This window comes from Cannabis sativa, chromosome 4 (assembly GCF_029168945.1).
Source record: "Cannabis sativa cultivar Pink pepper isolate KNU-18-1 chromosome 4, ASM2916894v1, whole genome shotgun sequence".
Lineage (NCBI taxonomy): Eukaryota > Viridiplantae > Streptophyta > Magnoliopsida > Rosales > Cannabaceae > Cannabis > Cannabis sativa.
Window position 1 is genome coordinate 55,607,751 of NC_083604.1, and position 72,089 is coordinate 55,679,839.

Consider the following 72,089-nt stretch of genomic DNA (forward strand, 5'->3'; position numbering starts at 1 on the left):
GTTAATAATTTGTAACAGGTATATTTACAATCTTCTTTCATCTGTGTATGACCTAGCAACATGATAGGACCCATCCAAAGTGTGCCTGTGTGAGCCTATGTGTTTAATTTGATTATAGATACATATAGGTTGTTGTTGCTAAAATAAATTATCATAGTTCTTGATAGAATTTATTTAGGCCCATTTAGTTATTGGGCTTATTCAATTAATAACAGTTGTTCTTATTAAGGTTAAATTCCTCTCTTTTGGGCCTTGTGTGAGAGTTGGGAGCCATAGAAGTGGGTACGACATACTGAACCCAGCACCCCCTCACATGAACCACCCCAATTGTGAAGGCCCATTTGCCTGATTTGAACAACTGTACTAGGTTAATTACACTAGTTTAACCTAATAAAATTGATTAGCAACATAATTAATTTCATTTATTTTGAAATTAATTTAAGAAAATTATAGTTTAAAGAATTCTTTATTCTAAGCTAAACTATATGTATTTTCTTGTATTTAATTAAATATAGAATTATAACCATCTAGATTCTTTCTGGAACTTAATTTAAATTTTTCATTAAATATTCTTATTTAAGTTGATATTTAGTTATCTACAACTAACCAACTTAAATCTGAATATCTTTTGAATTTCAAATTTCAAAATTAAGTTGAGGAATTTTAGGCATTGGTTATTAAGATTCTTTAGATATTTTTTAAGTTAATATCTTTTCGAATATTAACTTAAAATGGAATATTTTCAAATTAAGTGGTTACAACTTAATTTTTGATATTTAATTAAATTTAAATTTGAAAAATATTTAAGTTCTAGATTTTTTCTAAAACAACTTAAATTAGATATTTTTTTTTTTCAAATTTTGTGGAAAAGATACTTAGTCAAATAAGATATTTTCTAGATAATTATTTCTAGACTACTTATTATTTCTAATATTAAATAGGAAAATATTATACATTGTGAAATTAATTATTTAAATAATTAATTTTGGTACAATTTATTTTAAGTATATTTTTCCTAGTATTAAACTAGAGACTAATAATTAAGCCTTCTCTACACTTAATTATTTATTTCTTGAATTTAATACATTTAATTAATTTGAAAATTGAATATCTAAGTTGATTTTTATCATCATACTTAAATATTTCTTTTTCATGACATTTAATTAAATTGAAAATTATTTTTAGTTGAAATTTATTTTTTCAACTAAATTTAAATAATTTTCAAAATATATTTTTTCTTTATTTTATTAATCAATTTTCGAAATTGCATTTCTTAAATGCTAGAATTTCGAATTTTATCTTGAAAAATAGATTAAGTTGTAAATTAATTATTTATTTTAATTAATTCTTGGATCAACTTAAATCAATGATTTTTTCATTTATTGATTAATTTAAAATAAATTGAATTAAAGTATATTATTAGAAATTGAATTAATTAGTCAAAGGAAAATCTAGATAGATGATATTTTTGCTTGAAGTATTTTTCTAGTGTATTTAATTAAATAGAAAATTAATATTTAAGTTGATTTTCATCATCATACTTAAATATTTGAAATTTTTCTTTTATATTTAATTAAATAGGAAAATTATATTTTTTGTTGTAAATTAATTTTATTAATTAATTTTGGGCCAACATTAAATTAGAATAATTTTTCCAGGATTAATTTTTTTATTTTAACATGCATTTTCGAAAATTGTATTCTTAAATACTTTAATTTTTCGAAATGCAATATATATTTATAGAAAATTAAATTTGAGTTGTAAATTAATTTATATTAATTTTGTAACAACTTAAATTGAATATTTTTCTAAATATTTATTGGAAATTATTACTAAGATGGAAGAAATTCATGTTATTTTCATATCCATCTAAGTAAAATTTATAAATATTAAATTAAAATTTATATTTGGAATTTTTCATTCTAAATTGGAAATTTTAAATAAATATATATTTAAAATAAATAAATTAAATAAAGAGAATCAAAGAAAATACAACTCACTTTAAATAATGAGCTTGATTATTATTAAGATATTCGATCTCCATTGTTGGTCTTACAAAAGTTAAATGTTTTCAATATAACCTCGAGACGCTAGACTTCGTCCCCCTATGGATGGTTATTCGTTGAACGCATTTAGCACTGTAAGATTTCATTTGATAAGTGTTTTGTGAGTTTTCGTCTCTATTTAGACTCTCCCCTACGGTGACTACTTAGAGATAAACTCATAAAACATGAAACAATGGTGGAAGCTCATTAAATAAGAATAACCTTGACTCTCGCCTACCTGGACAACGTTGGATTCTTATTTTGATCGAATAAAAGGTTGCTAGAATGGTTTCTATTTTAGATGAGCTGACAACTCTATTCAATAAATGATGCTTTGACTCTCGCCTACCGGGACACTGTATCAGTTTGTTGAAAACCTTGGAAATTATTTAGGATTGTATGTTTTAGTATTTTCACTAGTCATTCCTACTTGCTATATGTTTATAATTTCTGAATTGTGTATGAATTTATATTGAACCATGTTATTTTCTGTTATTAAGTTGTAGTTTAATTTCGAATCTTCATTGTTGGTCTAACATGTTTGTTTTTCTAATGAGATAAATCCCTAATGGATTTTCACCATTAGACATACATAATAGTGTAAGATCTCGAAAGATAAGTATTGTATATGCGACATCTAACTGTTCATCAATTGATGACACCTTAGACTAGTATTTTTACAATATGAAACAAGAAGATTACATAAATAAGATTACTTTGTCTTTCGCTAATTGAAGCATCGTTGGATTCTTATTTTAAACGAAATTATCCTAATTCCTCTTAGCTTATTCATTTCGAATTAGCTTCAAAACATATCATTGGATGAATGGTTTATAAATCATTTCATGTCATTCTATATTTTCTCTTAAGAAATTAAATGACGCATATGATTATAATCCCGAAATTCTATTCCCAATTGATATAAATCCTCAATCTTAGAAATCTCCTACTTGTATGGGCAAATCTGACTTAGAGTTTGTATTAGTAGTGCTGGTCCAAGATAGAATTACTCATTATATTTGGTATAAATTTAAGTCTTTGACTTTAATTTTAGATTCCAAATAGAAATTTTCTTAAATTTCTAATTCCAGAATACAATACAGTTACACTTTCTCAAGTGTTTAATATCCATCTTTTATGAATGGATTAAAACTGTATGGAATATGAGTTAGGTATTCTGTGACCAGGATCCACTTGAAGTATTCTAGAACTCTTTGATGTAACTAAACCTATGTCATCAATAGACACTACCACATTTTTTTTAATCTATGGCATTTGTATCTTGTTCATAGTGGATTTGACAAGATTAATCTCTGCAAAGAGTTAATATGCCTATATCCACTGAAAGTAGTTCATCTCATTCGCAGATGGATGTACATTCAGGGGTGGATATGAGTTTTTCGTTGTATTCTTAAAACGATCACTATAGATTATACCTTACGCAAAGAAATTTGAAATGTTTGAAAAATTTCTTAAATTTCTAGCAATGGTTAAAACCATTAAGGTAAGTGGTTAAAGATCTTGCGAACTGATAGGGGTGGAGAAATAGTTAGTTGATATGCAGTTCAAAGATCATTAAATTGATTTTTGAATTATATCCAAACTTACCTCCCGTAAATTTCGAGTTGCATATTGATGATTAGTTACTAGTCGTTGCCTAATTCCTTCTATGGTAATACAATTTCAGAATGATGTAATGGTTGTATACTTAATGTAAATCATTACTAGATTCATGGATGACCTAATCAAAATCTTAAGAAAAGCTAGAACTGTTAACCATGGTTTGTTAGCTGTTCTAAGTGATTAGGGGTGGACCATCCCATTGTCAATAGATAAGAAAGTGTTTCTTCAAACAAATACTACTTTTCTAAGATAATGACTAAGTCTGAAAACAAGTAGCGAATAAAGGAGATATTTAATTCTTGATTCCAAAAGTGTTCTATCATCTTATTTGATATATGATGATCCCACTGCCTCTGTTGTCTTGTTACAACCGAAGAGATCAATACCATTTAGTTTTCTTAGACACAATTCACGGTACCTCGTCGTAGTGGGAGAGTTTCTAGGAACTCACCTTCTTATGACTTGGGAGACACTAGTGATTAAAATCCATTGTGAGTTTAAACAAGTAATGGATTGTCAAGATAAGAAACTAAGAAGAAAGCTAATAGAACTATGGTTTAATCCATTCACATGGAGTAACCTAAAGTTTTCTATTACAAGGACATAAAAGGAAATTTTCGTTTATAAGTCCATTCAATGGACTTAACAAAACTTCCTGTTCCTAGTATTATAGGTTTGAGTTTATCTAAACCTATGGCTTGTGGTATACCTGGTAATTACTTACTCTAATGCAAGCAACTTACTTTAGTAAGATGCTGAAGCATTTTCTTTTTAATGGCAATCTATAGAAGCTTCACAACTTCTTAGGTATAGATTTTATTTATCTAAGGAAAAGTCTTAACTATTCCAGAAAAGATAAAGCCATGAAAGAATTTCTTATATCAACAGTGAGAGGTCGTAGATATGCTTTTGTATGCCTTAGACCAGACACCTGCTGTTGAGTGAGAGTAATGAGTAGGTATCAGATTAATTCAGGAGAAGAACATTGGAAGACAATCAAGTAAATCTTAAGATTAAGAAGAGGAACTATATGTTAGTCTATAAGGGTGTGTTTAAAACTCTTAGACTACACCATATCAGATTTCGAAATTTTCCTTTGTGCTAGTAAATCTTTCTGATAAGATGGTGATTACTCTGGGGGTGGAATAGTGATTTTGGAGAAGTGTAAAAACCTATCTGAAGTCTTTAGGTCTACCAGAGAGAGATTGAATGTTAAAGTTGCAGGAAAGGTACTTATTCAGTCTAAGGAAAGTTCTATACATCTTTGGCACCATTCCAAATTGCCTTAAACTACTAGTGTTAATTTCTAGATAAACCAAAAGTAGTTGCCAAAGGTATAGAATCCAGTATCCCAAGAGAGTAGACATATAGAGAGGAATTTCACATTATCAATGATTTTGTGATTAAGGAAGAGTAATGGTGGAGAAAAGGTTGTGTTTAATTCAACCTTTCAGATCCTATTACGAGGAGTTTACTACTACAACACTTGATTTGTATATCAAGGTGTTGAGATTATTTGAAACGCACTTTTTGTTTTATATTAGTGCAAGTGGGAGTTTGTTGGGTTTTATGCCCTAAATAAAACTCATTTCAATATAATCAGATTTGCTTATTAATATAGATCAGAAATAACATTTAATGTTGCATGGTTCACATGATTTATTTCATGATTATATGTACATAATGTATAAATTCATCTGAAACCCTTTTCACATACTTGATCCTGTTTATTGTGCCGTCAACACATTGGAAAGTAAACATGACTATGTGAATAAAGTTTCCTAGATTTATCAGACACAGGGTTTTACTGATATGATAATCTACAATAAGAGTTTACTTGTATTTGGAGAAATACTATGTTCTTTCCAGAACATTGGTTAAAGTAAAGCTCAGGTTGGATGCATGGAGTATGCATCGGAAGGGACCGATATTGAACTTTGACTTAGATTTATTAAACTTACCGTAATATCTTTCAAGTCAATATCGCCTAGTTGATCCTAGATCAAATGATCTTAATCCTGATATGATTAGGCTCAATCTCGAGAGGCTATTCGTGTTCTTTGATTTGTTAGTTAAGCCTACTTTTAGGTCAGGGTGATACGTACATTTTGGGAACACGGTAGTGCAATTGAGTGGGAGCGCTAGCATAAACATGGAATCTATAGCTTCTATCTGGCGAATAGTAAGCAAAGGATGATCTCCTTCGAGCTTGACCAAACGAACATAAATGGTGGAGTACTCATTTCACATAAGCTGAAATATCATTTATACGGGGTCAAGTGTTTTAAGGAATAAATACATTGTAGGGTGTAACGGTAATCTAATCCCTTTACAGTGTAGATCATTCATATAGAGGATCATTGATAACATTAGGATTATAACAATGGATAACTAATGATGTGTCTATATGGTGGAACATATAGAGCATTCTATATAACTGAGAGTGCAATTCTAAGTTCTATGCGTGGATTCAACGAAGAATTAATAAGTTAGTGAATTTTAGTAATAAATTCTTGATCTACTTATTGGAAGCTCGGTTATATAGACCCATGGTCCCCGCACTAGTTGAGATAATATTGCTTGTAAGACTCATATAATTGGTTTTGATTAATCAATTATAATTCTCAAATTAGACTATGTCTATTTGTGAATTTTTCACTAAGTAAGGGCGAAATTGTAAAGAAAGAGTTTTAGGGGCATATTTATTAATTATGATACTTTGTATGGTTCAATTAATAAATATGATAAATGACAATATTATTTAATAATTATTTATAGTTATTAAATAGTTAGAATTGGCATTTAAATGGTTGAATTAGAAAATTGGCGTTTTTGAGAAAATCAGATGCAGAAAAGGTAAAACTGCAAAATTGCAAAAAGTGAGGCCCAAATCCACTAAGCATGGCCAGCCACTTTTGTATGCAATTTAAACTGATATTTTCATTATTTTAATGCCAAATAATTCAAACCTAACCCTAGTGGAATGCTATAAATAGATAGTGAAGGCTTCAGGAAAATTACACTTAAATTTTCTATTTTTCCTTCAGAGAAAAACCTGAGCCTTCTCTCTCCCTATCTTTAGCTGCCACTTCTTCTTTCTCTTCCCTCTTGATAATTTCGAAATCCTTAGTGTATGAGTAGTGCCCACACACATCAAGCAATACCTCAATCATAGTGAGGAAGATCGTGAAGAAAGATCATCAGCAAAGGAGATTCAGCATCAAGGATTCAGAGAAAGAGATCCAGGTTCAGATATTGATAATGCTCTGCTACAGAAAGGAATCAAGGGCTAGATATCTGAACGGAAGGAGTCATATTATTCCGCTGCACCCAATGTAAGGTTTCCTAAACTTTATATGTGTTTATTTCATCGTTTTAGAAAGTTCATATTTAGGGTGTTAATGAACATACTTGTGAGTAGATCTAAGATCCTGGTAAAATAATTTCCAATAGATCATTCATATAGAGGATCATTGATCACATTAGGATTATAACAATGGATAACTAATGATGTGTCTATATGGTGGAACATATAGAGCATTCTATACACTGAGAGTGCAATTCTAAGTTCTATGCGTGGATTCAACGAAGAATTAATAAGTTAGTGAATTTTAGTGCTAAATTCTTGATCTACTTATTGGAAGCTCGGTTATATAGACCCATGGTCCCCCCACTAGTTGAGATAATATTGCTTGTAAGACTCATGTAATTGGTTTTGATTAATCAATTATAATTCTCAAATTAGACTATGTCTATTTGTGAATTTTTCACTAAGTAAGGGCGAAATTGTAAAGAAAGAGTTTATAGGGGCATATTTGTTAATTATGATACTTTGTATGGTTCAATTAATAAATATGATAAATGACAATATTATTTAATAATTATTTATAGTTATTAAATAGTTAGAATTGGCATTTAAATGGTTGAATTAGAAAATTGGCATTTTTGAGAAAATCAGATGCAGAAAAGGTAAAACTGCAAAATTGCAAAAAGTGAGGCCCAAATCCACTAGTATAGAGCCAGCCACTTTTGTAGGAAATTTAAACTGATATTTTCATTATTTTAATGCCAAATAATTCAAACCTAACCCTAGTGGAATGCTATAAATAGATAGTGAAGGCTTCAGGAAAATTACACACTTAAATTTTCTATTTTTCCTTCAGAGAAAAACCTGAGCCTTTCTCTCTCCCTATCTTTAGCTGCCACTTCTTCTTTCTCTTCCCTCTTGAATTTCGAAATTCTTAGTGTATGAGTAGTGCCCACACACAGCAAGTGATACCTCAATCATAGTGAGGAAGATCGTGAAGAAAGACATTCAGCAAAAGGAGTTTCAGCATCAAAGATTCAGAGAAAGAGATCCAGGTTCAGATATTGATAATGCTCGCTGAGAAAGGAATCAAGGGCTAGATATCTGAACGGAAGGAGTCATATTATTCCGCTGCACCCAATGTAAGGTTTCTTTAACTTTATATGTGTTTATTTCATCGTTTTAGAAAGTTCATATTTAGGATGTTAATAAATATACTTGTGAGTAGATCTAAGATCCTGGTAAAATAATTTCGAACACGCTAAACATAGATATGTAATGTATATCTTCTATCTGGACATAGAAGTGAGATGATGATTTTCTTCGAGCTTGGCTTAATAGAGATAAATGGAAGAGCTCTTGTTTCAGTGATTATATTAGTTTACTGAAATATCATTTATAGGAAGCTAAGTCTTTTAAGGATAAAATACATTGAGTGGTGAAACGGATAATTTGTCCCTACTCGGTGTAAATCATCTATAGAGGATCTTTGATTATTGGGATTAGAATGATGGTTAAATATTTATAACGTATCTATATCGTGGAACATATAAAGCATTCTATATAATTGAGAGTGCGATTCTAAGTTCTAAAGTGGTTCAATGAGGAATTAACAAGTTAGGAAATTTACTTGATAAATTCTAGATCTGCTTATTAGAAGCTCAGTTATATAGGCTCATGGTCCCCATACTAGTTGAGACAATACTGCTTGTAAGACTCAGTTAATTGATTTTAATTAATCAATTATAATTCTAAAATTAGACTACGTCTAGTTTATGAATTTTCACTAAGATATGGCTTGACTGTGAAGAAATAGAATTTCAGGGTTTATTTGTTAATTAAGAGACTTTATGGAGTCTAATTAATAATAAATATTTTTGACATTTATAGGGTTGAAAGTGCAAAAAGTGGTATTTGTAAACAATAGATAAATGGTTGAGAATAACTGCAAAAATCTAACAAGTGTTGGGCCCACTTCATGGTCGACCACTAGTGCCTATTTTTGCTCTATTTTTATCATTTTTTTATTCCAAATAAATCAACCCTAACACTAGTAGAATTAGTATAAAAAGAAGAGTAAGGTCTCATAATCCAACTAATGACTCTTGACCTAGTTTTCACAACTAGAGAGTGTGAGACTTCTTCTTCTTCTTTTCTCTTCTCTAATTCGAAATTCTTAGTCTTTCTTCGCCATTAAAATTCGAGCTATAGTTATAGAGTACGTGCCCACATATAACAAGTTGGTACTCAATCATAGTGTGTAAGACTGTGAAGAATCCAATTCAAGTGAAGGAGAATCGGGCTCAGATCTTGGTGATACTTTGCTACAGAAAGGATACAAGGGTTAGAGATCTAAGCGGAAGGAGTCATTTAATTTCGCTGCAACCAATGTAAGATTTCTTAAACTTTATACATTGTTTTAGAAATTCATATTTAGGATGTTAAATAACATACATGGTAGTAAATCTAGATCCTGGTAAAACAATAATCCAACAGAGGACTAGGCCAGTTGCCGAGACTTAAGACAGGGGCAAAAAGAGCAACTCCCAAGGCAAATCCCTTCGGACAACCCACTGTCACTCAAGAGGAATATCAGGCACTGAAGTGAAGGGTGGAAGAGCAGGAATCACGAAATGAGTGGCAACAACAAATGATGATGACTGAGAATCAAATCATGAGTGTGTTCGAACAACAAATGATCCAATTGGACAACACTGTTCCAGGATTTAACAGGCCCGAGATGCCTTCGATTCTACCATTTCAGTCTCCTAGCCATGTTGCTAGGTCTTCCTCACAGACTACCCATCCTGGTGATGACGACGATGCTGCTATCGATTTGTAGTTTTTCTTAGTCTGCAGTGTACATAATATTACTGTTTATGAATTAAAAATACTTTTATTTAGTTTACGACGTTTTATGTAGTTTTGTAATTACAATATAATTTTTTTATAATAAATTTAATTATATATTATAAAATTTAATTTTTTTTAAAAAAATACTTTTGCCAACGAGTTAATCTGCGCCGGTAAAAGTATTTAATATTAATTGTTTTATCGGCGCATTAACTCGCTGGCAAAAGAATTTAATTTTTTATTATTAAATAGATTTGTTGATGAGTTAATGCGTCAGCAAAAAGTAGGCGGCAAATTGAGAATTAGCGCCAAATTTGTGCCAATTCTTTTGCCGACGATTTAACTCGCCGGCAAAACGTTGACAAGGACACCTCAGCCGACACTCAATTGTCGACGATGTACTTATGCCAACAAATTAATTCTCCGGTGTAAAGTCTTTTTCCGGCGCATCTACTAATGTCGCTGGTAAAAGTTGATATGTCGACGAGCCATTGCCGGCGATCTTTTTCTTGTCAGCTAAAAAGAACGTCGGCAAAGCTATGCTGGCAACTTCCCCTTAGTTTTGCCAGCGAGCTTCGTCGCTGGCAAAAGGTCTTTTTCTTGTAGTGACTCTTAAGAGACCTAACATCTCGTATATATACTACTCATAGTTAATTGCATTAACCAACTTTTGTAAGAGAATCTCGCTAGAAATTGTTTTGGGCTTTGGTCTAAGACCCAAGTGCTAGAAGGCACTTCATTTTTCTGAGTACTACTTAATTATTTTGGAATTTTCACTATTACACAATAGTCTTTTTGCATTAGTTAACACTCAAAACCGACAAAAAAAGGCTACATTAAACTTTTTCGCTAATTTGAGATTGATGCTACTTTGTGTCAGTATAAAACAGATATTTAAATTATTTACGTCTGTTTATAAAAAGATGCTATAAAACGTCTTTTTAAACAGACACGACATTGTTGAATAGCTCATTTACACATGAAATGCAACCTATCCTTCTATTCAACACACAAGGAGTCTCCATCCAATTCAATCTTCTCTTCTCTTTCTCTCTTCTCTCATTCTCGAGCTCCTTGCCCGACTAAGCCCCCAAACCCGATGACCCCCAGCCACCTTTAACCCCCAGTACGGTCCCCCACCCACGACCCCAAGCCTCGAAAAATGTAGCAGTGACAACCCCAATGGGTACCCCCGTCCTCTTTCTCTTTCTCCATTCTTTCTGATCTTCTATTTTTTTTGTTCTGCATCTTTCTCTTGTTTTTCTTTGTAGGTGGTACACTCGGCCAGTGGTTCTCGGTAGTTTTGCCCTATATTCTTTTTATTTTTTTTTTGGTAAATAGCGGCATAAGTACTTAAAGTTTTGAGTTTGTAAGCGGCATAAACCCAATGATTTTTTTTAGTGGCATAAGTACCCAATGTTTGTACAACTGTAATTTTTCTCTATTTTTGTCAGTACAGGCTCCGTTCTAAATTTATTAAAAAAAGATTTGGAAGTAACTGATACTACATATTTTTCGTCCAGACCAAATAATCTAAAATTTGGGTCTTATAAGTACCCTGGTGAAGACAATAACAGAGTCTGTACTGATGATACTGGAAGAAAATTATAGTTTTATAAACATTTGGTACTTATGTCACTAAAAAAAAATCATTGGGTTTCTGCTGCTTACAAACCTAAAACTTTGGGTACTTATGCCACTATTTACCTTTTTTTTTTTTTTTTAATATGTGGTTGAGTTATTTTGTAATCATTTTTTATCTGGTTTTTTCCTTTTTTTTGGTGTGTAAGGGGATGTGATGGTTGAGTGTTATCAGGGTGGTGGTGGCTGGGTTGATGATGTTGTATTTTTTTTGTTGGCGTTGGCCTTGGACCGACACATATTTATATAAAAAAAACATGTTAACTTGTTAGCGACAACTAATGCAAGAAAGTAGTACTATCGTCACTTAAAAACCGATTCAACAAGTTTACTTCATGTGTCTATAGAATATACGTCAGTTCGTCCAACCTGCGCTAATAACTTATATGTCGGTACAAAACCGACGAAAATTGTATTTTTTGCAGTAGTACTGTGTCACAAGTTGTTGCTGATATTCATATAAGCCATGATACTTATTAATAATATGCTTAATAATACGGCTACAATATACTATGACCTAGTGATATTTGATGAGGTGCGTGTATAAGTTGACCATGATGAGACTGCATGTTTTCAAAACAGTAACATTTTTCCCTTTGGTTGAAGTTAGAAAGGAATTTAAGGTAAATGGACAACAAATAATCATAGGAGTAGAAAGAGTACTGAAAGTACATTAACTTGTTCGAAGCACCGTTTCACACATGGGACAAAATGTGAAAATTAACATAAGAAATTTTTAATGATGAGACTGAGACTGAAACTGATAAGATGGAAATGGCCCATATATATTTTCCATCTTCTTGCCAACACAACGTTATATATACACCTATACTAAATAAAACCTTGCTTGCCCATCACGTAATCTCAAACTTACTATGATATGCTCACTCTCTCTTTTCGTCTGCATATTCAGTCTAACTCTATCTTTTCACTTTCTTTTACAAGAGAGTTTGCGTTAAGAGTCATAAAAAATCCAATATTTTTTTTTGCTAGTTAAAAAATCCATTAATCTATATATAGATACATATAACCTATAATTAGTGTACACCAGTACCTTTAAACATTTCTGTACAGGAAAGAGCAACATCGAAAGCCCAATTATTTTATGAAAATAATGCATCTTTTATCTAACGTTAAACTACAATTTTGTCTGTAGCATATATATATATATAAATCTAACGAGCAAGAAAAGCTAATTAATGGTACCAAATACCAATGCATGTGAACAAATGATGGCTTTTAATTACCCACTTCAAAAAAAGCCTTTGAAATTGCTTTTATTTTCTTATTATGAATCCTACAAAAATTGTTTGTCTCAGTACACAAAACCAAGTCACCCAGTTAGTCCGCTAGTCACTTTTCTCTGTCTTTCTCTCTCTCTCTCTCTCTCTCTCTCTCTCTCTCTCTCTCTCTCTCATATTTCATTTCCCAGAAATTGTCAACAGTCGTCATTTACTTTCATTTCCCTCTCTCCTTTCGTGATGTTTCCTTTCCTATAAAAGTATGCACGTACTCATACGATAAGTACTCTTTTATGAAAGAGTTAGCTACCCAAAGGGAGAGAAAGTGAGCATGTATACGGTATACCTATAATTTATACATATAATATATAATGTGTATATAATATATTTATATAATTAAAAAAAATATGAAAGGGTATTGACGGTGCCTAACACCCTAAAATATAGAGAAATGTTAAGGGGTACCAGTAGTACCTATAGTACCTTCTTATGTGTCAATATTGCTATTGATACAACTAAGTATCGGGTCCCATATAATTTAATATAATAGCTTTTATGAGTATCGCTAGCAAATCGCAACGTGACATATCGAGAAGGTACTAGGCACCACTGGTGCTTAATAGGAATGCTCTAAAATATAATATTAAATTTTATTTATTTTAATAAATATTATAAAAAATTGATAATTAATTATATGGTGACACTTTACAGTGATATTATAGTAATGCGTTATGTAATCAATTACATTATTAACAGTTGGAAAATCGATGAGAGGAAGAAACATATTTCCAAAGTCATTGTGAACTGAAAAATTAAGAATTTCAAAACCCTTTTAGAATTAATGCATTTTAAATTTTTTATTTGTCAAGTTTTCTTTCTTTATGTCTGAATATTTCCTTTACATAATAAATATATATGTGCAAGCTCAAGCATGAGTCCTCGTTTTTGTGACCGTATATAGTATAGAGGGAGATATAAATGTATACATTGCCGTAATTAATTTGGTTTTCCTCAGAAATTACTTGTTACTGGCTCGTTAATAAAGTCTTTCATATCTGTGTTTATGGGATATCATTCATATTTAATATTAGTAAGAATGTTCTTTGGCACATTAAAGTAATTTATAATTAGTTAACGGTTTAATAAAATATTTATTAAATTAAAATATGGAGTATCCATATCCATTTTATCCAATAATTTGTCACATCTTACAAATCCATGGAAAGCTTACCAATTTTTATATATATATATATATGTTCATTCGTAATTAAACTCAGAACAACCAAATATAAAGAAACTTTATTATATGACATGTACTTAACAGTTCTATCGACAAGTAGCAATTAATAATGTCTGAATTACATATGCCCCACTTTTTGTACGGAACTGAAATCAAAAATATATATATAAATGAATTTAATTCATTCAAATATTTACATATATATATATATGAAAATACATATGATAACACTAATAATAACTTTAAAATGTTAGCTAGAGCTCATCATCTATCAATTATATATTACTGTTTTAGAGGAAATATTTTTACAATAATTAAAATATAACCAATAAAACAAAAAGTCATGAGCAGTCCGATAATTCTACCTAAACTACTTCTCATCATGTTAGCGATTATTAATATTTTCCACATATATTAGCCAATATACTTTCCACCTATTAGCCATATTTGGGGTACAATTTCTAATAATATATCATGTTACATTAATAATTTGTACCTTATTTTTAAGAAACTCTTACAAGGCACCTAGGGTACACAACACTGCAATTAAATAATATGTCTCTCATCATGTATATATTATTATTCTTCAAATTAAAAGATAAATAAGATTTGATATAATAAATTATTAGAAAACGTATGCTAAATAAAGTGGTTGGCTACCACATATGCTCCTTAGTATTCTATTCTTCAGTATTTTATCTCTAGGTCATAATTTGGATTCTATAGAAAGGAAATAACATTAAACCCAAAATATAATAATATTTTGTTTGGAAAATAATAATAATAATAGAAGAAAAAAAAAATAAGAAAATTAAGAGAAGATGACGCATATACAGGGTAATTAAGCAAATTAACTCTATATATGTAGCTACTACAAAGTCGGCCTATGAATCGCAGACAAGAGCTACACACATGTGATAGGTTAAACAGTGTACACTTTCTTGTTTAGTTGAAATACGTACGTGAACAATAGTTTCCTTTGGTTTAATTAATTAATACGAAGATAGATATGCATATATGAATGTGGTTAACACTTCAAAATACAATCATACACATGGATGTCCTTGGTAACGTACTTAACAAGAATAAAACTGTTCACCAAACCATTTGGAAAAATTACATCTTCACGCAACCAACAAATAAAAGAGAGACATATATATATATATACAAGAAAAACTTACACTCAGTACTTAAACAAAGTTGAACTCACTGAAGTTGATCATAATTACACTACAAACAAGATCCGAGAATCTAGCTGCCTGCAGAACCGGCCTTCCCAACACAAAGAACAAATATTTTGTTATATATATAAAATAAAATAAAAATCTGATCAATTAATTAACCCAGAAAATATATGAGACAAAAACAAAACTAATTAACTGCTCAAAGATCTAACCTAAGAATTAGATCTGGGTGTGTATAACATCTTGATCTGACGAATGGCATTATATATAGTTCAAAGGAAATATTGGTTGAGGGGAATGAAGCCTGGTCCGAGAATCATTTAGGTTCTCATCAAATATTATATGATGTAGAAATTCATGAAACTCCATGACCTCGAGCCAGACAACATTCCTCTCACCCTTATCCTTCACACAGAGAAAGATCTATATATAAGAAAGAAACACGAACAACAGCAAAAAAGAAAACTAATAATAAAAAAAAGGCTTGGAAAGAGAGAGGTTTTTGAATATAGATAGACAAGTTTCTTTGAGAGGGTAATATTTGGAGCTTTGGCCAGTATATATAGATTTGAACTGTTGTTTTCCGACAAATTGAATTCCCTTTTCAAAACCCAATATTCTCCTCAAGAGAGAGAGAGAGAGAGAGAGAAGACCTTTGTTTTCAACACACTTTGAAGAAACCCTAGCTATATTTCTCTTCAAATTTATAGTGCCAAAAGACAATTTTAAGAGCATTTTCAATTATGAGAGAGAAATACATTAACGCCAATAATGGCAGTTTTACTACACTCACATTATCTTCCAAAATTAAGATTATCCAAAACGGTATTCGATTTAAGTGCAAACAAATTAAGAAAACAAAACCCAAAGCACCAAATACACTCCACAAATAAACAAACATAAAAGATAAAAGAAAACTAGAATTTAAAATTTCGAGAATAATAGTAAAGGAAATAGGAAAAAGTTATTCATATTAATTTAATGTGTTTCTTTCATTTACGGGGTGTATTGTATGTATCTATGTATATATGCAGTTGTAATTGATCACCTGCTGTTGCCAGTCGTCCGGTTGGGTTCAGTCAAAAAAAACTAAAAGACAAAATTAATATTTAAATTCATTATATTTTGAAAGGGTTTCCATTCCACGACACAGAGACAGAGAGAAAGAGAGAGGACAGCTCTCCACCTTTAATGCGATTCTTTCATCATTACCTTATTATTTTTAGCTTTTTCTCATCCCTACTTTCCACCTTCATAAATTCGCACGTTCAGGGTGATTTTCCCAATAATAATAATAATTAATATTTCTTGTCAAATATTTTATGTTCACATGTTATATTATTTAAGGATATTTGGGACAAAAATATTTTTTAAAAAATGTAATATAATTTTTTATTTTGGCTAAAATATTTTTTCAGTGGTGATCAAAATTACATATGCATTACCAAAAACTGTTACTTTTGGTCACAACATAATTTTTTTGTGATTATATAAATGTGACTTTTAGTCACAACAAAATATTACTTGTAACTAAAACATAGTATTTAGTTACATGTCACTAATTTAGTTTTAGTCATAACATGTATTGTGACTAAAAATATATTTAATCACAATAAATTGTAATTTTTGTGACTAATACTTTTAGCCACGGATCTTTTAATCACAACATAAGAATCATGATTTATAATTAGTCACAAGTTTTGTTGCGACTAAAAATAAGATTTTTTGTAGTGATGATTAATGATGCAACTTACAATCAGTGGCAGCACCTCCTCGAGCCAGGATAGCTCATCGTCTAATTGAAGAGCATCATTTGCCAAACCATGAGCTGCACATTCTTATCGCGAGTGACATGGGAACAAAACTGCCCTTGAAAATTTAGACAATAAAGGTATAACATCCTTAAACAGCACCCCCAGCTCATTAAAAACACCCTTCATTTGTTGATAGCTATCACCAGAAAAAGAAAAATTGATTAAACCTCTCTAATTGGGTTGAAAAAATAACATTAAGAAAAATTAAAAAAAAAAAATATTTGGCTTGAAAAAAAATAAACTTATCTTTGAAGCTTCTTGAGAAAACCAAAATCACCCTTTATCGAATAATGAGCACTCTCCTCTTTATAATAGTAATAGTTGAAAGAGAGAGGATAGCTCTCCACTATTACTATTACTAAATATTAGTAATAGTGACATTTTAATCACTAAAATAAAAAAAAAATAATAATAACATTTGGCTTGAAAAAAAATAAACTTATCTTTAAAGCTTCAGTCAAAAATAACATTTTGATTCTCGTCAGGCTTGATATAAACTTGAACAACAACTTCAGAATAATGATCTCCAAGCTCTTTTCCTCCAACTTCTTTTGATGAATCTTTACTAACAACTAGACCAATAGCAATTGTTTCAGGATCAGCAGTAACGCTCTTAAGATTAACCATTTCACCAAATCTACACAATAAACTATGACATAAAAATACACACAAATTAATAAATTCATTAATAAAAAAAACATTAATATTTAAGTAATATTTAAAATGTATAATAATAATAATACTTACCTCAACAATTGGAATATCATATGCTGAAGATGAAAGCCACAACTGACGTCGAGATTCCTTGTTATGTGACATACAAGGCTTTTTGGCCTACATATATAACAACATATCAGTAACATAATTTATTGGTTAATAATTTTTTTGAATCATTTAAAAAATTAAAACGTAACCAGTTGTGAAGAAGTAGCATTGTCACTGTAATTAAGAGCTTCCAAATAATATGTTCAGTTTTAAGTATTGAAAAACATGAAATAATAATAAAAACTAAAGAGATATTATTTAAAAAAAAAATAGAGAGATTAAAGCTCTAACCATGTCAGGTATAATAGATGTGTCATTTGCATTGTAATTTTAATTGCTTGTTGGCTTGAACTAGAGATCTTACTTCTTTCAATTCAGCTTCTAGAGTCTGTATATACCTCTTTTGGTTTTCTTTCTTGCTGGATTTGTTTTTCCATATGTCAGATGGACAAACACCAAAACCGTACATACAGACTGATCTGTATTTTTTTTTACCCATTACGTCAGATGAATGCATTCATACCCCTTCCGTTTGATACATCTTCATTCAACTCTTGTTTCTCTTGTAATTGTACCTATCATTAATATAAATTAAGAACTAATAAAAAAACATGTTAGGCATAAATTAAAAATTATACGATCATACCATTACTTCTTTCGTTGTATCAGTTACACTCTTATCGTTTTTAGTATAGCAGACTTTAAACATAGCAGCACGTGTTGGTGTACTTCCACCATTCTCTTTCTACAAATGAATATTTAGTTGTAGCTTGTTAGAGTATTAGCTGTATATTAGGTGTAAAAGAATTAGGGTAACTTGTATTTAGTAGTTTCCTATTTTGTTGGTAGTTTCCTATTTCCTAGTCTCCTAGCTTTGTATATAAATATGTACTATTCTATGAAATATATACACAATTCGATTCACTATTTTCTACATGGTATCAGAGCATTGTGATTCAAAATTCGAAATTCGAAATTAGGGTTCTGAAAAAAAAAAAAAAAATTAGGGTTTGAGTTTAGGGTTGTTTTTTCGAAATCCTATTTGGAGTGAACATTGTTTCTCACCGCCCACATAGGAGGACTGCCCAGCCGCCGATCTACGAACCCCGAAGTCGGTCGCGGATTCCTCGCGCGTGGGGCTCACGCGCCGCCTGAAGCTTCTGCGCGTGGGGCTCACGCGCCGGCGCGTGGAGGCGCGTGTGACGGCGCCTTTGACGGCGTTCTGTTGCCGATTCTTCACTGGGTTCTTCTAAGCCCACTCGCATCTGTTCTAGGTTGTAATTCGGTATTTGTTTGTCTTCTTCGTGTTTGGGTGTTCATTCTTTGGTGTTCTTTTGTTCTTTTTCTCTGTCTTTGTGTTTGCTTTTGAGATTATGGCAGAGAAAAGATCAGATTCAAAATCAGTTGTTGTTTCTGATGTTGTTCCCGTAATGTCTAAAATCACGGATCATAAGTTGATTGGTTCGAATTATTTGGAGTGGAGTAAGACGATTCGACTGTATTTGAGGAGTATTGACAAAGATGATCACTTGACTGACGATCCTCCTGAAGAAACAAACGATTCAAGGAAAATATGGCTCCGTGAGGATGCTCGCTTGTTCCTTCAAATTTGAAATTCTATCGATAATGAGGTAATTAGTTTGATTAATCATTGTGAATTGGTTAAAGAACTAATGGGTTACTTGGAGTTTTTGTATTCTGGCAAAGACAACATATCTCGCATATATGATGTTTGCAAAGCTTTTTATCGCGCGGAGAAACAAGATAAGTCTCTTATGAATTATTTTATGGCTTTCAAGAAAACATATGAAGAACTTAATGTGTTATTACCGTTTAGTCCTGATGTAAAAGTTCAACAGCGCCAACGAGAACAGATGGCTATTATGAGTTTTCTTGCAGGACTCTCATCTGAATTTGACTCTGCAAAGTCACAAGTTCTCTCTGGTTCTGATGTCTCCTCTTTACAAGATGTGTTTACTCGTGTTCTTCGCACAGAGACTACCTCTTCAACTCCTCTGAATAGCGCCTTGGTGAGTCGTAATAATTCTGCACCGGAAAGAAACTCTACTCCAAGTGGATTTTGTTGTTACTGGAATTTCACAACACCAAGAAGTGTAATTTAGCTGGTAAAAGATAGAATTGTTTGAGAGATGATAAATGCGAGTATTCAACCTAAAACGGCGAGTACTCCAATAGGAATGCGATAACAGACAATAAAGCTGGAAAAAATACAGAAGACAATGAAATATAGTGGTTCAGTCAGATTTTGTTCTGCTTAGTCCACTGTAGCAAGGGATTCGTAGGTGCATTTTCATGGTGGATCACCCCTTTATATACAAAGCGGGTGCCCAATCGGTTACATGAGGATCACATTTATTGTTAATCCATTATTTACACATTGAATTGTCATGATTAAACTCAGACAACGTTAACATTAATAAATATATGACAGTTACTGAACTCATCAACGTATGCGTCCTTCGCATCTGCGAGTTGACCGTTCGTATTCCGTCTGTTGAGTTCGTAGGGTCGCACGTACGTTTGGAACGCCTGCGTCCTTAGGTGATCGCTCGATACGGACGTCGCATGCTGAAGTTGGTAGCATCTGGACATGCGAACTTACACTGGTCCGTTAGGGCTATTGGGTCATTGGGACCAAAACTGCATCATAGGGCATTGGCCTCTGTACTTGCCGCGGAGGTATAGAGGGAGGTACTCGCACATGTTCTGACATATGCGAGCTGGGTCTACCCTGTATGATGAGGATTACAGTTATGCGGTATGAATTAAGTCGCATCCGCGATACCTCGCTGGTTTTATCCTGGGCGAGGTCTAAACTTCGAGAAGTCTCCCCTGGACATTTCAGCCTTCACTGGAAGTCTGGATACACGTGTCCTTCAAAGAGGGGTCTGGTCTCGAGTTTCTAAGTGAGAGAAATCTCACTATAACACATGCCCCTAGTTTCGCGATGTGACTTGAGCGGTCACTGAGGAAACTATCGCTCGAGAGACAGGTGAAAGGTTGTCACGAGGAGGTGACCTTTTGGTTGTCCCATCGAGGGTTTCGAAAAACGACGGCTGTAATGATTAATTTTCATTATCTCTAGGATGCCACGTCACGAAACTCTTCGGTTTTCGTGTAGGCGTGGCCATAGCTGGCCGTTGGATTGGGCGACCTTAGGCATTCTGGTTGCCACGTGTCACAATCCCAATAAATAAGGGATAGGGGTATTTAAACGCTTTGATACGAATCAAATATCCCATTTTTCCCTCTTTTCTCTTAACTTCTCCCAGTATATACAGCCCAGAAAAAAGAAATTCATTCCAACTTTTCTGTCATTTCCCACCGCATTTTCATTCTCAGAAGTGATCAAGAACAACCGCAGGAATCGAAACTAAAGGTTAGCTTCTAAATCCCTGCATTTTCGTTTTCTGCACTTTGAAGAAAATGTGTTTCTGGTTTTGGGTGCTCATGGAAAACTCTTTTTAGGAAGGTATGCTAGTGGGTATTTATGTGTTTTGGTAAATGATACTGGGTAATACTCATAGTGTAGGGCCTGTAAATTGACATAATCGCGATAAACCGATCACTACTGATTCACGTCTTCGAATGCTCGCGGATATTCGGATGAACAATTTGAATACTCGCGAGGGTTCAGTCGAACAACTTGAATAATCGCATGTTTCCAAACTTATTTCTGTTTTAACTGTTGATTAGACTTTTTAGGATCTTTTCATGTCGCGGGCTGAGTGGTAAGAGTATTAACTGCCTTTTCAAATGGTGGGTGTGTCACAGTATTCTAATGGCCATATACGCGATTATATGTCCCTTGAGATACTGTGATACGCCCAGCCATTTGTTGACGTGCGTTAATACTCGAATGATCGTACTTTTTGGTTGGTAGGTTGTCTCGAAACGGTGGGTGTCTCCCAGTAACTTCAGGGTTATGCTCGAAAATGCATACTTCTTGAGTCACTGGGAAACTCCCAGCCGTTTCTGGAGGTATACCGCACAACCAAGGATGCGTGAATTACTCGCCCAAAGATAGTTACGTTTCTTCTCGCATATCGATAGAAGGGTCAGTTTTCGCACAGAGTCTGACTTTTTTGTTGAATGCGACTTTTATAGTTTACTGCGGGTGAGATCACTTATCTTTATCTTTTCACACATTCATCACGCTGAAAAGATCTTGTATCTTTCAGATGAGCGATCTATCGGATAGCCAGCAGCTCGGATCAGGAGGTCGCGCCTTTGACGGGGAATCGGACCAGGAGAGGGACAGTTTTCTCCCTACGGACATCTCCGAAATGGAGGCCGCGGAGATAGAGTTAGGTCCTATGTCTTCTGTGGAGATCGAGAAGATGGTACGGGAGCTTACCGAACCTGGGGCAATCGATATCCGGGATAGCGAATCCACAGTGTCAGCTCGCGACTACCTCATCCGTACGAGGCAGGCTCCTGACATCGAGGTCGAGGAGGTGGAGGAGGGATGGACTACTCCAGTCCGCGAGTCAGGTGGGGAAGAAGAGGAAGCGGAAGGGAGCGGGACGGACTCGGTTGACGACTCCCAACTGAACGAGCCTTTCTCATGCGAAGACCTAGTCTCGAGAGTCGTCAAATCTGACTTCACCACTTTTGTGAGGTTAAATCTGTTGCGGCTTGCGTTTCAAAGTCCCAAACCCTCTCAGAGAGCGCATCTTCCGTTCACCAACCCTGCGATCATCCCCACGGAGGACGTGGTCATCTCAATACCCATTCTTCGATGTGGTGTAACCGTCCCATTTCATCCTTTCGTCGCAGCCATTCTTAGACGCTATGACGTATCGCCTTTTCAGCTAACACCCAACAGTTATCGCACTGTTCTAGCCTTCTATGCGATGTACATGGAGTACGCCCATAGAGCTCCGTCAGTAGAGGAATTTAGTTATTTTTATGACATAAAGAGCGTGGGCCTTCATAACGGCTTCTTTTGCTTTAGTAAATGGGCGACTTCTGAAATCAACGGGGTTGAGGGGATGGTTTCGAATATGGGTGATTGGAAGTCAAAATGGTTCTATGTTTTTAAGGTTCCTGGGATCAGAACCGACTTTAATCGCAGACCCAGTATGTCGCACATTTGTTGACTTAGATAAAGTTTGTTACTCTGTTTTTCGAGATCTTTTGCTAACTCGTTCTTTTGTTGTCATCGCAGATAGACCAGCTCGACCAACGCTTAACGCTCATAAAAAGGGGGTAGCTGAAATTCTCGGGAGTCTTCCGGTACAAGATCGCGACTGGCGATTGCTGTGTACGACTGCCAAATTGCGAGAACACAAACTGATCCCTGAGAACGCGAGTCTTCAACGGGAGCCAGTATATAAAGAACCATCTGAGAGACAGCAGGAGCGGATAGATAAACGGCTTTCCAAACAAACTCCTCGAGAAACTTCAGGTAACTCGTCCTTTCGCTATAACGTGATGAGTAGAGTCGTGATTTTTACTTATCTGTCTTTTATGTTTGCAGACATGACTTTCCTGAAGTCTGCCCCTGTCCTGAAGATCAAGCAAAAGGGTGGGACACCGGCATCTTCACCAGTCGTCGCACAGAAGAGGAAGAGCGATGTGATGACTTCGCTCGCTGCAGATTCCTCCAAGAAGTTGGCCAAGACCGCTCAGGATAAGGGGAAGAAGGTTGTCATTGATTCTCCGGTTCGTCCTCGCGACTTCCTGGCTATGCAGGAAAAATTACTGGCCGAGATTCCTTATGAGGAACTTGTTTCTCGATCAACTGAACTGGCCGCACAATCTGTGGCTTTGTTTATGAAAGCCGTGGCCACGCCTTCGAAGGAAATTGACTCGCTGAAGAGGCAGAACGCCCATTTTCAGGAAAACATAAAGAGGCTGAAGCAGGAGGTGGCCAAGATGGAGGAACTTCACAAGGAGCTCGAGGAAGCCAACAGGGCCAAAGAACAGTTGGAGCTCGAGCTCAAGAAGTCGCAGGACACGATCGCTGAGATGGCTCGCGACTTAGAGGCTGAGAGAGAGAGTGGGAAAAAACAGTATGATCAGGCTGTGTCTGATTACATTTATACTACTCTCTCTAAGGTCCCTGACTTCGACTTCTCGCTGCTTGGAGATGAAGCTGCTGAAATGGCTGAAGCCTTTCGCTCGATGTCTCCTACCCGGACTCAAGGCAACCTTCCAGATGAAATCGAGGGAGCGCAGGCTGAGGAGGTCGAGAATGAAGTTGTGAGCAAGATCGTGGATGAGGCTGCTCCTGATGAGACTACTCCCGCTGCTTGATTATTTTCTATCTTAGTTTCACTTTTGTTTTGCTGCTTTACTTATTTTTTTTTTTATATATGCGGTACGCGGGTACTCGCACTTTTGTACTTAAAGAATTTCCTCTTACTTTTTGGACAAATTTCTATCCTCGCGGGGATAGTATGCATTTTAATATTTACGCAGTACATGGGTACTTGCGATTTTATTTTCAACTTTGATCACAACTTGGTGTGACCGCGATTATATATATATGCGACTTTAATTACAAATTGGTGTAACAAAGTAGAAAAAACTTAACAGGCACTTTTATTCAAACAATCAGTAATACATGCGGGTATACATGCCCCTATACTTAGGAATTATATTGAATAATAAATGTCTAAGTATAAGTACTCGAATCAAAGGACGCGAATATTACTGATAATAGAATTTCAAGCTCTCGCTATTCCATGCTCGTGGGATCGCGGTCCCATCAAGTGTTGCGAGTCGATAAGTGGCATCACCAATTTGATCTGCGATCATGTACGGTCCTTCCCAATTGTCTCCGAAGACTCCGTGGGATTGGACTTTGGTGTTTGGCATTACTTTTCTTAGGACTAGGTCCCCTACTCGCAGAGGTTTTATCTTAACCTTCGAGTTAAAGTACCTTGCAGTTCGTTGTTGATAAGCCGCGTTTTGTAGTTGTGCTTTATCACGCTTTTCTTCTAAAAAATCAAGGTAAAGCAACTGATTCTCGTTGTTCTGCGAGATATCAAAAGCGTCTCTGCGCAAGGATCCAGCCCCAACCTCTACTGGCAACATGGCCTCGCACCCATAAGAAAGTGAGAAGGGTGTTTCGCCAGTTGTAGATCGAGGGGTTGTGTTGTAGGACCATAAGACTTGCGGTAATTCATCCGGCCATGCCCCTTTGCGATCTTCTAGTTTTCCCTTTAGGGTGTGCTTAATTATTTTGTTGACTGCTTCAGTCTGTCCATTACTCTGCGGGTAAGCGATCGCGGAAAAGGCTTTTTAATCCCCAAATCATCGCATAGCTGCCGCATTTCTTTACAGTCGAACTGTTTTCCATTATCTGAAATGAGCGTATGCGGGATGCCGAAACGGCAGATGATGGAAGTGTAGACGAACTCGCGCAACTTCACTGCGGTGATAGTCGCGAGTGCTTTTGCTTCAGCCCACTTTGTGAAATAGTCAACTGCGACTACAGCGTATTTGACTCCACCTTTTCCCTTGGGTAACTCACCAATTAAATCAATTCCCCATATTGCAAAGGGCCAGGGACTCGTGATAGAATGGAGGTTACTCGGAGGCTTGTGCGTGTAGGTGGCTATTCGCTGACATCTATCACACCTTTTTGCAAATGTGAGGGCATCTTGTCGCAGTGTTGGCCAGTAATATCCTTGCCGCATGATCTTTAAGGCAAGGGAATTACCTCCAGTATGATTGCCACAAATTCCCTCATGTACTTCTCGCAGTATATAACCGCATTCTTCACCACTGATACACTTGAGAAGCGGTTGACTAAAACTTCTGCGATACAAGCTCTGGTCATATATCACATAGCGGGCTGCTCGTTGTCGCAATTTCCTTGCTTCTATTTTATCATTAGGTAAGACCCCCTTGTCGAGGTATGCGACAATAGGACTCATCCAGGTAATTTCCTGAGCGTCATCGATCTCCATGATTGTTTCTCGATCTATGGTTGGATGTGACAATACGTCTACCGGAATTACGTCGAGTAACTCGGCTTCTTCCGGTGGAGGCCGGTCGGGCAGGGCGTACGCATGGGCATTTTGAGTACGCGGTACTCGAGATACAACTATATGTTTGAATTTCTGCATGATTTCACGGACGATGGCTAAGTATTTCACCAATCTTCCGCCTCTCGCTAAGTATTCTCCACTTACTTGACATACCACGATTTGAGAGTCGCTAAATGCTTGTAGGTATTCGACTTTCATCTCGAGGGCCAATTTCAGACCTGCGATTAAAGCCTCATACTCGGCCTCATTGTTAGATGCAGAGAATTCGAAACGCAGAGCAGCGTGTACCTTGAAATTGTTGGGACTGATTAACAATATCCCACTACCAGAACCTTCATTATTTGAGGCTCCATCGACATACAATGTCCATACGTCTTTGCCTGTCGTGACGACGTCATTTCCGCCGTCTATAACCGCTATCTCTGTTCTCGGTAGCTCAAGTATAAAATCTGCGAGGGCTTGCCCCTTGATCGCAGTTCTTGGTTTATACCTGATATCGAACTGACTCAATTCCATGGCCCACTTCAATATTCTCCCCGATGCCTCTGGCTTCGCTAAAACTTGCCTTAAGGGGAAGTTTGTCAGAACTTCGATGCTGTGAGCCTGGAAATAAGGTCGCAATTTTCTTGACGATATTATTAAGGCAAAGGCTAGTTTCTCCATCTGAGGGTAACGTGTCTCGGCGTCTAGTAATCGCTTACTGACATAGTATACAGGGTGTTGATGTCCTTGGTCCTCGCGGACAAGTACCGAACTGACCGCATACTCGGAGACGGCTAAATAAATTGACAAAACCTCGCCGGGCAACGGTTTTGATAGAATTGGAGGTTGCCCCAGATGCGTCTTTAACGCCTGAAAAGCCTGCTCGCACTTCTCATCCCATTGGAACCTCTTGTTACCCTTCAAGATCTGAAAAAACTCTTTACACTTGTCAGAGGATCTGGATATGAAGCGGTTTAAAGCCGCAACTTTGCCTGTAAGGCTCTGAACCTCCTTTGGCTTAGTCGGTGATGGCATTTCTACCAACGCTTTAATCTTCGCAGGATTGGCTTCTATTCCTCGTTGATTTACCATAAAACCGAGAAACTTTCCGGAACCTACCCCAAAGACGCATTTTAAGGGGTTCAGACGCATCTTATATCTTCGCAATATGCCGAACATGGCTTGTAGGTGCGTGATATGGTCCTTCGCATGTTGCGACTTTACGAGCATATCGTCAACATATACCTCCATTGTCTTTCCAATGAGGTCTGCGAACATCATATTCACTCGGCCTTTGATAAGTCGCACCCGCGTTTATTAAACCAAAGGGCATTACCTTATAACAGTAGAGTCCTCGATCAGAAATGAACGAGGTATGTTCTTGGTCAGGTTCGTACATCGGGATTTGATTATATCCCGAATATGCATCCATGAAGCTTAAAAGTGCGTGACCTGCAGTGGCATCGACAAGCTGGTCAATGCTAGGAAGAGGAAAGCTGTCCTTGGGACAGGCTTTGTTCAAATCTGTAAAGTCAACGCAGGTACGCCATGAGCCATTGGGCTTTGGTACAAGTACCGGATTGGCTAACCAGTCGGGGTAAAATGACTCCCGTATAAAGCCGCAGGCAAGGAGGCGGTCAACTTCTTCTTTCAGCGCTAGGTACCTCGCGGGGTCCATTTTGCGGCGCTTTTGTCGGACACCTCGCACTTCGGGGTCAATGTTCAAGCGATGACACATGACCTGTGGAGATATCCCGACCATATCTGAATGTTTCCAGGCAAAAATATCAAGATTTTGTTTTAGAAAAGTCGTTAATTGTTCTCGCAATTGTTTATTTAATCTAGAACCAATTTTCAAAACCTTGTTATTGTCTATAGGATCTATAGGTACCTCGATTGTATCTTCCGCGGCTTGGGCTGCGGCCGTGTGATCAAGGATTCTCGGATCCAAGTCTGGTTTGTCTATATGCGGTACCTCTTCGATCCGAAGGATCTCCTGGCGAGGTGGTGGTGCGTCCAAAAGGTGGATAACGTTCACCGTCCTTTTTTCTGCGAGCTTTACGAATTTGCGTTGTAACATTCTCGAGAGTCAGATTGGACTCCCCTCACTGATCCTACTCCAGAAGGAGTGGGGAATTTCATTGTTAGATGATAGATCGAAGTTACGATCTTCATCTCCTTTAGAATCGGCCGTCCAATCACGGCGTTGTATGCCGAAAATTGATCAATTACTGCGAAGTCGGCCATCGACTTGGCAGTTATCGGGGCAGTTCCCAAAGTGATTGGGAGTTTGATCATCCCCCTTATAGCTATGACATCTCCCGTGAAGCCATAGATGCTCGATGTCATGGGCCGCAAATCTTTTTCTTGTAGCCCCATTTGTTTGAAAGCTTGGAAGTTCAGTAAATTTACTGAGCTTCCATTGTCGACCAATATGCGATGGACGTTATCTCCACCTATATTGGCAATTATCACAAGTGCATCAGAATGCGGGTGGTGGACCCATCTCGCATCACTCTCCATGAAGACAATGTCCTCGCAGTCTCTCTTGAAGAGCTTCGGCCGTTCACCAAGATTGTTCACGTTGGTAAGCGGCTTTTCCTTGGCTTCTCTGGCATACCGCTCTTGGGATTTGCGAGAGTCGCCCGCGATGTGTGGTCCTCCGATTATAGTCAAGATATTGCGAGGTGCTCTAGAGCCACTCGCATTCTGATTTTCTTCTTTGTCATCCGCTCGGGGATGACTTTCCTCGTTTCTTCTATACTTATCGAATTTTCCCCGTCTGATTAATTCTTCAATCTCGTCCTGCAAGACCCAACATTCAAGGGTAGTGTGACCGATATCCTTGTGGTACTTACAGAACTTCTTGGGGTCTCTTCGATCGCGATTTCCCCTGATGGGGGGCGGCTTCTTGAAGACGCCGTTCCTTTCCTCAACCGCATAGATGTGGTCTCGAGGGACGGCGAGTTCAGTATAGTTGACGAAGCGAGGTCCTCCTTTTCTTTTGGGCGAGGACTCCTTTTTAGGTGGCGACTTAGCCAACTTCGGGCTCCGCGGTTTGCGTGGACTGCGTCTTCTGGGGCTTCGGCCCCTAGAATTCTTTCCTCGCGGACTGCGGGATCGCGACCGCGGTATGGGTGATCGCCTCTTGTTCTTGCCCTTTTCTAATTCCGCCAGGGAGTTCTCGATTCTCTTATGAGGTTCGGCCATGGCGAAGAATTCTACCAAGGATTCTGGCCTTCGAGCCTGCAGCTCTTTCCAGAAGTCGGTTCTTGGCAGGACACCTGTTATTAACATGCACACAAGCGAAGACTCGGGAGCCTTCTCAACTTTCGTTACCTCGCCGTTAAAACGCTTGAAATAATTCTGCAAAGACTCACCGCATTCTTGCTTCGATGTTCGCCAAAGTCGTATAGGGTGGCCTATACGTCATCGTGGCCTGGAAGTGTGTGAGAAATAGATCGACGAAGTTCTCCCATGTCGATATCGATGCCTCTGGCAATTGGGTGAACCAATCATGGGCATTCTCTTCGAGCGTAGCCGCGAGAATGCGACACTTCGCGAGTTGCGCACTGGTCCACTTCCATTATGGTGTTAAATTTCTCTAGGTAGTCTAACGGATTAGATGTACCTTTATACTTGAGGGATTCAGACAAACGGAATCCCTTTGGAAGTTGGGCCTGTCGCACTTCTGCGGTAAACGGCGAGGTGCCGTGCAGCTTGTATACGGGCTTACGCTGCTGTTCGAGCATTTTCAAAGCTTGCAGAAGCATACTTTGATCGATTCCTCCTGTCGCAGGAGGTGGAGTCGCTACAACAGTGGGGCTCACAGCCACTGCGGCAAGGTTTGAAGGGATGTTAATCCCTGTGGTCGCGATCGGCGCGATAGGCGGGTTGGCAACTGCGTTGACACCCTGATCGCCCATATGGGGATCATGGAGTGTCTCTGTGTTGCGCGGGCCGCGGGAGCGCGCCCTAAAGACTGCATTGAGGTGATCACGCAGATCACCTCGGTGTACACGGTAGCGTCCTCCCTGCTGCGTTTGCACAGAGCCAGACCTCGTATATCTGCTTGGAGTGCGGTTATGCGAGGATGAAGAGGCTGATTCCGCGTCGTTATCTCGAAGATGACGACTGCGAGGGTTGCGGCGCTCGGGATCCTCGTCGGTTCGCGTGCTCTGGTTAGGCAACCTTGCATATTGGTCTCTCGACGTTGGGTGATTTAAATCCAAGATTTCAGGATCAGTTCTTCGCTCCCTGCGTACACGGTTAGTTTGACGTCGAGAAACTGTTACCTGAGGGTTTTCATTATGAACGGCAGGGACCCGAGGAGGGTGTCGAGCGCGACTCTGTCCGTCTACTTCGGCTTGTAGTGCTCGCAGCTGATCCTGGATTGCAGCGTATTGATCAGTCGTGAGCTGGACTATTCCTTCGGACACGACCGCCGGGGTGACAGGGGGAAAGTGCATGGTTGCCGGCGGTGTGGATGTGCCTCCAGCTTGAGGACCAGTTGTTTCTGGAAACAGGTTGAGTGGTCTGATGCTGCTCCTCCCTACCCCGCCGTTGATGACGTCTACAGGCGGCACTCCGGTCCCAGGCAACGGTACGTTCATCGTTCCAATGTTGATGGATTCATTGTTAGCTCTGTTAGCGTGATTTCCAGCCATGTTGAGTGATGTTCTTTGAGGTAAATAAAATCTTACAATCGTTTCCCACAGACGGCGCCAAATGTTGTTACTGGAATTTCACAACACCAAGAAGTGTAATTTAGCTGGTAAAAGATAGAATTGTTTGAGAGATGATAAATGCGAGTATTCAACCTAAAACGGCGAGTACTCCAATAGGAATGCGATAACAGACAATAAAGCTGGAAAAAATACAGAAGACAATGAAATATAGTGGTTCAGTCAGATTTTGTTCTGCTTAGTCCACTGTAGCAAGGGATTCGTAGGTGCATTTTCATGGTGGATCACCCCTTTATATACAAAGCGGGTGCCCAATCGGTTACATGAGGATCACATTTATTGTTAATCCATTATTTACACATTGAATTGTCATGATTAAACTCAGACAACGTTAACATTAATAAATATATGACAGTTACTGAACTCATCAACGTATGCGTCCTTCGCATCTGCGAGTTGACCGTTCGTATTCCGTCTGTTGAGTTCGTAGGGTCGCACGTACGTTTGGAACGCCTGCGTCCTTAGGTGATCGCTCGATACGGACGTCGCATGCTGAAGTTGGTAGCATCTGGACATGCGAACTTACACTGGTCCGTTAGGGCTATTGGGTCATTGGGACCAAAACTGCATCATAGGGCATTGGCCTCTGTACTTGCCGCGGAGGTATAGAGGGAGGTACTCGCACATGTTCTGACATATGCGAGCTGGGTCTACCCTGTATGATGAGGATTACAGTTATGCAGTATGAATTAAGTCGCATCTGCGATACCTCGCTGGTTTTATCCTGGGCGAGGTCTAAACTTCGAGAAGTCTCCCCTGGACATTTCAGCCTTCACTGGAAGTCTGGATACACGTGTCCTTCAAAGAGGGGTCTGGTCTCGAGTTTCTAAGTGAGAGAAATCTCACTATAACAGATTTAAAGGAGGTAATTCACAAGGACCTGATAACCGCACACCAAATTCTCGGAGCATCATGTGCAATTATTGTAAGAAACCAGGCCACACCAAGTTTGAGTGTAGGAAGTTACAATTTAAGAATCGACAACAACACTCTGCCAATATTGCAAGCACTAGTGATGCATCTGAAAAATCGGTCCTTATTTCTGCTGATGAATTTGCCAAGTTCTCAAGGTATCAGGAAACACTTAAGTCTTCATCTTCTTCTGTCACTGCGATTGCTGATTCAGGTAACTCTAATGCTTTCCTTCTTTCCAAATCCTCAAAATGGGTCATTGATTCTGGTGCCACAGATCATATGACAGGTAATTCCCGTTTCTTTTCCACTTTGCAGTCTCACAGTCCCACTTCTGTTGTCACCTTAGCTGATGGGTCAACAGCTTCTGTTATTGGATCTGGCACTATTGTTCCTACACCTATGCTATCTTTATCATCAATCTTACATTTACCTGATTTGTCCTTTAATTTGATTTCTGTTAGTCAACTCACTCGTAATCTAAATTGTTGCATCTCATTCTTTCCTGATCATTGTTTGTTTCAGGATCTTATGACGAAGAAGATTATTGGTAAAGGACATGAATCTGGTGGCTTGTATGTTCTTAACCCACTTCCGCCAACCTCTATTGCTTGTTCGAGTGTTGCTTCCGCTTTTGAGGCTCATTGTCGTTTAGGTCATCCATCCCTTCCTTTGCTCAAGAAACTGTGTCCCCAATATAGTAGTTTATCTTCGTTAGAATGTGAGTCATGTCAGTTTGCCAAACATCATCGTGTTAGTTTGAGTCCACGTGTCAATAAACGTGCTAGTGTTCCTTTTGAGTTAGTTCATTCTGATGTTTGGGGTCCTTCTCCTATTTTGTCTCAACCTGGATTCAGGTATTTTGTTACTTTTGTGGATGATCATTCTCGTTTAACTTGGTTATATTTAATGAAAAATCGTTCTGAGTTGTTTTCTATATTCTGTGCTTTTTGTGCTGAGATTCAAACTCAATTTAATGTATCTATTCGTACTTTGAGAAGTGATAATGCCAAAGAGTACATGTCTGCTCAATTTCAATCTTATATGACCTCTAATGGCATGCTTCATGAAACTTGTATTTAGTAGTTTCCTATTTTGTTGGTAGTTTCCTATTTCCTAGTCTCCTAGCTTTGTATATAAATATGTACTATTCTATGAAATATATACACAATTCGATTCACTATTTTCTACATAGCTAAATATTAATCAAAGCATGCATACTCACGAAGAAATATTCAATCTATATGCTAAAATAATTTTGTGATTTACCTACGCTGCTCTAATTTGTGCAAAAATTTTTGTGCTAGTTGCATGGTTATATTTCTTTTGACCACGACCAGCTTTGTTTGTAGTACTTATTTTCTAAAACAATATATAAAATTGCACTTAATAAATATTAAATTCATGAAATATGATAAAAATAATATAGTCAATTAAATAATAAAAGAAAAAATACCTTTGCATCGTCTGTTGTCCAATATTTTATTAATTTCTCCCATTGCCCAACATATACTATTTTGTCCTTATACTTTTTTTTTGCTCCTCAAAAGATAATGTTTTCAAATAATAAGTTTTCCTAAGATAAGCTTTTCAATTTTTAAGTTCCTTACCACAAGGCCGCATAGTCCAATTTTCTACCAGAGGATGAATATTAAATTTTTCCTAGAAGTTTTAAGCATGCATTAGCAATCTTTAATATACTAAATAGAAATTTCAAAATTTCTTCAACTACAGATCTAAAATGCTAAATTAATTTTAAAAAAACAATAATTTTTTTACCTGTATGATTTTCCACATGCTATCTTTGCATTTGTCAGGTACCTTATGCCAACTTTTGTAGTTAATTGGAGGATTTTTTTCTATCTCGTACTAATGTCCCAATAAAATTTGTAAGCTTACTTATATTTTTATAATGTGGCTGCCTAAATTTATTACATGTGATTTGCATCTTTTTACCATCATGATTACCTCAAATGTCACGCATTTGTGTTGGACCTCTAGCATTCTTTTTATTATTATTATTTGTCAACAAATCTGTAAATAAATCTACACAATCTTCATCTTGTTCAGCCAATCTATATTGCATATATCTATCCATACATGCAGACATTTCCAATAATAATAATAAAAAAAAAAAAGTAAAATATAATATTTAATAATTTATTCAAATAAACAATAAAATTCTATCTACTACTTTTAAAATCATAAAATTCTTTAATGCTCACTGAAATGAAAAGAGCAAAATCATAGAAAAAGCAATGACAAAAAGGATGCTAAACCAAAATTACTTAAAACATCCCTTAGAAGAAATATTAATTTATATTACTTTTAATTTGATAATTAACTCATCACAAAGAATTAAAGTTGTGTTTTATAAAATTAAAGACTCAAGAAAATAAACATAAAAATAATGGCTTTATGTAAAATAAATGACTTTAATCCATAAACAAAGATAATGAACCACACTATACAGTCTATAATGAAAAATTGCTATTAGCAAATATAAAAAATATGAAAACATAGAAAAAAATCGAATAAAAACTTTATACTCTTACTTTTTTTGACATAACAGTTTCTTAATCTTAATTATTTAAAATACATAATTATTAAAAAAGACTCTTACCTAATATTAGACATAACTATAATGTTTATCTTGATTCCTTGAAGTATATGTTCTACTTAGAAATATTTTCTCTGTCTTAATCTTTCCTATATGATGCATGGATATATATATATATATTGAGGAAATATAAAGCTTCCATAACATTAAAAAAAAAAAAAGGCTTTACAAGTCAAATCAAAGAAAGACTTGAAAACTCAAGTCAAACAACTAGAAACTCAAAGAAAGACAATATATATATAGCTAGCCTACAAAGAAAGACTTGAATACTCAACTCAAACAACTAAAACTGTAATATAAAAGAATCCAAAGGTGACAACAAAAAAATCAGAATTATATATTTGGTTAATGTCACATACATATTATATATTGAATGTTTATTTTTGTTCTCTTATAGGTGTGACCATATTTAATTACGGTCATATACATATTATATATAAGCAAAAAAAATTTAACTTTGGTGCATGCTTCAACGACAACTATAGATGTTAATAACTTTACTGGGTATTATAATATATCTCTCAAAATCCGTAATTTTATTTTCATGTATTGTGTTATTTTCTTTTTAACAAAAAACTGATTTTATTATGATTATGAAATATATTTACAAGAGCTATTGTTCTCTGATTTTTAAAAGCTAAAGCGAGGTTACATGTTTGCTAAGATATAATCACTAAGACATATTAACTTGTACCTTGAACAAAAAGAACTTTACAGTCAAAGTCACCAACTTAATACAGAGACGCATGACCCACTACAAAAAAATCTTACTTTTAGTCACAACAAAAAATTTGTTACTAAAAGTAAAAAAATTGTGACTAATTATAAATTATTTTTCCTATGTTGTGACTAAAAAGTCCGTGGCTAAAGGTATTAGTCACAAAAATTACAATTTGTTGTGACTAAATATATTTTTAGTTACAATACTTATTGTGACTAAAACTAAATTAGTGACAACTTGTAACTAAATAGTATGTTTTAGTCATAAGTAACATTTTATTGTGATTAAAAAGTTGTCACTAAAAGTAGCAGTTTTTTGTAGTGACCCTCTGTTTGTGGACTGTATATACACAAAGAGACTTGCTACAACAATTAGTTGCTGGTATGGCTTCAATCAGTGGCTGAGGAACACTAAGGAGCTTCAAAGAGGGACCCTGAAAGCTTTCAACTTGCAAAATCAGCTCCAGAATGCTGTCATTGCAGCAACATTGTATTATGTGTGGCGGAATAGAAATCTTTGTGTTTTTGAATCTAAATGTTTGATTGTTGGTAATGTTAGCTTGATGATAAAAAAGGAGATCAAATATAGAGTTTTGGGTCTTATTAGTAGAAGAGTAAAAAAAAGAACAATATGTTATGGCCACTAATGAAAAATGGTGACTTGCTGGTGTTGTTGAGCAACCGTTTGGCTGGCTGTGTGCTTGTACTTGTTTGTGGTGATTAATATATTCAGTTAGTTCAAAAAAAAGCTTAATACAGAATGATAAAAGAAAAAATATCCAAAAGGTTCACTCAAAAACTCTCTAGTGAATAATATGGCATGATATTATTTATCAACAAAAGATGGGAAGATCAATGTGATTTTATTGATTTTGTTTGGATTTTGACTAGTTGAAGTAGAACGCTCCAAAACAACTTTGGAGCAAAAGAGTCTTAAATTTAATTATGTAGTTAATTGATTGTGTCTTAGTTCTTGAATTTAATTTTGTTTGGTTGGGATCTTAGAGGTAAAAGACAAAGGTCAAAGATTTGAGTTGAATCTCCAATTATTAGTAAGTAATTATGTATATATACATATGTATTCTTAGTAGTAATCTCATAAAAGGAATAATATTAATACAGTAATAACTATAAAAGAGTAGTCTAGACTTTTCTTTTTGGATTTGTGGTATTCAGAGTCTGATATCAAATTCAGAGGTTATTCTAATGGTTTGAGAATAAATTGCATTAGTTTAGATTTGAATAGGTGGATATGAGGAATACGTGCTTAATGGTTGTTATGGTAATTGAAGTAGTGATGTTGAGATGAGTAGTTGTTGATTTAGTATATGAGAATAGTTTTGGCTTAGAATAGAGGACTGTATGAGAAGGTAGCAAGCTTTATTAATAGTTTGGATGTTGGTTGTTGGGTGTTGGTTACAATTCGGAACCCTTGAAGGGGTATTTATAGTTTCTCACCCCTTGCACTTTATGGTTAGAATTATTTTTTCTAGATCCTTCTTTTACTAGAAGGAATTATATCCAAATAAATCTAAATATTTCTAGAGTTCAACATAGCTAGTATATTCTAGACTTAATCTAATCTAGAATTCTCTAAAGTTCTTAGATAATTTTTCTACAAGTGTATAGAAATTAATTTCTAGGCTAAATTGTGCAGAAATGTGTAGCAAATTCTAATACCCCTCCTTGGTACACATTTCGGTAACTCCGATCATGTCTTGCAGTAGCTTGAACTTGGCTCTTGGTAGTGCCTTTGTGAATATGTCTGCTACCTACTCTTCAGTCTTGCAGTGCTCGAGCTCGATTTCTTTATTTGCTTCTGCTTCCCTAATGAAATGGTACTTGATGCTTATATGCTTAGTTCTACTGTGAAATTGTAACACCCTAACTATTATAGGCGTGTTAGCGTGATTTTTAATGTACTGTGCAGCTTGTTGCTAATCAACGAGATTATTGGAAATCGTGAATAATTAAAATTTTGCTTAATTATTTAAAACATAATATATTACATTTATAAACTTCCAAGATCATGTTTACAAAATACAATTACAAAAGTTTACTATTCCTTTACAAAATATTTATCGCCCATCGACTAAACAACAAAAGCCCTGATGTCCCGAGGATCGTACACTCCAGGCCTAACCGCCCCGACATGTACAATCTTCACCCGCTCGCTCTCACGGCTCCTCAACTTTAGCTTTGCCCTTACCTACACATAGCAATAGCATTGTGAGTCGACAGACTTAGTAAGAAAAGCATAACATATAACAGACAATTAACCTGGGTTATAATCTGGCGCCCATACACCCGATCATAACCTTAATCCATGTGTCCCACACGGTACCGAGTCTAGAACGTTCATACGATAATACTATCGACCATAATATCAGCCTATACTCAATATGCTAGTCATACTATAGTCATATTGATGTGACAGCATCGATCAATATTTCAACCAACATATATTTATGAGTAATCAGTACAACTCTATGTACACTATTACTGCTGTCAATGTAATCTAACATGCATAAACAATATGTATGCTAAACATGTAATAACATATGCATAACATTATACTAATCTTACCTTAATTCTGAATTCAGGTGTGCCGGCCAACCTGAGCGGAACAACTGCTTGGTGAATTATAGGCTCCTAAATCACATCAATCACAACATAGGTAAGTGACACGCTAAATCACTTTTCGGGGAGTTAAACTTGAAACTAAAAGTTTTCCTATCGATAAATAACATGGCAATACCCTAAATATCATAAAAATGGGAAAAATTAGGGTTCCCAAAACTGTCCCAACTGGTAGACCGGTTCCCCAACTGGAATTCCGGTTCTTTGGGGTTTCCTGGGGACCAACCGGAATTCCAGTTTCTACAGGCCCCCCTGAACCGGAATTCCAGTTCAGTGCAGGAATCCAACAAAAAATTACTACAACCTCAAATCAACCCCAAACACCACACTAACTTCCAGACCTGCTATTTAGATCACATAGAACATATTCAAAGCAACAAAACACTTCAACAAGCTCAGAATCAAGACTTGCCATTAAAGCTCCAAGTTTGAGTTCCAAAACTCAAAACTTGGTTAAACTAATCAACAACTACAAAAATATGCTCAAATCAACATATCCAAACATAAATAAGCTTCTGAAAACAAACCAAAACATAAACAACATCTACTTAACTCAATTCCTAAAAATCATGCAAAAATTCCTAACTTCATGTTGGGTTTTATGCCCTAAATAAAACTCTTTACAATCTGATTAGTTATCAATATAAGAAATTTGAAGTGATTGATGTTTGCATGAATTTTACATGCTGATGGTTTAATATGTTTGATATGTTTATTACATTCATACACACAAAATCAGTTAAATCCAGATCATATGTTTATTCACAATTACAGTATTGTCAACACAGTGGAATGTTATTGTGATCATATGAATCAAAAGTTTTGGTCCCTGTTTCATCAGTGTTATTGGATTTACACTAATGTGATAATCAGCGATGATGTATACTTACACTTGGAGTAAGTGTTATGTTCTTTCCAGGACATTAGTAAAGTATACTAGTTTCGAATGTATGGAGTATACATTGGACTGGACCGATATTGCAACTAAGTTAAGATATTACAAACTTACCGTTATACATATCTTTCCAAGTCAATATCAGTAGTTGATCTTAAGATTAAAAGAATCTAAATCCTGATATGCTTGGGCTCAACTCAGGAGTGCTATTCATGTTCTTTGATTTATTAGTTAAGCCTACTTTTGGGTCAGGGTGATACGTATATTTTGAGAACATGATAGTATGATTGAGTGGGAGTGCTGAACATAAATATGGAATCTATAGCTTCTACTGGTGTATAGAAGTCAAGTGATGATTCTCTTCGAGCTTAGTAAATAGAAGTAAATGGATGAGCTCTTGTTTAACTGACTAATTATTAGATCACTAAACACCATTTACAGGTAGCTAAGTGTTTTAAGGGGCAAAATACATTGAGGGGTGAGAACGGTAAAGAAATCCCATCTCGATGTAGATCATCTATATAGAGGATCTTTAAATCATAATAAGATTATAACAATGGTTAAATGAGATAGTATATTGATATCGTGGAACATACAATATGCTCTATATAAGTCTGAGAGTGCAATTCTAAGTTCTAAGAGTGGATTCAACGAAGAATTAATAAGTTGGAATATACTTGGTAAATTTGGTTCACTTATTGGAAGCTCAGCATATAGATCCATGGTCCCCATTCTAGTTGAGAACATTCTGCTTGTAAGACTCATTAATTGATTCGTGATTGATCAATTATAATTCTAAAGTTAGACTATGTCTAATTTTATGAATTTTCACTAAGCAGCGGTGAAATTGTAAAGAAAAGAGTTTCTAGGTTTATTTATTTATTAATGGACTTTATATGTCTACTTAATAATTAAATTAAATGACAATATTATTTAATAATCTATTTTAGTTATTAAATAATTAGTTTTGGCATTTAAAAGGTTAGAATTGGAAAATTGGCGTTTTTGAGAAAATAGAGATAAAATTTGATAAAACTGCAAAATTAAGTGAGGCCCAATAACACACCATGTCCGGCCACTTAAATAGATTTTTCAAATTAATATTTTCATTATTTTAATGCCAAATAATTCCTAACCTAAACCTAGTAGTTGCCTATAAATAGAAAGTGATGGCTCAGTCAAATCACAAGTTTTCAATAACCTTTTCTGACAGAAATTTCTCTCTTCAGAAAAACTGAGCCTTCCCCACTTTCTATACCTGGCCGAAATCCCTATTCTCTTTTCTCCTTGATCAATTTTCGACCCTAGTGAAAGAGTAAGTGCCCACACACAGCAAGCAGTAACTCAATCATAGATTGGAAGACTGTGAAGGATCAAACTTGAAGAAGAAGGACATTCGGGCTCAGATCTTGATTATACTCTGCTACAGAGAGGATACAAGGGTTAGAGATCTGAGTGGAAGGAGACATTAATTCCGCTGCATCAATGTAAGGTTTTCTTAACTTTATATGTGTTTAATTTATCGTTTTAGAAAGTTCATATTTAGGGTGCTTAAATAACATACTTGTGAGTAGATCTAAGATCCTGGTAAAATAATTCCAACACTTCAAACTCAAGAAAACTATGAAGGAGTTACAAGAGGCTTACCTAAAGCTTGAGACCACCAAAAACCTGCTGAATTTAGCTTGAATTTCGAGAGAGAGAAGGAGAGAGTTGAGAGAGAGAGAGTCTTTTTCATGAATTTTTCTTATTTTTGAATAAATGAGTAAAGGAAATTTCTTTTATTAATTTGCTAGCCAACATAAATCAAGAAAATCAAATTAATAAGCTTAATAAGACCCACATAAGACAAAACTCAAACTTAGGCAAAATGATCATTTTGCCCTTCCACCCTAAAAACATAAATAACCACTAAGGGTTTGGAAAATTCTAAAATTCTCGACTATTCCCGACATTCCCAATGTCTAACTTTATTGTTCCGCTTTACTAAAAATACTAGGATGTGATTCTATTAGCCAATCACCGCGTTCCAATGTTGTGGGGCACTGAGTATGCAAAAATTATGAGATTTCTATATATGACATATAACATGGATTCTGAATTCAAATAAATCACTATAAATTAATAATTTAAAATAAATAAATAAATTTCATAATTAAACCCTAATTATCTGCTAATTTCCAAATTAAAATTAAGCGGTCTGTATAGAAATACTGGATTTTTTGCCATTCCTGTAGCTGATTTGATGTCGCAATAGATCTTTGTAGCTTGTTCTGGTAATTCTCCCATGTCTTCAAGTATTCTTTTGAGCCATATCGCTTGGCTTATAGTCATTGCTGCTGCGATGTACTCTGCTTCATCTGATGATTGTGCAATAGTTGTTTGTTTCTTTGATGCCCAAGAAAATATTCCTGATCCAAGTGTGAAGGCATATCCAGACGTGCTCTTCATGTCATCTATAGATCCTGCCCAGTCACTATCTGTGTAGCCAACAAATTTTTAGTCACTTATAACTCTGTACCATATTCCGTAGAATTTTGTTCCTTGCAAGTATCTGAGGATTCGCTTGGCTGCTCCGTAATGAACTTGACTTGGATCATGCATGAATCTTGAAAGGAGGCTAACTGCGTACATTATGTTTGGTCTTGTAGCAGTTAGATGTAGTAAGCTGCCAATTAGACTTTGAAATTTGATTCATCAACTTTCGGTGAGCCATCTTCCTTCTTGAGAGCTTTGTTATTGTCTAATGGAGTTGATACAGTCTTCCATCCATCCATTTTGAATTTCTTCAATAGTGTCTTTATATACTCTTTTTTTGTGAGATGAAGATCCCATCTTCTTTTTGAGTTATTTCGATCCCGAGAAAGTAGTGCATTAATCCCAGGTCGGTCATCTCAAAATTTTTCATCATGTCTTCTTTAAACTTCTTTATTATCTTCTCATTATTGCCTGTGTAGATGAGATCATCAACGTATAAAGAGACAATTAGTGTATTATTTGTACCTTGAGTTTTGATGTAAAGAGTTGGCTCGCTCTTGCTCCTCCTGAATCCTTGCTTAGCTATCAATTCTGCTATACCAGGCTCGCGGAGCTTGCTTTAGGCCATATAAAGTCTTTTTCAATCTAAGAACTTTATCTTCTTGTCCTTGCACCACCAACCGTTCAGGCTGCTCCACATAAATTTTTTTCTTCAAGATAACCATTTAGGAATGTCGAATTCACATCAAGTTGAAAAATCATCAATTTCTTCTGTGCAGCTAGAGCTATTAAAGCCTTAATAGTGTCGAGGCGTGCAACTGGAGAAAATGTTTTGTTGTAGTCGACTCCGTATTGTTGTGAGTATCCTTTTGCAACTAATCTTGCTTTGAGCTTTTGGATAGAGCCATCTACGTTTAGCTTTGTCTTGTAGACCCACTTGACTCCTATAGTATCTTTGTCTTGTGGATGATCTACAAGCTCCCAAGTCTCATTCTTTTCAATCATCTTTATCTCTTCATTCATGGCTTGTCTCCATACTTCTTGTTGTTGAGTTGCTTTAAAACTTTCTGGCTCCATAAGTACTAAGTTGCATGTCTCATAGATATCTGATAGTGGTCTTGTTCGCCTTACTGGTGAGTCTGGTGGGGATTCCATGACTTGTGCAGGTTGATTCTCCATGGTAGGTTGAATTGGAACATCATTTTGTTCATGTTCTTGTATTGGCAGCAGAGGAATGTTGATTGTCTTTTCTTTCAACTTCTTGTGTCTCCCAGTTGTATGAAGCATCTTCGTCAAATTTTATGTCTCGACTGATTATTAGCTTGTTTGTTTCTAAGCTATAAACTCGATAACCTTTTGATTGAGTACTATAGCCTAAGAAGATTCCTTTCTCAATCTTCTCATCAAGCTTGCCTCTTTTCCTTTTTGGAATGTGACTGTAGTATATGCAGCTGAAAAATTTGAGGTGCTTTGCTGATGGCTTACATCCACTCCAAGCTTCGATCGGCGTCTTATTCTGCATGACTTTTGTTGGACATCGGTTGAGCAAGTAGACTACAGTGCTTACTACCTCTACCCAAAATCTTTTTAGGAGACCTTTCTCTAGTAGCATTGCTCTTGTTGCCTCCATAACAGTCCTGTTTTTCCTTTCGGATACGCTATTTTGTTTTCGTGTGTATCCAACAGTGAGTTGGTGCTCCATCCCTTCATCTTGATGTAGTGACCACTTTGTTTTTCGACACGGGATTTGAATTTTTTGAAAATATCTAAGACTTGGGACTTTTGTTGCATAAAATAAACCCATGCCATTCTAGTAAAGTCATCAACGAAGAGAATGAAGTACCTATTTTGGTCATTTGATGGAGTGTGCATTGCCCCGTAGACGTCAGTATGGACTAGCTCTAATGGCTTTTTGGCTATCCAAGTTTTGTCGGATGGGAAAGGTTGTCATTGTTGTTTTCCGAGCATGCATCCTTCGTAGACTGTGCTGATCTCCTTAATGGCTGGGAGGTCTCGCATTATATTCTTCTGCATGAGGATCTTTAGCCCATGGAAGTTATAGTGACCAAACATTCTATGCCAAAGCCATGATTCATCTGTTTGTGCTTGCATTGCCACACTAATTGCATATCTCTATTGTATGGGAAAGCATTTGCTTTCTTTCATTTTTACCTTTGCATTTTGAAAGGATTTATCTTGCTTATCATAGATTATGCAAGAATATCCTTCAAAATGCAAAGAGTACCCTTTTTGAAATATTTGACCTACGCTAAGTAGGTTTTGATCAATGTTGGGTACCAAGAGTACATCATTGATGTATCTCTTGCCTTTTTTAGTGTCAATGGCAATGGTGCCTTTGCCGACTGCTTCCATAAAATCACCATTCCCGATTTTGACTTCAGTCTTAGATCTATCAAGACTACAAAAGATTCTTTCATTTTTCATCATGTGGTTACTGCAACCATTGTCAAGATACCAAGTATCTTTTTCTTATTCTGTTGCAGCTTGGAAGACATAGAAGAGAGTATTTTCATCATTTTTCTCTTTGGAAAAATTAGCTTGATGGGATTTCTTTAAATGACAAATTTTATCAATATGGCCAAATATTTTACAATTTTGGCCCTGTGATTTTCCTTTAAATCAGCAGTCTTTCTCCAAGTGACTTTTTCTTTTACAAATGCCACATGGAGGATACTTGTTGTTATTTTCTTTTTGTTTTTCTTGTGTCTTTTTACTATCAGCTTTTGATTTTTGAGACCGAAGATTGATTTTAGACTGAAAGGCATTTTCAGCTTCACTTTTCTTATGTCTTTCTCGTCTACTTTCATATGCTTCAAGAAAGCCCATTAGTTCAGTTGGTGATAGAATTTCTAAATATTTAGTTTCCTCTATCACAGAAACTATTGAATCATATTTTTCTGTATAAGAAATTAGTATCTTTTGTACTATATTCTTGTCAAAAATTATTTCTCTATAGGCTCCCATTTAATTTACTATTTCTTTAATTCTAGAATAGTAATCTTTTGCAGTCCCATTATCCTTCATTTTAAGATTCTCAAAATCTCTTCTAAGCTTTTGTAGTCTAACAGTGCGTACCTTGATTATTCCTTAGAACTCCTCCTACAGCGTGTCCCATGCTTCTTTTGCCGTTGCTGCGCCTATAATCTGTGAAAAAAGATTGTCTGCCATAGCTTGCTGCAAGCAATCTTCCGGAATATTAATTCCTTCTTCAACAATTTTTCATAGATTTTGTGATCGAAAATAGGCCCTCATTTTGATGGACCCAAAATCATAGTTTTCTCCATGGAAAAATGGAAGAGGTAGAGAAGAGTGATTGGACTCTAAACTCATGTTGATGAGCGAAAAAGATTACGCCCAGTGATATGATCGAGCGGAGCTTTGATGCCACTGATGGTTTAAGAATAAATTTGTATTAGTTTAGATTTGAATAGGTGGATATGAGGAATAAGTGTTTAATGGTTGTTATGGTAATTGAAGTAGTGATGTTGATGAGTAGTTGTTGATTTAGTATATGAGAATAGTTTTGGCTTAGAAGAGAGGATTGTATGAGAAGGTAGTAAGCTTTATTGATAGTTTGGATGTTGGTTGTTTGGTGTTGGTTACAATTTGGAACCATTGAAGGGGTATTTATAGTTGCTCACCCCTTACACTTTATGGTTAGAATTATTTCTTCTAGATCCTTCTTTTACTAGAAGGAATTATATCCAACCAAATCTAAATGCTTCTACAGTTCAACATGACTAGTATATTCTAGACTTAATCTAATCTAGAATTCTCTTAAGTTCTTAGATAATTTTTCTACAAGAGTATAGAAATTTCTAGACTAAATTATGTAGAAATGTGTAGAAAATTCTAATATATCCACAAGACCCACAACTATAATCAAAAGCAAAATCAGTGATGTTCAGCTTCAAAAGCTGGAAAAAAGAAAATTCAAATCGAATTGTTAGATTTTAAAATGTGAATCTCAGGAAAATAATGAAAACAAAAATCAAAATCAAAGATTAGAAATACTTCCTATGATGAGAAGAGCCAGATTGTGTGTGGCTAGAGAGAGACAATTTTCAAGTTTATGGGAATGATAGTTTTGGTGAAAAGGAAAAATGAAATATTTGGGCGAGGTAGAATCCCACATCCTTGACATTTTCGTTCTGGTTTTTTATTTTTATTTTAAAAAATGGATTATGTGTTTTTTAGTGCTTCCTATTTCTATTTTAATGCTATTATTTGATTTTTTATATTTGGTATCTTATTTTAAATACATATATACTTATTAAATAAAATTAAACATACTAATTTTTAAAAGGATGTGATATTTTAAATTTTAAATCTTATAAAAGTTTTTTTTAAAAAAAGAGATGAATATTTAATTTACAATTTAATAATATATTTTACTTTTAAAATTTTTTTTTAAAGAAAATCAAACTTAACTTTAGGAAAGTATATATATAATAGTTATTTATAGAAATAAAAAATGGTTAAAAGTCATAATTCTTTATTAATCAATGAAGAGACTTTAATTATTTTCTTACGAATATCTCTAATAAAGTCGAAGTTTTAAAATAGTGATGCAATTAAGAATTTGAGAGATAGTGTAAGTTTTTATTTGAGATGACTATATATTTTCAAAATGAGTGATTAATTCAAAGTGATTTTTTTTATAGAATATCCCAAAGTGATTGAAAGACTACTACTAAAGGGGAAAAAATTTGAAGGCAGCATGAAGAGAAGCCATATCTTACCTTTTACAAAGGTGGCACTATTCCTTCCAAATAAACAAATTATACAACGCTAAAGTACTATATTCCTCCCCACCATCATCCTCATCAGGTTTAATCTATTTTTTCTTTATTATTTTAATGCTTTTGGTTTTTATTTACTCTAAATTCTTTAAAATCTTATTTATAAAATTAATTTACCAAGCTAATAAACATTTTTTTTTATTGATTTCTTTAATTTAGGATAAAATTTTTATTGACTTCCACATTATGGATAAGAGTTGGATGAAGCAATCTAGATTGAGTGATTCATATGAACAATGAGTTAATTTATTTCTTGATTTCGCATTTAAAAATGGAAGCCATGAAAGAAAAACTGTATGTCCTTGTGTTAAGTGTTGTCTTATTAACCTTGTCACTCGATCAATTGCATTTGAACATTTGATATGCAATGGATTTATGGAGGGATACACTAAAATGGATATTATACAATGAAACTTCTTCACATGCTCCACAGAACATTGAGAGTACTGTTGGTGATACTCCTACTATTGATATGAAAGGAGTTATACATGATGTTTTTGGAAAAAATAATGGAGATGATGAATGTAAAATTGAAAATGATGATAATCTTGATCAAGGTGAGGAAGATAAACCGAATACGAAGGCAAAAGAATTTTATGATTTAACCAAAGATGTACAGACAGAACTTTACCCAGGTTGTACAAGTTTTACAAAACTGTCATTCATCATTGAATTATTTCATATTGAGTGTATATGTGGATGGAGTGATAATTAATTTGGAAAGGTACTTGAATTATTTAAAAGAGCACTATCAAAAGTTGAAACTGAAAAACCGTGTTTTTGCAAATGTCAGTTGTATACAAGAAAATATAAAAACTGTAAGCGTTTGCAGCAGCAGAAAGTAATTCTGCTACAGCAAAACTTAACAGGCAGAATATAAAATATTTGTAGAAAAATAAATAACTTGACACAAGAGATTTATACGTGGTATCAGTGTTCTCCCGAACACTCCTAGTCCACGGGGCCACGCCCAGAGAATGAAATCAATTAATAAAGTATCAAAATTACAAAGACAATTGACTTAAACAAGTTTAGACTCCCTCTAAAGTATTGCCGCAATCCTTTGTAATTCACTTTATGAATATGACTTCTTGAAACACCTTCAAGCCCGAACTCCCTTCGTCTTTGAAGTGTGAGTGCTTACTTCCTCCCGAAGTAAGGCTTCAACAAGTCTTCTCCCGAAGACCAAGTGCTTACTTCCTCCCGAAGTAAGGCTTTATCAAGTCTTCTCCCGAAGACCAATCTCTTGTTCAGTCAAGTAGTTCTTCACAACCTCTAGGATAGAGTAAGAACAGAAATAGAACAACTAGAACCTAGATGAACAACTAGGCTCTCACAAAACAAAGAAACACTCTCTTCTCTCAAAAGATAAATGCAAAACATGAATAATGGAAGAGGTAATTCGAATGGTTACTCTCTAGGCTCTATTTATAGAACATAGAAACCAAAGAGGCAACCACAAGTTCGAATTAGCAGCTGTACAAAAACTTTCCTAAGAAAACACGATCTGCTACATCAGATTCGGATGCTGACGCAGCAGATCTAACCAGAAACGGGAAACTTGCTAAAATCGGATCCGATCCTCTATCAATGCTTGATTCCTGCCAAAAACCGATCAGATATTCTGATTGTATCAAGATACAATCGAAATTAATAAGGAAAAGGCAATAATCAAAGTTTCCCTAAAAGAGACAACTTTCAAAAAGAGAATTCCTTCTCTTTTGAAAAGTTTTCAACAAAGGAAAGTTCAGCTGAAAGTGCAACTTACCAAACAAGGAAAAGGGCAACTAAAAACTGAATTTATAAGGTTAGAAATCGAAAATGAATGCATAGCAATCTTACCATAAATGGAAAAATTATTTTGTCACCTAACTTGCCAAAAAAAGGACTTTACAATCTCCCCCTTTGGCACTTTAGATGAACATAATAATTTTTAACATAAAGTACCTGCAAGGCAAAGTTAGCCAGAGCAAAAGATACTACTCCCCCTGAGTAACACAATCAAATATCACAAAGAAACCAAAAACATGCTAACTTTAAAAGATATGTTCACAAGTACTAACCAACCACAACTCCCCCTGGAAAAAGGGTCCAAAGTTGGGCAAAAAACAAATTAAAAATAAATATCTCTCCCCCTTTTTGTTTATCGGAGTGCCAAAGTAAACAAAGAAAGAAAAATAGATATAAGTTCAATCAAAAAACAAAGGAGAAACAACTTAGTCTCGGTAGAGTTTAATCAAGGAAGACAGTTGCTTGGACATCTCATGCTGGACTTCTTCCATTGCTCCAAGGCGATTATGCACCAGCCTTTGGCCGTTTTTGAAACACACCATCAAAGTATTCAGAGGGCTGGAATGTAGGTCCACTGATGGGAGGCTCAAGTGTCTCATGTGATTGGGCCACATTCTTCTAAGAAGATAAAACCTTATAAATTAGATTTGGAAACACAAGTTTAAAGGTTGGCTTTTTACCTCTTCGGAAGGAGACAATCTGGTTTAGAATGTGGGAGGCCAAATCAATTGAAGTGTCGGAAGTGATGCGGTATAAAAGTGAAGCCACATCTTGAGATACCACGGTCTTGTTGGAATTTGGAACCCAATTGCTTAAGGCAAACCGCATAAGAGAAGCATGAGTAAAAGTGAGGTGAGTGATTCGAAGACTCTCCCCTGGTTTCAACTCTGAACGAGCACCCGTGAGTTCAGAGTGCATCAACTCACGATCCATGGACATCACTGCATTGGATACATTCTCGGGCAATTGCAAAGCTTGAGCAATATCCTTTTCAGAAAAAGAGAACCAATGACCCCTAACATAAACTCTTCGATAAAGTCTAGAATTCTCATCAAGGAAGTCATCAGTGAGATTAGCATAAAAATCCTTAACAATGTTTGCAATGTATCCAATGAAATCAGTAAGAGTATTTTCCCATTGATGAAATTGAATAAACTTTACAATACCATAAACACGATGAGCATGCAAGTCATAGTTCCTCTCACTTTCAAACTTACGGTTTGCATATAAATTCCAGTCACGTTCATTGTCACGATAATAAAATCGAGGACAGCCAGAAAGAGAGGAAGGGACATTACCAGATGAAGGTTCTTCCATGGGCTGCTTGCCTTTGGCAGCAGCATAGGCCTTTGCTGCAGAAGCAGATTTTGGTTGAGGAAGCTCTGGCTCGAGTTCTGTGTCCTCACTGTCCTTCTCAGAGTGAAGAGACACTGATTTGTCTGAAGAAACTTCCATAGGATCCTCTTCTTCTGAACTGGAACTTGATGAGGCCGAGGGTGGATTAGTCTTGAGTTTCTTCTTGGCTGGAGGGACTGTCTTCTCACGAGATTGAGAGGCTCGAAGTTCCTTCTCAGCAGAGGCTTGCTGGGCTCGAGTTCGAGTAGAAGGGCCTGTTGGAGTGGAGCCAGGCATTGATGCAGCAGGAGGTGGAAATGCCAATGGAGGAGGAGATTCCTTTGAAGATTCAAAAGAGGAAGTCCAGGTGCGAATGGGTCTTACCGATTTGCGAGCAACTTGCTTGGGTGGACGTTTTGGCTTCTCGGTTTGAGATTCACGCTAGGGAAGCGATGAATCTCCAGGCTATGCAACAGCAGGAGGATGAACTGAAGCAGCAGGGGGAGCATTGGAAGGAGTTGCAACGGTTTCTTCCAATTTTTTAGAGTGCCCTAGATTCTTGGTTCTCACCATTTTGGGTCTGAAAAAGGAAATGAACGGAAACACACAAGAAACAAGAAAGAAGGTTCGGGTAGGTGGTGAGTTAAATGACAAATATTGGTTTATATAACCTTGGAGGCAAAACAAGAAAGGAAAACCAATTTTGAAAATTTTAAAAGGTAACCGCCAGCCCATGAACCCATAAAAGGAAACCGCCCACTCCTCAACTCCTTTCCCCCTTTTTTTTTTAAAAAAAAATAAAATAAAGGGAAACTAGAATTGCCAACAATATTTCCAAAAATAAATCAATATTTCAAGAATAAAGGCACATTAGCATATAAAGATTAATCTTTACTTGGAAAAATATCAAAATAAATCAAAGAAGAATGAATGTTGATACTTACCATTTAAGCGCAAGATTTCCTTAACCCATGAAGCAAGTCACATGCCTCCCTCCCTTTTTTTTATTTTTATTTTTTTATTAAAACCGAAAATAAAAAATAATGTGTACAATAAATATATGTGATTCGAAACAAGCAAATAAGTCAAAAATCATTGACAATTGACAAAATAAAATACATGTCATGCTTTTAAGGAAAATAACTAATTAGTATCTCAGGAACAAATCATACTTAATTGATGTTGAGGAAAAAGATATGCATGTTACTAAAAATTGTGAATCAGGATTATCAATTTAATTTTAATAGAGGAGACTTACAAATTTCAACACACTTGTCAGACATAAGTGTGTGCAGTGAAAATAGGATCATTGTCCTTGGCAAGATTTTTATTTTCGCCTTTTTCAATTCGATCCCGCAACTGGATGCTATCACACCATACTGAAGGTAGCCCTTTTCTATGGTAGTGCATCCTCATCATAGTTGCTAATTACAATGTTCCAGCTTACTCAAAAGATGGCTTTCACACCTCAGTATGGGTAGCTCTATTCCAGCAAGGGGCCTGACAAGACTGAAATAAAAATTGCTCAACTCTGTATAAGTACATTATTTAATCCCAGACACACATGAATAGTAACAAGAATCTTTTAACACAACATCACAAAGTATGATAAGAATGAGATCCTAACTAATTATAATCCAAAAGCATAAACATGATTTGTCAAAATACAATGATAGGAGATTAAAGGCTAGAGAAGAATCACATAACACTATTGTACAAAAATTATGGACATGATAAAATTAAACAATGCAAACTCCCAAAGACTTTCTGAGGGAGTCAAAGCGACTTGCATCTAGGGCCTTTGTGAAAATATCAGCTAATTGTTTTTCAGTATCAACATATTCTAATTGCAATAATTTATTTTCAACAAGTTCCCTGATAAAGTGATGTCTTATATCAATGTGCTTTGTTCTAGAATGTTGAACAGGATTTTTGGAAATATTTATGGCACTAGTATTATCACAAAAAATAGTCAAAACACCCAATTCAAATCCATAATCAATCAATATTTGTTTCAACCACAATAGTTGAGTACAACAACTGCCAGCAGCTATGTACTCAGCTTCGGCAGTGGACAAGGAGATGGAATTCTGTTTCTTGGTATGCCAAGATACTAGATTATTCCCAAGAAAGAAACACCCTCCACTTGTGCTCTTTCGATCATCAGCATTGCCTGCCCAATCTGCATCACTAAAACAAGCAAGATTAGAATTAGTATCTTTCGAGTACCAAATTCCATAATCAGGGGTGCTATTAACATATCTAATAATCCTTTTTACAGTTGATACATGAGCTTCCATAGGATTACTTTGATATCTAGCACACACTCCCACACTGTAACAAATATCAGGACGACTAGCAGTTCAATACAAAAGACTTCCAATCATGCTACGATAGAGTGTAGTGTCTACCTTTACTCCATTCTCATCTTTTGTCAATTTCAGTGTGGTGCTCATTGGAGTACTTACATGCTTAGCCAATTCAAGGCCGAATTTCTTAACAAGGTTCTTAGCATACTTACTTTGAGATACAAATGTACCTCCTTCCATTTGTCTCACTTCAAGACCTAAAAAGAAATTAAGTTCACCAACCATGCTCATTTCAAATTCACTTTTCATTTGATCAACAAATACCTGCACTTCATGGTTAGATGTAGAACCAAAAACTATATCATCAACATAAATTTGAGCAATGATAAAATCAGATTTTATATGCTTGATGAAAAGAGTTTTATCCACACTACCTCTGTGATAGTCATGAGAAAGTAAAAATTGAGTCAACCTTTCATACCAAGCTCGAGGAGCTTGTTTCATACCATACAATGCTTTTTCAAGCTTGTATACATGGTCTGGAAATTGAGGATCTTCGAATCCTTTTGGTTGCTCAACATAAACTTCCTCATTCAAAATACCATTTAGAAAGGCAGATTTCACATCCATTTGAAACAATTTAATATTCAAAATGCAAGCAATACACAAAAGTAAACGAATTGATTCTAATCTTGCAACAGGAGCAAAAGTTTCATCAAAATCAATACCTTCTACCTGTGTGTATCCTTGTGCCGCCAAACGAGCCTTGTTTCTCACAATTGTACCAAACTCATCACTTTTATTTCAAAATAACCACTTTGTTCCAATTACATTTATACCTTTTGGTCTTCGGACCAAAATCCATACCTTGTTGCAAACAAATTGGTTGAGTTCCTCTTGCATTGCATTGAGCCATTCCTCAAAGGTCATGGCTTCCTTCACATTTTTCGGTTCATATTGAGAAACGAAGCAAAGAAAGCTGATTAAATTAACATACCTTCTGCGAGTTACCATGCTTTCTTCAGAATTTCCAAGAATGAGATCTTTTGGATGATTCAATTTGACTCTGGTGCTTGGTTCTTTCTGAATAGAATCAGTGATGATGTTTGGATAAGTCAAGATAGACGGTTCTGGTTCTCCAGTCTCAGTTGCAGCAGCAGATTCGTCATTTGCGGCATCGCAATGGGTTCTACCGCATCGGGATCCGCTTTTGCACTGGCATACGGAGGAGCATCCATGAGACTATCTATCTTGGTTTCTGTGGAAAATTCTGAAAAATATTTAAAATCATCAACAACCACATTAGCTGATTCCAAAACAGTTTGAGTTCTCATGTTATAAAAACGATAAGCTCTACTATTTAAGGAATATCCAATAAACACACCAACATCACTTTTAGCATCAAATTTACCAATATGCTCACGATCTCTATAGACATAACACACACATCCAAAAACATGAAAATGACTTACATTGGGGCACTTACCTTTCCAGATTTCATATGATGTTTTTGAGGTACCTGGACGAATAAACACTCTGTTTATTATGTAGCAAGCTGTGTTAATAGCTTCAGCCCATAAGCGCTTTGTCAACTTCTTGCTATTTAACATCACTCTTGTAATTTCCTGCAATGTTCGATTCTTCCTCTCAACAACTCCATTTTGTAGAGGAGTTTTGGGAGCTAAAAATTCATGAGTTATACCTGTAGACTTGCAAAAATCATCATACACAGAATTTTCAAACTCCTTACCATGATCACTTCGAATTCGAACAATTTTCCCAATATTACAACCTTTCTCAACTCTTAATCTCAAACAAAGAGTTTTAAAGGCATCAAAAGTGTCAGATTTTTCTCTTAAGAAATCTACCCAAGTAAAATGAGAGAAATCATCAACACAGACAAATATATATCGTTTACCATTCAAACTTTCGACTTGGATTGGACCCATAAGATCCATGTGAAGCAATTCCAATACTTTTGAGGTATTGATATCAAACACAGGCTTGTGAGTGATTTTTAATTGCTTCCCAAGTTGACACGGTTCACACTTACCTACACTATCCTTACCAAGCTTGGGAAGACCTCGAACAATACCTGCATTTGACAATTTTTTCAGGTTTTTAAAATTAATATGCCCAAGCTTGGCATGCCACAGATCTGTGGTGCTGTTGATAGCTGAATGACAAGTAAACACAGGGGTTAGAGTGTAACAGTTATCATTGGATCGAAATCCTTGCAAGATACATTCATTATCATCATTCAGAACATAGCAATGATCACTATCAAATGAAACAGTAAACCCTTGATCACAAATTTGACAGATGCTAAGTAAATTAGCCCTCAGTCCTTCAACTAACATCACATTTTTCAGTCTAGGTAACCCTTCAAAATTTAGAGTTCCCATACCAACAACTTTTCCAGATATGCCATTACCAAAAGTGACTTCTCCACATTGCATAGGCCGAATGTTAGTCAAAAAGTCCTTGTCACCTGTCATATGTCTAGAGCAACCACTGTCAAACTACCACATTTGAGATGCAGCAGTTTTATCAGAAAAACCAGCTAGACAATTCTTTTTCACCCATATTTGTTTCAAACCTTTATGTTTCTTTTGAGATTTTTCCAAATTATCAAAATAATTTGTTTTAAGCAGATTTTTCAACGTGAAACATTTAGGTCTGATATGTCCTTTTCTACCACAAAAATGACAAGTGGGAACAAATCTTTTTACCTGAGATCTTACTCTTTTCGAAAATCCTGGAGATTTTGCAGCATCAGAAACTGCTCTTGCTGCAACAGGCTGTGAAACTGTGACAACAGACTTTGTAGCCTTAGAGTGGTTTGTTGGAACACTGGATTTTACAAACTTCGTGACTCCAGAACTCTCCATTCCATTTGAACGAAGGCCTGCGAAACCTCTTTGACCTGCATTTTGAGCTTTTTCAAAAATAGAAGATCCAGGGTTAAGCATTTGAACATTTTTCTTAAAATTTTCAAGATCCCTTTTTAAGAGAGTAATTTTTTCATCTTTATCACAAACACTTGTCTCATACTCTTTTATTTTCAATTCACACATTTCAATTTGTTGAGACAATTTTTTATTCAATTTATTCAACTCTCTATTTTCAGAAGCAACCTGAATCCATTTTTCATACATGACTTTGTATGATTCAGCAAGAGACTCTTCACAGATTTCAGACTCATCTGAATCTGATTCCTCTTGTTCGGTGGTATTATTCAGACATACCAATTTAGCTTTCACCTGTGAATCACACAACACATTAGTCATAACAGAGGTTAGGGCAACATTTTCAGAATTATCTTCATCACTTTCGGTTTCATCATCACTCCAAGTGACATTGAAACTTTTCTTATTCTTTTTCAAAGTGTTTGCACACTCAGCTTGAATATGCCCAAAACCTTCACATTCCCTGCACTGAATTCCCTTTTTGTTAGAGACAGATGGTTCAATAAAAGTATTACCTTTTGAACCTTTCGAAATATTCTTTTTATTTCCCACCTTTTTCATATATTTCTGAAAATTCTTAGTTAATAAAACAATCTCATCATCACATTCACTATCAGAATTTTCATTATCAGCAACTTTCAAAGCAATACTTTTACCTTTATCAGTAATGGATTTGGGTTTGTCCTTTTGTTTAATCTGTTGATTTAATTCAAAAGTACGTAAGGAACCCATTAATTCTTCTACTTTCATTGTGCTAAAATCTTTAGCTTCCTCCATTGCCAAAAGTTTAGTATCGAACCTTTCTGGAAGTACTCTAACAATTTTTCTCACAAGAACAGAATCATCAAGCTTTTCACCAAGAGCAAAATATTCATTAGCAATATCAGATAATTTTTCATAGAATTCAGTTGAGGTTTCATTATCAGACATTCTAAGCTCATCAAATTTAGTTTGAAGCATGATAAATCTGTTGGGTTTTATGCCCTAAATAAAACTCATTTCATATAATCAGATTTACTTATTAATAAAGATCAGAAATAACATTTTATGTTGCATGGTTCACATGATTTATTTCATGATTATATGTATATAGTGTATGAATTCTTTTTAAGTCCAGAACATATGGGTTGGTTAAAGATTATAGTGTTGTCAGCACAGTGGAATATAATCTTTATTATATGTTCAAAAGTAGATTCCCTGATTTGTCAGAACACTGGATTTAGACTGACATGGTATAATCAGCGATAGGTATTCTTACACCTTGGAAAAGTGTTATGTCCTTTCCAGGGCATTGGCAAAGTTTACCAGTATCGGATGCATGGAGTATGCATTGGAATGGACCGATATTGAACTTTGAATTAGATTTTGAAACTTACCGTAAATATCTATTCAATTCAATATCATAAGTTAATCCTAGATCACATGATCGAAATCCTGATATGGTTAGGCTCAATTTCAAGAGTATTACTCGTGTTCTTTGATTTGTTAGTTAAGCCCAGTTTTGTATCAGGGTAATACGTACATTTTGGGAACACGGTAATACAATTGAGTGGGGGAGCGCTAACATAAATATGGAATCTATAGCTTCTATTTGGCAAATAGAAGTAAAGGATGATTTCCTTCGAGCTTAACCAAACGAAGATAAATGGTGGAGATCTCATTTCACTTAGGTGAAATATCATTTATACAGGGTTAAGTGTTTTAAGGATAAAATACATTGTAGGGTGTTACGGTAATTTAATCCTTGTACAGTGTAAATCATCTATATAGAGGATCATTGATCACATTAGGGTTATAACAATGGATAACTAATGACGTGTCTATATCGTGGAACATATAGAGCGTTTCTATATGATCGAGAGAGTGCAATTCCAAGTTCTAAGTGTGGATTCAATGAGGAATTAATAAGTTAGGGAATTTACTTGGTAAATTCGGTTCGACTTATTGGAAGCTCGGTTATATAGACCCATGGTCCCCATACTAGTTGAGGCCATACTGCTTGTAAGACTCAGTTAATTGATTTTAATTAATCAATTATAATTCTAAAAGTTAGACTATGTCTACTTTATGAATTTTCACTAAGCAAGGGTAAAACAGTAAATAGAGAGTTTAAAGGGTATATTTATTAATTGGGAAACTTTGATTAGTTTTTTATTAATAAATAAAATAAATGACAATATATTATTTAATAATTAATTATAGTTATTAAATAATTAGATTTGACATTTATGAAGTTGAAAGAGAGAATTGGCAATTTTGAGAAAATGGGAAACTAGAAATGATGAAATAGGAAAGTTTGAAAAGTGGAAGGATTTGTTTCCCTCAATGAATGGCCGGCCACTTAATGCCCCTATTTCTCATTTTATTTTTCATTTTTTAAATGCCAAATAATTCAAATTTAACCCTATGTGGTATTCTATAAATAGAAGGTAAAGGCTTCAGGTTTGAGACACACTTTACAGTTTATTCTCTCAAACACTATGAAACCGCCACTCTCTCTCTTTCTTTCTTCTCTGTTTTTCGAATTCCCTTGAGTGATGAGTAGTGCCCACACACATCAAGTGGTATCTCAATCATAGTATGGAAGAATATGGAATTTCTGCATCAAAGAAGGAGAAAAGAAGATCCAGGTTCAGATCTTGGTGATGCTCTGCTACAAAAAGGAATCAAGGGCTAGAGATCTGAACGGAAGGAGTCATATTATTCCGCTGCACCCACTGTAATGTTTTCTAACTTTATATGTCTTTATTTTCATTGTTTTAGAATTCATATTAGGTTGTTAATCCAACATACTTGTTAGTAAATCTAGATCCTGGTAAAATAATTTCCAACAAAATCTAGATCTTTTCACATCAGAAGTTCCCTCAAACTGAGTTTGAAGGATCTCCCAAGCTTCCTTAGCAGAAACACAAGATGATATAAGTTTAATGTAACCCTCACCTACACCGTTAAAGATAGCATGCAAGGCTTTGCTATTGTAGGCAGAAAGTTTATCATCTTCAATAGACCATTCCAGTTCAGATTTTATAGTAGTATTACCTGAAGAATCTGTCTCAACTGGAAGAGACCAACCTGAAAGAACCATTCTCCAAGCCTTCTCATCTTGAGATTTGATGAAGGCCCTCATTCTAACTTTCCAATAAGGATAGTTAGAGTCATTAAGCAACGGTGGTCTAGAAATAGAACTTCCTTCTGCAAAGAATGACATTTTAACACAAAAACGTTATAGGACCACACTAAGAGTTTAGTGTCCCGCTCTGATACCAATTGAAAAACTGTGTTTTTGCAAATGTCAGTTGTATACAAGAAAATATAAAAAACTGTAAGCGTTTGCAGCAGCAGAAAATAATTCTGCATAAAGAAATCGAACAGACGAGAATATAAAATATTTGCAGAAAAATAAATAACTTGACACAAGAGATTTATACGTGGTATCAGTGTTCTCCCGAACACTCCTAGTCCACGGGGCCACGCCCAGAGAATGAAATCAATTAATAAAGTATCAAAATTACAAAGACAATTGACTTAAACAGGTTTAGACTCCCTCTAAAGTATTGCCGCAATCCTTTGTAATTCACTTTATGAATCTGACTTCTTGAAATACCTTCAAGCCCGAACTCCCTTCGTCTTTGAAGTGTGAGTGCTTACTTCCTCCCGAAGTAAGGCTTCAACAAGTCTTCTCCCGAAGACCAAGTGCTTACTTCCTCCCGAAGTAAGGCTTTATCAAGTCTTCTCCCGAAGACCAATCTCTTGTTCAGTCAAGTAGTTCTTCACAACCTCTAGGATAGAGTAAGAACAGAAATAGAACAACTAGGACCTAGATGAACAACTAGGCTCTCACAAAACAAAGAAACACTCTCTTCTCTCAAAAGATAAATGCAAAAAATGAATAATGGAAGAGGTGATTCGAATGGTTACTCTCTAGGCTCTATTTATAGAACATAGAAACCAAAGAGGCAACCACAAGTTCGAATTAGCAGCTGTACAAAAACTTTCCTAAGAAAACACGATCTGCTACATCAGATTCGGATGCTGACGCAGCAGATCTGACCAGAAACAGGAAACTTGCTAAAATCGGATCCGATCCTCTATCAATGCTTGATTCCTGCCAAAAACAGATTAGATATTCTGATTGTATCAAGATACAATCGAAATTAATAAGGAAAAGGCAATAATCAAAGTTTCCCTAAAAAAGATAACTTTCCAAAGGAGAATTCCTTCTCTTTTGAGAAGTTTTCAACAAAGGAAAGTTCAGCAGAAAGTGCAACTTTCCAAACAAGGAAAAGGGCAACTAAAAACTGAATTTATAAGGTAAGAAATCGAAAATGAATGCATAGCAATCTTACCATAAATGGAAAAATTATTTTGTCACCTAACTTGCAAAAAAAAAGGACTTTACAGAAACCTTACCCGATTCTTTTTATGAGTCAAAAAAGTTAATCAACGCACTTGGACTTAATTATAAAAAAATTGATGCATGTAAAAATGATTGCATGCTGTATAGAAAGGAGCATGTAAATGACACATAATGTCAATTATGCTCTACACCAAGGTATGCTATTAAATATAATACTTTTTTCTTCTGTTTTTTAGTTCACATATACTGTTTAGATTAATATAACATTACCTTTTTTTCTTTTAATAAAAATAAGAGTGAAGCAAAAGTCTTACACCACTTTCCATTAATATATATCAAGATTACAAAGATTATTTATGTCATCAAAAATATCTGATTTTATGACTTGGCATCATCAAACAGATTATGTGAATGATGGTTGTATGAGACATCCAAGAGATTCTCCAGCATGGTGACTTTTGATCATAAACATAAGAATTTTGCAGCAGATCCTCGAAACGTTAGACTTAGGTTAGCTTCTGATGGAATTAATCCATTCAAGACAAGTGTAAGTCACAGCACATGGCCAGTATTATGATGCCATATAATCTCCCTCCATGCTTGTGTATGAAACAACCTAACTTTATTATGTTCTTGCACATACCTGGTCCAGAAGTACCTAGAAATAATATTGATATATATTTGGAGCCACTGATTGAAGAATTAAAAACTTTATGGGAAGTTGGAGTAGAAACTTTTGATGCGTCTACAAGAAAAAACTTTATGCATGTTACGAGCAACACTATCATGGACTATTAGTAATTTTCTAGCATATGCAAATTTATTATGATGGAGCACTAAAGGAAAATATGCATGCCCATCTTGTTATCAAGATACTTATTCTTTGTTGTTGAAGCATAGCCAAAAGTATTATTATATGGGTCATCATCGTTGGTTAGAAAATAACCACTCATTTAGATATGATGAAAAGTCTTTCGACGGTACAAAACAGAAAAGATTTGCTCCAATACCATTAAGTGGTTCAATGATACTAGATAAAAGTAAGAACACGAAGGTTTTTTTATGTGGTTTTGCAGTTAAAATTCTGCATTAGTCCACGAGTCAATGTTATTAGATTTCTGATACAGTTCTAGGGCCTTCTCTCTTATGAATTTTTTGTCTCCTTTTTTAGTGTAACATGCCTCTATTTATAATTACGTAGTCCGACAGTTAATTACATAGTTGACTGATATCTTTACAACAATTATTCCCTAAAATCGTGGGGTTTGATTACATACCACGTAAAATAAATGCGATTATTGTTGGAAATTATTTTACCAGGATCTTAGATCTACTCACAAGTATGTTGATTAACACCCTAAATATGAACTTTCTAAAATGATGAAATAAACACATATAAAGTTTAGGAAACCTTACATTGGGTGCAGCGGAATATAATAACTCCTTCCGTTCAGATATCTAGCCCTTGATTCCTTTCTGTAGCAGAGCATTATCAATATCTGAACCTGGATCTCTTTCTCTGAATCTTTGATGCTGAATCTGTTGGAAATTATTTTACCAGGATCTTAGATCTACTTACAAGTATGTTTATTAACATCCTAAATATGAACTTTCTAAAACGATGAAATAAACACATATAAAGTTTAAGAAACCTTACATTGGGTGCAGCGGAATAATATGACTCCTTCCGTTCAGATATCTAGCCCTTGATTCCTTTCTGTAGCAGAGCATTATCAATATCTGAACCTGGATCTCTTTCTCTGAATCTTTGATGCTGAAACTCCTTCTTGCTGATGATCTTTCTTCACGATCTTCCTCACTATGATTGAGGTATCACTTGCTGTGTGTGGGCACTACTCATAGACTAAGGATTTCGAAATTATCAAGAGGAAAGAGAAAGAAGAAGTGGCAGCTAAAGATAGGGAGAGAGAAAGGCTCAGGTTTTTCTCTGAAGGAAAATATAGAAAAATTTAAGTGTAATTTTCCTGAAGCCTTCACTATCTATTTGTAGCATTCCACTAGGGTAAGGTTTGAATTATTTGGCATTAAAATAATGAAAATATCAGTTTAAATTTCCTACAAAAGTGGCCAGCCCTATACAAGTGGATTTGGGCCTTACTTTTTGCAATTTTGCAGTTTTATCTTTTCTGCATCTGATTTTCTCAAAAACGCCAATTTTCAAATTCAACCATTTAAATGCCAATTCTAACTATTTAATAACTATAAATAATTATTAAATAATATTGTCATTTATCATATTTATTAATTGAACCATACAAAGTATCATAATTAACAAATATGCCCCTATAAACTCTTTCTTTACAATTTCGCCCTTACTTAGTGAAAAATTCACAAATAGACATAGTCTAATTTGAGAATTATAATTGATTAATCAAAACCAATTACATGAGTCTTACAAGCAATATTATCTCAACTAGTGGGGGGACCATGGGTCTATATAACCGAGCTTCCAATAAGTAGATCAAGAATTTAGCACTAAAATTCACTAACTTATTAATTCTTCGTTGAATCCACGCATAGAACTTAGAATTGCACTCTCAGTATATAGAATGCTCTATATGTTCCACCATATAGACACATCATTAGTTATCCATTGTTATAATCCTAATTTGATCAATGATCCTCTATATGAATGATCTACACTGTAAAGGGATTAGATTACCGTAACACCCTACTATGTATTTTATCCTTAAAACACTTGACCCCGTATAAATGATATTTCAGCTTATTTGAAATGAGATCTCCACCATTTATTTTCGTTTGGTCAAGCTCGAAGGAGATCATCCTTTGCTTACTATTCGCCAGATAGAAGCTATAGATTCCATGTTTATGCTAGCGCTCCCACTCAATTGCACTACCGTGTTCCCAAAATGTACGTATCACCCTGACCTAAAAGTAGGCTTAACTAACAAATCAAAGAACACGAATAGCCTTTCAAGATTGAGCCTAATCATAACAGGATTAAGAACATTTGATCTAGGATCAACTAGGCGATATTGACTTGAATAGATTTTACGGTAAGTTTAATAAATCTAAGTCAAAGTTCAATATCGGTCCCTTCCGATGCATACTCCATGCATCCAACCTGAGCTTTACTTTAACCAATGTTCTGGAAAGAACATAGTATTGCTCCGAATACAAGTAAACTCTTGTTGTAGATTATCATATCAGTAAAACCCTGTGTCTGATAAATCTAGGAAACTTTATTCACATAGTCATGTTTACTTTCCAATGTGTTGACGGCACAATAAACAGGATCAAGTATGTGAAAAGGGTTTCAGATGAATCTATACATTATGTACATATAATCATGAAATAAATCATGTGAACCATGCAACATTAAATGTTATTTCTGATCTATATTAATAAGTAAATCTGATTATATTGAAATGAGTTTTATTTAGGGCATAAAACTCAACAAACTCCCACTTGCACTAATATAAAACAAAAAGTGCGTTTCAAATAATCTCAACACCTCGATATACAAATCAAGTGTAGTAGTAGTAAACTCCTCGTAATAGGATCTGAAAGGTTGAATTAACCACAACCTTTTCTCCACTATTACTCTTCCTTAATCACAAAATCATTGATAATGTGAAATTCCTCTCTATATGTTTACTCTCTTGGGATACTGGATTCTATATCTTTGGCAACTACTTTTGGTTAATCAGGAAATTAACACTAGTAGTTTAAGGCAATTTGGAATGATGCCAAAAATGTATAGAACTTTCCTTAGACTGAATAAGTACCTTTCCTGCAACCTTAACATTCAGTCCCTCTCTGGTAGACCTAGAGACTTCAGATAGGTTTTTACACTTCTCCAAAATCACTATTCCACCCCCAGAGTAACCACCATCTTATCAGAAATATTTACTAGCACATAGGCAAATTTCGATATTTGATGTGGTGTAGTCTAAGAGTTTTAAACACACTCTTATAGACTAACATATAGTTCCTCTTCTTAATCTTAGGATTTACTTGATTGTCTTCCAATGTTCTTCTCCTGGATTAATCTGATACCTACTCATTACTCCCACTCAACAGCAGGTGTCTGGTCTAAGGCATACAAAAGCATATCTAAGACCTCTCACTGTTGATATAAGAAATTCTTTCATGGCTTTATCTTTTCTGGAATAGTTAAGACTTTTCCTTAGATAAATAAAATCTATACCTAAGAAGTTGTGAAGCTTCTATAGATTGCCATTAGAAAGAAAATGCTTCAGCATCTTACTAAAATAAGTTGCTTGCATTAGAGTAAGTAATTACCAGGTATACCACAAGCCATAGGTTTAGATAAACTCAAACCTATAATACTAGGAACAGGAAGTTTGTTAAGTCCATAGAATAGACTTATTAACTAAAATTTCCTTTTATGTCCTTGTAATAGAAAACTTTAGGTTATTCCATGTGAATGGATTAAACCATAGTTCTATTGGCTTTCTTCTTAGTTTCTTATCTTGACAATCCATTACTTGTTTAAACTCACAATAGATTTAAATCACTAGTGTCTCCCAAGTCATAAGAAGGTGAGTTCTTAGAAACTCTCCCACTACGACAAGGTACCGTGAATTATGTCGAAGAAAAATAAATGGTATTAACCTCTTCGGTTGTGACAAGACAACAAAGGCAGTGGGATCATCATATGTTATATAAGATGATAGAACACTTTTGGAATCAAGAATTAAATATCTCCTTTATTTGCTACTTGTTTTCAGACTTAGTCATTATCTTAGAAAAGTAGTATTTGTTTGAACAAACACTTTCTTATCTATTGACAATGGGATGGTCCACCCCTAATCACTTAGAATAGCTAACAAACCATGGTTAATGGTTCTAGCTTTTCTTAAAATTTTGATTAGGTCATCCATGAATCTAGTAATGATTTACATTAAGTATACAACCATTACATCATTCTGAAATTGTATTACCATAGAAGGAATTAGGCAACGACTAGTAACTAATCATCAACATGCAACTCGAAATTTCTGGGGAGGTAAGTTTGGATATAATTCAAAAATCAAGTTAATGATCTTTGAACTGCATATCTACTAACTATTTCTCCACCCCTATCAGTTCGCAAGATCTTTAACCACTTACCTTAATGGTTTTAACCATTGCTAGAAATTAATGAAAATTTTCAAACATTTCAAATTTCTTTGCTAAAAGGTATAATCTAGTGTTATCGTTTTAAGAATACAACGAAAAACTCATATCCACCCCTGAATGTACATCCATCTGCGAATGAGATGAACTACTTTCAGTGGATATAGGCATATTAACTCTTTGCAGAGATTGATCTTGTCAAAACCACTATGAACAAGATACAAATGCCATAGATTAAAAAAATGGTAGTGTCTTTTGATGACATAGGTTTAGTTACATCAAAGAGTTCTTAGAATACTTCAAGTGGATCCTGGTCACAGAATACCTAACTCATATTCCATACAGTTTGAATCCATTAATAGAAGATGGATATTAAACACTTGAGAAAGTGTAACTGTATTGTATTCTGGAATTAGAAATATAAGAAAATTTCTATTTGGATTCTAAAATTAAAGTCAAAGACTTAAATTCAACCAAATATAATGAGTAATTCTTTCTTGGACCAGCACTACTAATACAAACTCTAAGTCAGATTTGCCCATACAAGTAGGAGATTTCTAAGATTGAGGATTTATATCAATTGGGAATAGAATTTCGGGATTATAATCATATGCGTCATTTGATTTCTTAAGAGAAAATATAATGACATGAAATGATTTATAGACCATTCATCCAATGATATATTTTTAAAGCTAATTCGAAATGAATAAGCTAAGAGGAATTAGGATAATTTCGTTTATAAATAAGAATCCAACGATGCTTCGATTAGCGAAAGACAAAGTAATCTTATTTATGTAATCTTCTTGTTTCATATTGTAAAAATACTAGTCTAAGGTGTCGTCAATTGATGAACAGTTAGATGTCGCATATACAATACTTATCTTTCGAGATCTTACACTATTATGTATGTCTAATGGTGAAAATCCACTAGGGATTTACTCATTAGATAAACAAACATGTTGAACCAACAATGAAGATTCGAAATTAAACTACAACTTAATAACAGAAAATAACATGGTTCAATATAAATTCATACACAATTCAGAAATTATAAACATATAGCAAGTAGGAATGACTAGTGAAAATACTAAAACATACAATCCTAAATAATTTCCAAGGTTTTCAATAAACTGATACAGTGTCCCGGTAGGCGAGAGTCAAAGCATCATTTATTGAATAGAGTTGTCAGCTCATCTAAAATAGAAACCATTCTAGTAACCTTTTATTCGATCAAAATAAGAATCCAACGTTGTCCCGGTAGGCGAGAGTCAAGGTTATTCTCATTTTATGAGCTTCTACCATTGTTTCATGTTTCATAATTTATCTCTAAGTAGTCACTGTAGGGGAGAGTCTAATAGAGACGAAAACTTACAAAACACTTATCAAATGAAATCTTACGGTGTTAAATGCGTTCAACGAATAACCATCCATAGGGGGACGAAGTCTAGCGTCTCGAGGTTATATTGAAAACATTTAACTTTTGTAAGACCAACAATGGAGATCGAATATCTTAATAATAATCAAGCTCATTATTTAAAGTGAGTTGTATTTTCTTAGATTCTCTTTATTTATTCTATTTATTTTAAATATATATTTATTTAATTAAAATTTCCAATTTAGAATGAAAAATTCCAAATATAAATTTTAATTTAATATTTATAAATTTTACTTAGATGGATATGAAAATAACATGAATTATTTCCATCTTAGTAATAATTTCCAATAAATATTTAGAAAAATATTCAATTTAAGTTGTTACAAAATTAATTTAAATTAATTTACAACTCAAATTTAATTTTCTATAAATATATATTGCATTTCGAAAAATTAAAGTATATAAGAATACAATTTTCAAAAAATGCATATTAAAATAAAAAATAAATCCTGGAAAAATTATTCTAATTTAATGTTGGCCCAAAATTAATTAATAAAATTAATTTACAACAAAAAATATAATTTTTCTATTTAATTAAATATATAAGAAAAATTTCAAATATTTAAGTATGATGATGAAAATCAACTTAAATATTAATTTTCTATTTAATTAAATACACTAGAAAAATACTTCAAGCAAAAATATCATCTATCTAGATTTTCCTTTGAACAATTAATTCAATTTCTAATAATATACTTTAATTCAATTTATTTTAAATTAATCAATAAATGAAAAAATCATTGATTTAAGTTGATCCAAGAATTAATTAAAATAATTAATTTACAACTTAATCTATTTTTCAAGATAAAATTCGAAATTCTAGCAATTAAGAAATGCAATTTCGAAAATTGATTAATAAAATAAAGAAAAAATATATTTTGAAAATTATTTAAATTTAGTTGAAAAATTAAATTTCAACTAAAAATAATTTTCTATTTAATTAAATGTCATGAAAAAGAAATATTTAAGTATGATGATAAAAATCAACTTAGATATTTAATTTTCAAATTAATTAAATGTATTAAATTCAAGAAATAAATAATTAAGTGTAGAGAAGGCTTAATTATTAATTTCTAGTTTAATACTAGGAAAAATATACTTAAAATAAATTGTACCAAAATTAATTAATAAATATTTAATTTCACAATGTATAATATTTCCTATTTAATATTAGAAATAATAAGTAGTCTAGAAATAATTATCTAGAAAATATCTTATTTGACTAAGTATCTTTTTCACAAAATTTGAAAAAATATCTAATTTAAGTTGTATTAGAAAAATCTAGAACTTAAATATTTTTCAAATTTAAAATTAATTAAATATCAAAAATTAAGTTGTAACCACTTAATTTGAAAATATTCCATTTTAAGTTAATATTCGAAAAGATATTAACTTAAAAAATATCTAAAGAATCTTAATAACCAATGCCTAAAATTCCTCAACTTAATTTTGAAATTTTGAATTCAAAAGATATTCAGATTTAAGTTGGTTAGTTGAAGATAACTAAATATCAACTTAAATAGGAATATTTAATGAAAAATTTAAATTAAGTTCCAGAAAGAATCTAGATGGTTATAATTCTATATTTAATTAAATACAAGAAAATACATATAGTTTAGCTTAGAATAAAGAATTCTTTAAACTATAATTTTCTTAAATTAATTTCAAAATAAATGAAATTAATTATGTTGCTAATCAATTTTATTAGGTTAAACTAGTGTAATTAACCTAGTACAGTCATTCAAATCAGGCAAATGGGCCTTCACAATTGGGGTGGTTTGTGTGAGGGGGTGCTGGGTTCAGTATGTCGTACCCACTTCTATGGCTCCCAACTCTCACATAAGGCCCAAAAGAGAGGAATTTAACCTTAATAAGAACAACTGTTATTAATTGAATAGGCCCAAAAACTAAATGGGCCTAAATAAATTCTATCAAAAACTATGATAATTTATTTTAGCAACATTAACCTATATGCATCTATAATAAAATTAAACACATAGGCTCACACAGGCACACTTTGGATGGGTCCTATCATGTTGCTAGGTCATACACAGATGAAAGAAGATTGTAAATATACCTGTTACAAATTATTATCTTGACCAAGGGAGCCATCAGATCATTAGATCTGGCAAAAAGTAACCATGGCTATTTGCAATCAAGTAATAATAGGTTTTAAAAACTTACACACAAGCTAAAAACACATACTCCTGCAACAAGGTTAGCTGGATAGTTGGATGTAGGATTTATTTAATTTTAAATTAAATAATTAATTTCGAAATAATTAATTAAATAAATAAAATATTTATTTTTTGAAAATTTAAAAAAAAATTGAAAAAATTCGAAATTTTAAAAAAAAATTAATTTAAAATTAAACCTACAATTTTTGAAAAATTAGGTTTCAACCAACCTAAATATCATTTCAAAATTTGCTAACTACTTTTAAATATTAAATGTTATTTTATAAATAAAAATTAAATAAAAAATTAGAAAAGATAAATAAATATCTTTTTCAAATTTTAAATGTAATTTAAATAAATAAAATAACAAAATTTAAAAAATTAGCAAAATATCTTACATCTATTTAAAATTACATGATTATAAATATCTTATTTTAAAATTTAAATAAGGTCAAAATATCTAAAAAGATTTAATTTTAAAAAAAAAATCTTAAAAGATAAGATATAATTAAAAATATCTTAAAAGATAAGATATCTTAAAAATATCTTAAAAGATTTTATAAATATCTTATAAAATCTGACCTTAAATTTAAAAAAAAAATAAGATATAATCAAATTTAAAAATAAGATTGATTTTTAAGCAAGAAGATAGATACTGATTCTATTCAAATTCAAATTACACTAATATCTTGAATTAAATTTAAAAAATATTAAATTAATTCAAAAAGATAATTAGAATTGAATTAGGAATAGTAATAGTATAAATACAAAACTATACAAAAAAAATTGGAAGTTAATTCAATGAAAAAGCATGAAAAATCGAAGAAAAACAAAAAAAATCGAAACTGTACGGACAGATTTGCGATCGCAGGAAAATATCAGCACAGCCCCGATTTTTTCAAATTTTCAAAAAATCATAACTAATTCAAATAAAATCCAAATTAAGTTCTGTAAAAGGCTAACTTGCTTAATTTTTTCCATACTATCCAATAAAAATAATTCCAGAGATAAAATCGCAATTATTTTTCACGAAAATTTAACAAACATCAATCAATCATCAAATAACACTCAATACAACATGATACCATCCAAAGAACATACAAACAATCGTTTTAAAGTCCAAATTTCTTGCAAGTAAATCAATTACCATGGCTCTGAGGCCAGTTGTTGGAAATTATTTTACCAGGATCTTAGATCTACTTACAAGTATGTTTATTAACATCCTAAATATGAACTTTCTAAAACGATGAAATAAACACATATAAAGTTTAAGAAACCTTACATTGGGTGCAGCGGAATAATATGACTCCTTTCGTTCAGATATCTAGCCCTTGATTCCTTTCTGTAGCAGAGCATTATCAATATCTGAACCTGGATCTCTTTCTCTGAATCTTTGATGCTGAAACTCCTTCTTGCTGATGATCTTTCTTCACGATCTTCCTCACTATGATTGAGGTATCACTTGCTGTGTGTGGGCACTACTCATAGACTAAGGATTTCGAAATTATCAAGAGGGAAGAGAAAGAAGAAGTGGCAGCTAAAGATAGGGAGAGAGAAAGGCTCAGGTTTTTCTCTGAAGGAAAATATAGAAAAATTTAAGTGTAATTTTCCTCAAGCCTTCATTATCTATTTATAGCATTCCACTAGGGTAAGGTTTGAATTATTTGGCATTAAAATAATGAAAATATCAGTTTAAATTTCCTACAAAAGTGGCCAGCCCTATACAAGTGGATTTGGGCCTTACTTTTTGCAATTTTGCAGTTTTATCTTTTCTGCATCTGATTTTCTTAAAAACGCCAATTTTCAAATTCAACCATTTAAATGCCAATTCTAACTATTTAATAACTATAAATAATTATTAAATAATATTGTCATTTATCATATTTATTAATTGAACCATACAAAGTATCATAATTAACAAATATGCCCCTATAAACTCTTTCTTTACAATTTCGCCCTTACTTAGTGAAAAATTCACAAATAGACATAGTCTAATTTGAGAATTATAATTGATTAATCAAAACCAATTACATGAGTCTTACAAGCAATATTATCTCAACTAGTGGGGGGACCATGGGTCTATATAACCGAGCTTCCAATAAGTAGATCAAGAATTTAGCACTAAAATTCACTAACTTATTAATTCTTCGTTGAATCCACGCATAGAACTTAGAATTGCACTCTCAGTATATAGAATGCTCTATATGTTCCACCATATAGACACATCATTAGTTATCCATTGTTATAATCCTAATTTGATCAATGATCCTCTATATGAATGATCTACACAGTAAAGGGATTAGATTACCGTAACACCCTACTATGTATTTTATCCTTAAAACACTTGACCCCGTATAAATGATATTTCAGCTTATTTGAAATGAGATCTCCACCATTTATTTTCGTTTGGTCAAGCTCGAAGGAGATCATCCTTTGCTTACTATTCGCCAGATAGAAGCTATAGATTCCATGTTTATGCTAGCGCTCCCACTCAATTGCACTACCGTGTTCCCAAAATGTACGTATCACCCTGACCTAAAAGTAGGCTTAACTAACAAATCAAAGAACACGAATAGCCTTTCAAGATTGAGCCTAATCATAACAGGATTAAGAACATTTGATCTAGGATCAACTAGGCGATATTGACTTGAATAGATTTTACGGTAAGTTTAATAAATCTAAGTCAAAGTTCAATATCGGTCCCTTCCGATGCATACTCCATGCATCCAACCTGAGCTTTACTTTAACCAATGTTCTGGAAAGAACATAGTATTTCTCCGAATACAAGTAAACTCTTGTTGTAGATTATCATATCAGTAAAACCCTGTGTCTGATAAATCTAGGAAACTTTATTCACATAGTCATGTTTACTTTCCAATGTGTTGACGGCACAATAAACAGGATCAAGTATGTGAAAAGGGTTTCAGATGAATCTATACATTATGTACATATAATCATGAAATAAATCATGTGAACCATGCAACATTAAATGTTATTTCTGATCTATATTAATAAGTAAATCTGATTATATTGAAAAGAGTTTTATTTAGGGCATAAAACCCAACAAACTCCCACTTGCACTAATATAAAACAAAAAGTGTGTTTCAAATAATCTCAACACCTTGATATACAAATCAAGTGTAGTAGTAGTAAACTCCTCGTAATAGGATCTGAAAGGTTGAATTAACCACAACCTTTTCTCCACCATTACTCTTCCTTTAATCACAAAATCATTGATAATGTGAAATTCCTCTCTATATGTCTACTCTCTTGTGATACTGGATTCTATACCTTTGGCAACTACTTTTGGTTAATCAGGAAATTAACACTAGTAGTTTAAGGCAATTTGGAATGATGCCAAAAATGTATAGAACTTTCCTTAGACTGAATAAGTACCTTTGTAAAGCCCGCTTAGTTAATTTGGAAATTAGCAGTTATTTATGTTAATCAGGAAATTATTTATAGCTATTTAAATAATTTATTATGGAATTCAGATATGCATAATTATGTTATCAGCAGTTTTTACATTTCGCATTTCCGGTGTCCGGTATTTTGGAACGCGGCGTTTGGCTCAGTAGAGATCACAACTTAGTATGTTAGTATGTTGGGGACGGGTTTTAGACATTGGGAATGTCGGGAATGGCCGGGAATTTAGAATGTCCCAAAAATACCCCTTTAGTGATTTTTATGTGATTTTAGAAAGGAGGGGCAAAATGGTCTTTTTGCCCCAATGACTTTTTGTCTTTTGTGACTTGTAAATGGAATTATATGTTGATTTTATTTATTCTTTTCTTGGCTGAAAGTAAATGATTAATATGTGAATAAATCCCTTTTTTCTCACATTTTCACACTTAGTCAATTTTAAGGAAATTTCAAAAACTCACACACACACAACTCTCTCTCTCTTTTTCGGCTGAGAACTTTGGGGTTCAAGAGCTGGATTTTGTGGTGATTCAAGCTTGGGTTTGCAATCTCTATTGATCTCTTGTGTGGTATGTGTTTCCTTGTCCCTTTCTCCTTAAATTTTTGAAGAAAAATGATGAAATTGGATGGTAATGCATGTGAATTTTGAGAGTTGTTTCTGCTGTATTTTGTTGTTGATTTATGTTGTTCAAAGCATGATTTTTGATGTTAAATAAGTTGTGTGAAGCATGAGTAGCTAGATTGTTCAAGCTTTTAAATTATATGTGAAAATTATGAAATTTTGAGTGAAAATACATGTTTTGTTTCTGTATAATTGCTGGGTGTTCTTGTTAGTTTGCAGAGGGTTTTTCTTGCTTAGTTAAGTAGAATTAACTAGGCTAGGGTGCATGCTAGTGGGTTTAACCAAGTTTGAGTTCTTGAACTCAAAGCTTGGTCTTCAATGGTGAAATTTGCTTGTGAGGTTTCTGGGTAGGTTTGAGGCCTTGGAAATGTTTGTTAGGACCTATGTAGGAGGTCTGGAAAGTTTGGGACCATTTGGGTTCGAAATGGTCAAGATATGGGAATTTTTGGTTCTGCTGCGAGGAACCGGAATTCGGTTGAGCATCCGGAATTCGGATGGGGGTTCGATTTTCCCAGAACCGGAATTCCGGTTGGGCAACGGACTTCGGATGGGGGATTTTTCCGAACCCTAGTTTTCCTCGTTTTTGGGTTTTTAGGGGTATTGCCATGCTATTTATCGATAGGGAAACTTTTAGTTTCGAGTTTAAGTCCCCGGGAAGTGATTTAGCGTATCACTTATAGCGTTGTGGTTTTTATGGTTTAGGAGCCAGTAATCCGCCGTTCAGCTTCAGTTCCAGTCAGGTTGACCGGCACACCTGAAATCGGAATCCAGGTAAGATTAGTATAACAGTATGCATATGTAGTTTACATGTTTAGCGTGCATGTAGGAAGCCTGTTAGTTTACATTAGATATGTATTTAGGCTTCGAACCACCCAACCCTGTCACGTCGGTACAAGTGGAGTATGACCGACGGCGGAGTATGACCGGTTCGGCCGATCAGTGACACTGGTTGGTGGTTTAGTGCTATTGACCTATCCCGTCGGTACAGGCTGGAG

The 72,089-nt window shown here is 34.5% G+C and overlaps 2 protein-coding genes and 1 long non-coding RNA gene across 4 annotated transcripts; 1 reads left to right on the forward strand and 2 right to left on the reverse strand.

The window, feature by feature from the left end:
- Positions 1 to 14,966: 14,966 nt before the first annotated feature.
- Positions 14,967 to 16,445, reverse strand: LOC115715106 (uncharacterized). Its single transcript, XR_004011177.2, has 2 exons — positions 15,347 to 16,445; positions 14,967 to 15,222 (listed from the first exon to the last, which is right to left on the reverse strand). It is a non-coding gene; the product is annotated as an uncharacterized LOC115715106 (long non-coding RNA).
- Positions 16,446 to 21,461: 5,016 nt separating this feature from the next.
- LOC115701996 (uncharacterized) lies at positions 21,462 to 24,189 on the forward strand. 2 transcript variants are annotated; one of them, XM_030629463.2, is made up of 3 exons: positions 21,463 to 22,816; positions 22,905 to 23,144; positions 23,217 to 24,189. In XM_030629463.2, exons 1-3 carry the CDS (start codon positions 21,916 to 21,918, stop codon positions 23,993 to 23,995), a joined length of 1,920 nt encoding a protein of 639 aa, XP_030485323.2. In that variant the 5' UTR covers positions 21,463 to 21,915; the 3' UTR covers positions 23,996 to 24,189. The 2 variants fall into 2 exon arrangements, with proteins under 2 accessions (XP_060970185.1, XP_030485323.2); XM_061114202.1 differs by having other exon boundaries at positions 21,462 to 22,816; positions 22,905 to 24,189.
- A 19,180-nt stretch (positions 24,190 to 43,369) lies between these two features.
- LOC115696447 (uncharacterized) lies at positions 43,370 to 49,251 on the reverse strand. Its single transcript, XM_061113803.1, has 5 exons — positions 49,153 to 49,251; positions 48,637 to 48,927; positions 48,024 to 48,429; positions 43,826 to 43,894; positions 43,370 to 43,647 (listed from the first exon to the last, which is right to left on the reverse strand). The coding sequence occupies exons 1-5, from the start codon at positions 49,249 to 49,251 to the stop codon at positions 43,370 to 43,372; spliced, it is 1,143 nt and encodes a 380-aa protein (XP_060969786.1).
- Between the last annotated feature and the right edge of the window lie 22,838 nt (positions 49,252 to 72,089).

Coding starts and splice junctions, on each gene's coding strand:
- LOC115701996 (XM_061114202.1), top strand. CDS start 21,916: ATGAGCGATCTATCGGATAGCCAGCAGCTCGGATCAGGAGGTCGCGCC. Junction 22,817..22,904: donor CGACTTTAATCGCAGACCCA/GTATGTCGCACA, acceptor TTGTCATCGCAG/ATAGACCAGCTCGACCAACG.
- LOC115696447 (XM_061113803.1), bottom strand. CDS start 49,251: ATGGTGAGAACCAAGAATCTAGGGCACTCTAAAAAATTGGAAGAAACC. Junction 48,430..48,636: donor AAGAACCTTCATCTGGTAAT/GTCCCTTCCTCT, acceptor AACATTGTTAAG/GATTTTTATGCTAATCTCAC. Junction 43,648..43,825: donor AGTTCTAAGGAATAATCAAG/GTACGCACTGTT, acceptor TTTCTTATACAG/AAAAATATGATTCAATAGTT.